General features: G+C 42.2%; 3 protein-coding genes and 3 non-coding genes across 8 annotated transcripts in view; 3 read left to right on the plus strand and 3 right to left on the minus strand.

Moving 5' to 3' along the window:
• Positions 1 to 4,212: 4,212 nt before the first annotated feature.
• Positions 4,213 to 24,816, minus strand: KCTD2 (potassium channel tetramerization domain containing 2). The gene is made up of 6 exons (XM_044001729.1): positions 24,435 to 24,816; positions 18,919 to 19,027; positions 17,189 to 17,280; positions 14,659 to 14,754; positions 9,199 to 9,324; positions 4,213 to 7,642 (listed from the first exon to the last, which is right to left on the minus strand). The coding sequence occupies exons 1-6, from the start codon at positions 24,801 to 24,803 to the stop codon at positions 7,613 to 7,615; spliced, it is 822 nt and encodes a 273-aa protein (XP_043857664.1). The 5' UTR covers positions 24,804 to 24,816; the 3' UTR covers positions 4,213 to 7,612.
• Positions 24,817 to 24,932: 116 nt separating this feature from the next.
• On the plus strand, positions 24,933 to 31,084 carry ATP5PD (ATP synthase peripheral stalk subunit d). 3 transcript variants are annotated; one of them, XM_044001731.1, is made up of 6 exons: positions 24,933 to 25,078; positions 26,402 to 26,530; positions 26,820 to 26,916; positions 29,947 to 30,018; positions 30,671 to 30,733; positions 30,879 to 31,084. In XM_044001731.1, the coding sequence occupies exons 2-6, from the start codon at positions 26,409 to 26,411 to the stop codon at positions 31,008 to 31,010; spliced, it is 486 nt and encodes a 161-aa protein (XP_043857666.1). In that variant the 5' UTR covers positions 24,933 to 25,078; positions 26,402 to 26,408; the 3' UTR covers positions 31,011 to 31,084. The 3 variants fall into 3 exon arrangements, with proteins under 3 accessions (XP_043857666.1, XP_043857665.1, XP_043857667.1); XM_044001730.1 differs by lacking the exon at positions 24,933 to 25,078 and adding an exon at positions 25,286 to 25,413; XM_044001732.1 differs by lacking the exon at positions 24,933 to 25,078 and adding an exon at positions 26,221 to 26,245.
• An 18,756-nt stretch (positions 31,085 to 49,840) lies between these two features.
• On the minus strand, positions 49,841 to 49,913 carry TRNAR-UCG. Its single transcript has one exon. It is a non-coding gene; the product is annotated as a tRNA-Arg (tRNA).
• A 351-nt stretch (positions 49,914 to 50,264) lies between these two features.
• On the plus strand, positions 50,265 to 50,337 carry TRNAR-UCG. The gene has a single exon. It is a non-coding gene; the product is annotated as a tRNA-Arg (tRNA).
• A 473-nt stretch (positions 50,338 to 50,810) lies between these two features.
• TRNAR-CCU lies at positions 50,811 to 50,883 on the plus strand. The gene has a single exon. It is a non-coding gene; the product is annotated as a tRNA-Arg (tRNA).
• A 6,514-nt stretch (positions 50,884 to 57,397) lies between these two features.
• Positions 57,398 to 60,516, minus strand: part of MRPL58 (mitochondrial ribosomal protein L58) — a 9,504-nt gene continuing 6,385 nt past the window's right edge. Inside the window, exons 3-6 of the mRNA XM_043999771.1 lie at positions 59,502 to 59,561; positions 58,483 to 58,565; positions 58,213 to 58,382; positions 57,398 to 57,763 (exon numbers count right to left, since the gene is read on the minus strand). Of these exons, the coding sequence (XP_043855706.1) occupies positions 57,679 to 57,763; positions 58,213 to 58,382; positions 58,483 to 58,565; positions 59,502 to 59,561 (398 nt within the window). The 3' untranslated portion in view covers positions 57,398 to 57,678. The remainder of the gene's footprint in view (positions 57,764 to 58,212; positions 58,383 to 58,482; positions 58,566 to 59,501; positions 59,562 to 60,516) is intronic.

A 60,516-nucleotide genomic window follows, 5' to 3' on the forward strand; every position in this document is an offset into this window, starting at 1 on the left:
ATAGGCTACAGAATGAGATCTATTCTGATTCTGCATATACATGTATGTGTACACACACACACACACACAGAGACACAGACACACACACACACACACACACACACACACACACACACACTCAACAACATGACCAGCATGGGAATTTGTTCATTATTCTTATTTGTTACACGGAGCTGTGTTTTTGTTTTTGTTTTTTTTTCTTTTCCCCAACTGGAGGGTGGGAAGAGAAAGTGATAGAAGATAAAATAGAATTTGTTCATGGTAAAAATAAAATAGAATATATGGTATATATTATACACACATATAAAGAAAGATAGTGCTCTAAGTAGTAGATGGGAGGGATGTCTTTGGATATGAATGTGATGTTTAAAAATGTGTCGGTAAAAATAAGATAAAAAAATTTAAAGGAGAGAGAATGGTCTGGAGGCCAGCAGACGACTGTAACAAAGATAAAGGTGGAAGAAGTGAAACTCAAAAAAGTTGTTGTAGGGGTTTGGTCTATGGCAGTAAGTAGCAAGGAATGGGCCCCCTTCTTTCCTGGATCAACATGTTGGGGTCCATGAGAGTACTACCCCATACTGGAAATTCTGCATCTACTAGAGAGTCAAGTTTCCATAGTCTCAAAAGATTGAAAGATTTGAAAGGTTCCCAGGGTGAATGGAAGTTTAACAAACAAGGAATTCCAGAGGATAGGGGCATATGGATGGTGCCCCCTGGAGTAGGGCTGAGAATCTGAGAGAGAAGTAGGAAGAAAGGATGTTTGCCTCAACACAGAGTAAAAGAAGTAGGAGCTGGGAGCTTGCCACACTATAAAATAGGGGGGAGAACCAGTTGATTGGGAATCCTACCCATCTCTGGTACCATTCTGAATGAGCACAATCAGGTGCTATAAGTTTTCCATTGCTGATCACTCTAAACCAGGTAAGCGGACATGTAGATAGTGGGTGAGGTAGCAGGGACTTCTATCTGGTCACTTTTGGTCACTGAACGAATGGTGTTCCACTCTCCCAGTGAGGCTGAATTCCTATTTGTGATGGCAGCTCCATAACCTCAACCCAAGATTGTGGGGAATAAGACATACACAGATGTGGAGCAGGTACCCAGAAATGCCAATGCAATAATAAATGTTTGAAATGAACTGAATTTCAATGGAAAAGGCCAGGTTACATAGAACTCTCCTTGCATTCTGAAAGAGGCAGACCCCCCTGAGACCTGTGATGGAGCCCAGCCCTTGTTCTGGGTTGGGCATGGAGAAGAAGAGCTGGGGTGGATGACACCTGAAGGCACACATAGTTTATCAGCAGATTCTCTGGGCCACCCAGTAGTAGTGTCCCCATTACCTTTACCTTCCTTAACCTGAGCACTGCCTTCTTACCTTTCCCTTTAGCTGCTGCCCTGAGGTCTCCCTACCAAGCCCTACCCCTCTGCTTTGGGAGACTGTGGGGTGGCTCAGCTTGGTGACTTCACAATTCAAACTTCACCAACCCCAGAATTCTCCCTGTGAGGTCAGCTGGTGCCCAGAGGAAGTGGGGGTGGGGTGGTAAGGGAGTAGCAAGAGAGTACGGCAATCACACTGGCACTGAAGTGGGCTGGTCAAATAGTTCTGCTGCTTCATCTCTCACCTCCCAAACCTGTTCCCAAAAAGCCTGATCTGCTGGGACTAAACAAAACACCAGAGAGATCACGTGAAGTGAATTGGGATTCGAATGAAAGGAGCCAGTGTGGTTTAGCAGAATGAGCCCCAGACCCCAAGAGACTTGGGTTCAAATCCCAGTTCTGCTACTGGCCACATATAGCCTAAGTCATATCACTTCCTCCCTACGTCTGTTTACTCATCTGTGTTCTAGATTACAGGACCACAGACCTAAAGTTTCAAGGGATTTGAGGCCATTTAGTTCCTATCTCCTTATTTTTGCAGATAAAGAATTTGAAGCCCAGGGAGGTTAAAGGATTTGCCTAGGTCACATAGATAATAAACATTTGAAGCAGGAGGTTGGACTAGATCATACCTAAGGGTCCCCTTCCAGCCCTCCTAACCTATGAATAGAGGAAAAAGATTTTTTCACTAAAAACCAACTTTTTTGTTAACAATTTTGTTGCCTGAGCCAATGGTATCAAAGGAGTATGTCATTTGCATTGGGGAAAATTCTATTTCTTGAAAAAAACTGTCCACAGGTGATTTTAAGTTCATGAGTGCCTTATCTCAAAACAATTTTCACACCAAATGTCAGGGTGTTCGCCATGAATAATACCTCCTTATGAGTACAAGTAGCAGTTATAATTTGTGGTGTGTAGACTATGCAAGTTCCTTCCCCTCAGTCAGAAGGGATTTATCAGGTACTTATATGTCAAGCCCACTGCTAAGAGCTGAGAATACAAAAGGCAAAAACATGGTCCTTGAACTCTAGAATCTCACATTTGAATGAGAGAAGCAATATGTAAACAAAATAATACACTTTAAATAAAAGGGAATCTCAAATGGAGGAAGGATTCAAGGAAAAGTCTTCTAGCAGGTGGGATTCGATTTTTTCTTTTCACTTAATATTATCCCCCCCTCCCCCCCGCCCCGGCCCCATTACATGTAAAGATAGTTTTTGAGGTCCAAATTTTTTCTCCCTTCCTTCCTGTCCTTTCTCCTCTCCTCCCCAAGACAGCAAGGAATCTGATATAGGTTATACAGTATAATCATGTTAAACATATTTCCACATTAGTCATGTTGTGAAAGAAAAATCAAAACAAAAGGGGAAAACCACAAGAAAAACCAAAAAACAAAGTGAAAATGGTATGCCTCATCTACATTCAGACTCCATCAGTTCTTTCTCTGGATGTGGAGAGCATTTTCCGTCATGATTCTTTTGGAATTGTCTTGGATCATTGTGTTGCTGTGACGTGCTAAGTCTATCACAGTTGATCATTGCACAATGTTGCTGCTACTGTGTATAACGTTCTAGTTCTGCTCACTACACTCAGCATCAGTTCATGTAAGTCTTTACATGAAAGCTGCCTAGCAGTTGGGATTTGAACTGAATCTTTTTTTTTTTTTTTTGGAAAGTTATTGTTTTTTTTTAAGATTTAATTTTTTAAAGTTTTTACTTATTTGGGGGGAGGGGCAGGGCAATGAGGGTTAAGTGACTTGCCCAGGGTCACACAGCTAGTGTCAAGTGTCTGAGGACAGATTTGAACTCAGGTCCTCCTGAATCCAGGGCTGGTGCCTTACCCACTGTGCCACCTAGCTGCTCCTGTCCCTGCTGGGGCGCTGCCCCTTTCTCTCTTGAATCTTGAAGGAAGTCATAGAAGCTAGTAGTTGGAAGAGGAGAGTATTCTGGGCATGGGGGACAGTTAGTGCAAATGCATGGAGTATCACATGTAAGTAACCAATCAATGTAGACTCTGTAGAGGTGAGTAAAGGATTCTGGAAGGGGAGAAAAGAGCCAGGTTATGAAGAGCTTTAAAAGCCAGAGGATCCTGGAGCTGATGGAGAGACCCATGGAGTCTGAGTGGGTGAGTGACATGGTTCAACTACACTTTAGGGAAATCATTCTGGCAGCGAAGCAGAGAAGTATTGGAATGAGAAAGAGAGGAGGGAGAAAAACCAGTTAGAAGGAAACAAGCTCAGGGAGGTATGCTAAGATTATGAAGAATACAAAGGGAAATGAGAATCGTTCAGGGAAGGGGCCTGGTGGACACCCATGGCTAGTGGCTGTCACCTGGCCAAAGATTCAGCAAATGAGACTGAGGAGTAGAAGAACATTGCCAAGAAAACCTAGAGAGGAGAGAGTACCCAGGGTGATCGTGTCAGACTGCCGAGGCCGAGAAGGATGAGGATGAAACATTTCTTCATTTGTGAAATGAGGGACTAGTTCTTCTCTCTCCCATGCAGTGTTAAGCACAAAGTAGGTGCTTGGGGGAGTTGCCCCATCTGCTTTCTTTGAGGGCATAACTTGCACCTGGTCAGCTCCTTAGGCCCCCCCCTTAAGCAGTTTATGTGGTTTCAGCACTTTCTTGGCACTGTTAGGGATGGCTGAGGCGGCAGATTTCAAGTTTTTGGTTATGATTTTTCAACTCAGTCCACATGACATCATCACCTATGCCTAACAGGGACCAGAGAATGGTCCAAGAAATTTATTATCCAGACTATCTGTTGGGAACCAGTGGCTTTGAGGAGATAGCAGTCACTTTGAAGGGATTAAAAAAAGCACACTTACACAGCAGTTGCAAGATTCATCAATTTGTTTTAACTGTCTTTATTGACGAAAAAAAAATCACAGCATTTCAAATGTTATTCAAACACTAACAGTAGCAAAGGGCACCCCACAAGTGACAGACAGTATCACACATCTGGACTGCAGCAACACTGGAGGGCGTGGAGGTCCTGTCCCTGCTGGGGCGCTGCCCCTTTCTCTCTTTGATATATCTGGCCCCTCCTCCCCAGCACCTCAATGTCACCCCTGAGATCAGTTAAAAATGTGCAGAAACAAAGACAAGTTAGAGGAGGTTGGGCCTTTCCACACCGCCCCCCTCCCCATTTCACTGCCATGAAAACAGATCAGGCTCTGGGTACTTAACATAAAATGACACTGCTTCCACACCCAGGCTCAGGAAACCTCTTTACAGAGATGCTAGCCCTTTCATTGCACTGCCCTGACAATCTCATTAGCACTCGGTTGCTAAGAAGGGAATCAAAGGGCAGACAGGGTGCATCTCTCGATGCTGCCGTGCTGAGTACAGCTGACAAGACTGTGAATAATTTGACAAACTGGACCAAGTTGATAGGTAATTTCCAGGGATAAAGGGCTAGTTCTCTTGTGGGGGAAAGCTTTTGTCAAGCACATTAACTTGGTTCATGAAGGGGCTCTATAAGATAATTTTTCACTGTAGCTTAAACTGTAGAAACCTAATCAATTGATTAGGTTTCATTGATTCTAGAGTCTGACATTACTTTCTAAAACTGTTGGAAACTTAGTATTTAATGGTATTGGGCTACAGTGGAGGAAACATGCCTGTAAGAACCTTGAGGGCAGGGACCTCATCCCACACTACTTGTTCATCTTTCAAGCACCTGGTAGCACTAGCCACATGGTAGATGCTTGATATTTCTGGATAATCTTAAACCAAATTTTAGTTTATTTACTTATTAGGTGCCAGCTCAGACACTCACCTCATCAGTTCTCTTTCCATCTGAAACCTGTGTTTTGTATTATTCTAGGTACTTGGCTTAGGTCCTGGGTTGGGGATTACTCCATGACCTGTCTTTATCACAGAACATTGGTTCTCAGGCAAGCTTCAAATGGTCTGACACCATAAGAGGCAAACAGGGGATTTGAAGCCCCAAACAAAAAGACATAGAATTTAGGCAGAGGACCCCAAAGACTCTTTCCCCTGGTGACAAGCCTTTTCCACACCCACCCAAATCTCTCTCAACACAGCAGCCCTTCCTATTACCTTTACGAGGTGTTCTTTTCTTGACTAAGAACTTCTTCTCTGCAAAAGGTGATGGGGCTCATGTTAACTTAACATGTTAACTCATCATAACTGTTGTGGGCCTGTTTTCAGCACTCTTACATGTCTTCTGATTTAGATGATGCTTCTTTGCTGTGAAAGGTACTGGATAAGGGTTGAAGTTTTACATTACCAATACTGATTTCATATGCATACAACTACATACATGCCCCAAGTATTACTGAGGCTCAGTCAAGATATACAAGTTACCAGATCATACAAAAGGATAAGGGCCACAAAGGAGGACCAGACTAGGTAATCTGACAAAGTCAGGCCATCCAAGCACTGGCCCATCACAAGTTCAAAAGGCAATTAATTGGCAGTGGACAGTTTCAAAAAACTGCCAGTCCAGACTTGCCCTGGTCCCACGGAAAGAACTTCTAACCTAGTGAACATGATAGCTGAGTGGCACAGAGGTCTGAAAGTGCTCCAAAAAAACCCCTCAACTCAGTGAGAACCCTAATACCAGTTTATGCTTTCCAGGGGAACTTTATGTATATCTTTAGTAAAATGCCACAACACCATATATCAGCAGGGATAAAGGAAGGAATATCTGGCCCATTATTTACTCAAAGACAGTAACTAGAAATGCCAGAAACGGTCCCAGGTGCAGTTCTTGTGTTCACTGTCTAATAGAGGACTTTAATTTAACTCCCCATCCTAGCCAAACAAGTAGTTTGGGATTAGACAACATGACACTGTAGGGAGAGGGGTGACAGGTGTCAAAGTGCAAGACCTCAGAAACTACCATCCAAGTAAGTACATACACTAGTATGGTACAGAGTCACTGAAGCATCCGTGGGTCCTATTGGCTAAAATTAGAAATCCAAGAGAGGCATATACAAACATTGCACGTTCATTCAAGGCATTCCCAAAAAGACAGTCACAGAAGTCAACAATACTTTGCAACAATACATGGCAACATCACAACAATTTTGGCAACTTCCCCTCCCTCCCCCTAAGTCCTGCCAACTAAGAACTGCCAGGGAGTTCATAGGCTGGCAAAGGGAGACAAGACCCACAGGGGGTGGAGGGAGGCTGCAGAGGCAGCTGAAATACTCAAATAGAAACTTTCATTTATCTGCTGGTTAAGTAGCCTACCTGTTGTATAGATAGAGTACAGAACAAAAGTCTGCCTCACACCTTCTGCAGCAAGTGCAGGGGACACAGCAGGGCTTTAGGAACGTCCTTGCTGTTAGAGGCAAGCAAGGCAAAGCTGAACAAGGCAGCACAAAGTGCCCCAGACTAAGTGCTAGCAAGCACTCGTAACCCCAACCAAACCAGCCGGATTGCTTGGGATCTTGAGGGACACAAGGAAAAAGGAGCCGAAAGTCTTCCTCTTACCCAAAGAAGGGTCCATTCAAAGCTCCTGTGGGAAGATGGCAGGTTTAAGTGATGTGAGACAATGTAAGCAAGTTTATCTTTTAACCCCAACGCCTGAGTTCAACAAAGACACAAGGCTCTCCTTAAATGTATTTAGAACCCAATACCAAAATTGGGAAACTGACATGTAAAGCAAAGATGAAGTGTTTCAGTGTTAAAAATCAACTTTCTTTTAAAAATAAAAGTTTTTCTGTTGTCAATCTGTGCTAGATTTCTTTGCATCTGCTGTACCCGTTTGAAGAAATGGGGGGGAAGGGAAGGAGAGAGTGATGCCAAGTAGCACAAATTTCCAACTTAGTAAACCTTGGAGTGAGAACATGGCAAGCCCAGGTAGGAATGCTGTTTTCCACCTGACCCCAGCCATCTATGGAATACGGATTGGCTATATATGTCCTTGTCCTCCCCTTCCCCCATATCCTGGTAAAGGCTCCAACTAGGAACCTGGCACACCTACTGTAAAGATCTGTTATAGCCCTGGCTAAGAAAACAAAGGCAGGTTTCTGAAAAAGAACTCTTTAGGTAGGAGTCTCATCTGGTTTTTTTAGTTTCCTACAGTGAAGGGGGGAAAATCCTTTGGTTTCAGCCAGAATGATTCTCCATTGGTGAGCCAGGTTCAGCTTTGCCTTGCTTCAGCGTGGTTACTGTACAAGAGCAAGGTTGAACTTTGGAGAGATGCTCTGCTGGACAGCCCTATTGATGTCCAGGACTTCAGTGGAGCCAGATTCTTAGTTCACATCCGAGAGCCTCGTTCCTGAAGAATCTGAAAGAGGGTAAGTTGAGAGATTTAGGTTTGAATTGTGGTTTCAGCCTATTATTAAAATGGAGGCTGCTAGGTTGACTGATATAAGGAGAGAGATGTATGGTTACTTATTAGACCTCCTCTGAAGAGCAGTTTACTTAGGACACAGAGGGAGGGCAAAGGAGAAGCCCTGGTCTCACTTGGCAGAGCATATAATCTCCTCTTTAACAATATGAGGGTCAGAATTTGTATTTACATGTAATTTGGGAAAATAAAATTCTAAAAAAACCAAAACAAAACAAACAACAACAATCTGAGGGGTCAAGCTGTTATCAAGCCTGCCAAGTACTGTGGTTGAAATTCTGTTGTTTATCAACAGTTCAGTGAGGTCTAAGGTCTGTATGTTGATGGACCAATAATAGCCTTGGGAACTGTAATTTTGAGAGTGGCTCTCATGAAGGCTCATGCCTTGGATTTAGAAAATTTTTCACAGTATGGAGATATTTTTATCAGTCTAAGACACTAAGTCTTTCAAGGTTCAGGGAAAGATACTATATGGTGTACCACAAGAAATCACTCATGTAATAGAGGTAGTAGAGAAAGGATATAAAAAGAGATATTCAAGTCACATCAGGCACAAAGCTACCCTCTGGGCCTATGGATGCTCAACTCAGCATGACACAGCAGGCTTATCTAACCAGGAAATCCAGCATTTTTAGAGTCAAAGGTTAGGATCAAGGCAGCCTGCTCTACTTTGTTGACCATCCTTTTTGAGGGTCATTAAAATGAAGAAATGTCCACAAGAACATCATTACCTAGTTCTTACTATAATGGAGACTGGTCACTATCCAAGAAGAGCCGAAACCTAGAGAGCATGGGTTCATGCCAGCTCCATGTCAGACCTATGTTCAGCATGTGCAATGACCCTTAGACCATGAGGAAGAGCAGCTTTTTCCTCTGTCCCGGGCAGCCAGGAGCCACATATATAAAACACAGTTTACACAAAATAATAAGATTCCAATAAGTCTATGTTCTGGCCTAAGTACATGCCTTAATTAATGTAATTCTCCTGAGACAGTCTCTGAACTTTAAGACATGCTATGTAGGTTATTACAAGTATAATAATTATATTAATATAGGGAAAAAAGTGGGGGATGGGGGGGAGGTGGGAGAGAAAAAGTGAAAAAGATGAAGATATTTCCTGTGGAGGAAACAGTGACACCAGGTATTTCAGAGTACAGGTATTCAAAAGGAGTATAATGCTTTCCAATGAGCATGTCAGAAGTTTTGGCTTCTAATATTTAACAGTAGTAGAGAGATTTGTTTTTAATTCACTTTTATTTTAAGAGACTACAAAAAGCCCATTCCACTTTTGTTAAGTTCACAATTCCTAATTACAAATCGCCACTCCTTGTTTAACAGTCTTGCAGCAAAATGGCAGGGCCAGTGTTTAGTCTAAAAAAATTAAGGAACCACAACAGGTTAAAATGCAAAGCCAACCTTGGCAAGAGATGGGAGGAATGATAAAGGTGGAATCAGAAACAATCCCCCTCCCTCCCAGTGACCAAGATTCTTACCTTTGCCTTCTCACTAGGCTCTATGACAATACCATTAGTAGAGTTATTTAGCTCCCTGGAGACAACACAGAGGAATTCTGTCTGGTCCTCATTTCCATAGCTATAGGAAGATCCAATATTTATTAGCTGAGAAAAGAAGGAAGGGAAGAATGAATACACAGAGTCAAGATTCATTTTCCTATCTTCTGACACACCCCTATGGGTGTACCTACTCAGCAAAATCCAATATAAACTTTCAACAAGAATATTCCTCCTTGAGGAACATATGCTATATTTTTCCTTTTAAAAGGGTAAAGAACTCTTGGAGTTCCAAGTCCATTTGCTGATAACAGAAACCCTGTAAATGATCAGAGAATAGTATTCAATGAAGCCAACAAATACAAAATGGAGGGGAAAAATCACTAGAAATACAATCCTAATATTTAAAAATCACATTATCAATCCCAAATCAAACAATGAGAAATGAAATAGAATGTTTTTATGAGAAATTGTCAATGATAATAGATATCATCTTCAGTCAGAACTTCTACATGCAGAACTGATAAGGGAGCTGCACCAGAGAAATAGTTATCATAGTGATAAGATCAGTAAAGCACCAAGTAAATCTTCTACCCGGAGACTAAAGTGCTTCCAACCTTTTGGAGTGAATTGGATTCATCATTTTATTTTATTTATTTATTTTTTTCAGGGCAATGGGGGTTAAGTGACTTGTCCAGGGTCACACAGCTAGTAAGTGTCAAGTGTCTGAGGCCGGATTTGAACTCAGGTACTCCTGAATCCAGGGCCGGTGCTTTATCCACTGCGCCACCTAGCCGCCCCAAGATTCATCATTTTATTCAGGGCGGGGAAACAATCAGTAGGGAGAAACTGAGTCTGGTAACAAGGACGACTGATTGGTATATATACTAGACTGAGAGTTGGGAGACCTTGGTTCCACAAGTGCTGGCTGGCTCCACCACTGGAACTGATATGGGAAAATCACTTTACTATCACTGCAAAAAAGGAATCACTGATATTTTGCCTTCTCCATTGCAGAGTAAAATACTCAGCCCCAAATGTGATATCTTTCTTGAGAAGAATGTTTCAGAATCCATTGATCAACAAGCATTTCTTAAGTGCTCATTCTATACCAAGCACTGGGAAAAACAAAGGAAAAACAGTTTTGGCTCCCGAGGAACTTAAGTTCTTTTTTTGTGTGTGGGGGGGGGCAATGAGGGTTAAGTGACTTGCCCAAGGTCACACAGCTAATACATATCAAGTATCTGAAGCCAGATTTGAACTCAAGTCCTCCTGAATCCAGCGCCCATGCTTTATCCACTGAGCCACCTAGCTGCCCCAGAGCTTAAGTTCTAATAGGGAGAAATGTCTAAGTACGAGAACAGAGGGAATGCAGCCTTAGAGCGGAGCTTATTGAACTTTTTCCACTCCAGACCTCTCTTCATCCAAGAAATTTTTATGTAGCCCTGGGTATATAGGCATATAAAATAGGTTATACATAAGCTTTTATTGTTGCCAAATTTTTCTCACTGGAGCTAAGTCTCAAAGGAAGACAAGGATTCTATAAGGAGGAGATTAGGAAGGAGCGCATTACAGATATGGAGGAAAGACAAAGAAAAAGTAGATGTACATCACATATGAAGAGGAAGTAGGTCAATAAAATTGGACCATAGAGTTTGTGGAAATAATGTGTTAAAAAGACTGAAAAGATAGGAAGTAGCCAGGTTGTGAAGAGTTTTAAAGGTTAAAAAGCAGTTTCTATTTGTTCCTATCAATGAAGGGAAGTCACTGAAATTTACTGACAGAGAGGGGGAGTCTAATTAAAAGGTTATTTGCAGGGGGGCAGCTAGGTGGCTCAGTGGATAAAGCACTGGCCCTCAAATCCGGCCTCAAACACTTGACACTTACTAGCTGTGTGACCCTGGGCAATTCACTTAACCCCCACTGCCCCGCGCAAAAAAAAAAAAAGTTATTTGTAATAGTCTGGGTAAGAAGGGATGAAGTCCTCAACTAGGGTAGTGACTTGTAAGAGAGAAGGGACAGATGTAAGAGATGTTTTGGAGAAAGAAAGAGTAAGATTTGGCCAATGACTGAACACTGGAGAGAAAGAGAGGGGAGAGTTCTAGGTGAAAGATCTGGACACCTTGAGCTTGAGACACCTCCAGGACATTCAACTGAAATGCCCAACACGCAGATGGTGATAGAGACTAGGCTTGGATCAACAGATCTTGGATTAAATGGCATAGATACCTGAATTCATGGGGACTGATGAAATTGACAAATGAGAAAGTAACAAAGCAAAAAGAGAACATGGCTCAGGAGAGAGTCTTGGGGAGTCTCTATGGTTAGTGGTTGTGACTTAGATGAAGAACCAGCAAAGGAGACTAAGAAGTGATCAGACAGGTAGGAGAACTAACAGAGGGCAGGGTTACAAATACCCAGAGAAGAGAGAGTCTTCACAAAGAATGGGTGGTTAATATTGTTAAACACTAAAGAATGTTCAAGAAGGATGAGGATTGATAAAAGGCCAGTACATTTGGTCACTTTGGAAAAAGCATTATTAGTTGAATTATGAGGCCAGAAACCAGATTTCAGAGGGTTTAGAAGAAGCATTTTTCTTTCTGTTTGCTTTAAAAAAAAATAATCTTTTTTACTAAAGAAAAAAAGATCCACATAGAAGCTTTTTCTTCCTAATTCCCTCTTCACTGACTGTCATGGGTTCAGTAAAACATTTTTGTGCAGAGGATTCCAAATCTATATATTCAGCCTTAAGTGTATTTCTTGAGCTCCACATGCCACATCATCAACTCCCTCCTGGACAATTCCATCTTGGTATTCAATAGTATCCCCCCCCCCTTTTTTTTGGTGGAGCAATGAGAGTCAAGTGACTTGCCCAAGGTCACACAGCTAGTAAGTATCCAAAAGTATCTCAAATTCAACATGACCATAATAGAATTTAGTATCGTCACCCCTGAACCTAACCTTCCGCCAAATGTCTCTTTTTGTTGGAGAACCACTATCTTTCTAGATACTGAGGTTCGTGACCTTGAAATCATTCTCAATTCTTCACTCTCTATCATCTCCCATAATGAGTCATTTGCTAAATCTTGACAATTTTAAACTCTACATCTCTTGCATCTATCTAGTCACCACACTGGTTCAGGCTGTTATCAATTCTTGAGTTGACTTTTGCAATAGGGTAATTGTCTTCCCTTTTCCCAATCTCTTCCTTCATCAATTAACTTAATATTCTTTAATGGGGGGGGGGGGCAGAGTAATTCGGGTTAAGTGACTTGCCCAGGGTCACACAGCTAGTGTCAAGTGTCTGAGGCTGAGTTTGAACTCAGGTCCTCCTGAATCCAGGGCTAGTGCTTTACCCACTGCGCCACCTAGCTGCCCCCTAAACAAATTTTTAATAGAAAACTGACACATTTCAAAACAGAATTCATTTTAGAGGGAAATGTTTTAATTCTGGAAGTAGAGAGAAGGATCACTGAATTAATTTAATCTATAGTAGTATAGTTAGTTCAACTAAGAAAATTTTGTTTGGGAGAAAAATGGACATTTTGGAAATTAAACACAGTCCTGCCTGATAAACTGTACTTGAAAACAAGTGTGATGTACAAAAAAAAAATTAATTCTTTCACTTGGTTTACTTCATTCTGAGTAAGAGGCTGGTAAAGTTGGACAATTCTGCCACCTTAAGGAAAAAACCCAGTAAGCTTTTGGCCTGACAAATTCCAAAATATCAGCACTGAATAACATCTACAGAGCCATAGAAATCATGCACAATGAGCCCTATAACCCTTACTTAGCAATGGCTTGATTTGTAAACATATCTGTACATACTGTCTTTCTTCACAGAATATTAATAAACTACTTGAGGGCAGGGACAGTTTCCCATTTGTTTTTCTAGCTACATGACATTAAAGCTATAGATCGATTGGTTATAAACTGAACAAGAGATGGGTCAAGGTTTATTTCTCATGAATTTAAATCCTTTCATGCTGTACCCATTTCATGTGTTTTTTTGTTTTTGAGAGGCAATTGGGGTAAGTGACTTGCCCAGGGTCACACAGCTAGTAAGTGTTAAGTGTCTGAGGCCAGATTTGAACTCAGGTACTCCTGACTCCAGGGCCGGTGCTCTATCCACTGCGCCATCTAGCTGCCCCCCATTTCATGTGTTTTACTGAGTAGGGCACTAGTTAAACATGTTTGGTGTTTGGGATCTCTAGAAAGAAAAAAAATAATTCCACTGTCTATATGAGAATAGTTTGGCAAATAAAGTTGGTTTTCTTTTCTGAGGAGGGGAGGAAACTTGGAGAGGAAAAAACAAACAAGGGTTTGAAGTTATAGATGGCCTATTAACACATTCACTCAACAAAGAGAGGAATTAAGAAGCCCAAGTTTTATTTTTAATTCCATTGTACCTAACTTCTGTCAGCACCAAGTGCTCACTCTCAGTCATCCCACATCTCCAATCATATGCTCAATATTGTCATTTCTTCCTCCATAACATCTCTGGATCCACAGCTTTCTTCCAACTCCCAGTCACCACTCTAGTTCAGGCCCTCATCACCTCCTGCCTAGACTACTGTAACAGCCTCCTATTTGCTTTCCTGACTCAAGCCTCTTGCTTCTACACAGCTGCTAAAGTGATTTCACTAAAGTGTAGGTCTGACCATGACATACTATACCTGTAGGAATAAATATTCCTCTGTCTAGCATTCAAAGCTCTTTACAACTCAGCCTCTTCCTATCTTTCCAGTCTTCTTTCCCATCACTCTCCCTCCATATCCTCTATGGTCCAGCCATATCTCACACATGAAGCTTCACTTCCTATCTCTATACCTTTGCACTGGCTATTCTTTGTGCTTTCCTTCCAAATCTGCCTCCTGGGATCCTTGGTTTTCTTCAATGCTCAGCTCAAAGGCCACCTACTGAAGGAAGCCTTTCCTGCCCCTCTACCCTAACCCTCTCCCCACCCACACACAGGTTATCTAGACACTCCTGTGTCTCCATCACTAGACCATGAGGTCCTTAAGGCAAAGACTATTTGATTTTTTACTATATCCTGAGCACAGTGATTGGCACATAAAAGGCACTTAATTAATAAGTGCTTATGGACGGAGTCAGCAAATTTTTCAAACACTCAGGGTTCTACTCCCCTCCCCGCCCTTTTTGTTTTTGCAGGGAAATGAGGGTTAAGTGACTTGCCCAGGGCCACACAGCTAGTTAAGTATCAAGTGGCTGAGGCTGGATTTGAACTCAGGTCCTCCTGAATCCAAGGCCACTGCTTTATCCCCTGCACCACCTAGCTGCCCCCCACTTTCCCCTTTTGTGCACAGGGATACCACCTAGAACTAAAAAGGTCATCAGTATGTGAAGAGGAGAACTGAGAAAGTATATGAAAAAGTCTGAGCACCTAGACAGATACAGCGTACAGAATTCAAGATTCCAAACCTGCTCAAATTTCCAACCATCAGACATAGTAGAGACCATCTGTGTAAGTTCTTCCTCTTGGCACTGTAGAACTCGGTATACATGCTTCACAGGGCCCTACAATAAATAAAAACAGATCTATGAGTTGCACATTAGGGAATCAAAAAGCTCACCATAGGGGCAGCTAGACCAAGTGACCTGGGGCAAGTCACTTAACCCCAACTGTCTCACTAAAAAAAAATTAATTAATTAATTGAAAAAAAAAAAAAAGCTCACCATAGGGGCAGCTAGACCAAGTGACCATGGGCAAGTCACTTAACCCCAACTGCCTCACTAAAAAAAAATTAATTAATTAAAAAAAAAAAGCTCACCATATTTAGCTTTCTTAGGTTATACTAGCTCTAAGTCTAGAAAACCTTTAAAATGTGGAGAAATGGGGGAAGCTAGGTGGTGCAGTGGCTAAATCACTGGACCTGGATTTAGGAGGACCTGAGTTCAAACCCGGCCTCAGGCACTTGACACTTACCAGCTATGTGACCCTGGGCAAGTCACTTAACCCCCATTGCCCCGCAAAAAAAAAAAAAATATGTGGAGAAATAATTCATTTCCCTTATCTCATCAGAAATAATATGATACTCCCCAGAATGAGCTAATAGTGAAATGTTAAGCTATTGTGGTTGGAAAACCTCCAAAAAATTTGACTGCAGTATCAGAATTCTGAATTAAGCTTTTGAGAGCTCTTATGGAATGTGAGAAAGCATTACTGGAAGGGATGAGGCACCTAAGAGACTGCAGGGGTTCTTAGTGCTTTTTTGTGTCATGGACCCTTAGGGCAGGAGTCTGATAAAGCCTTCTCATAATATTTTTACATGTATAAAATAAAATATATAGGATTACAAAGGAAATCAATTACACTAAAATATCATTATCAAACTATGTCCCAGTTTAAGAAAATCTTGATGACATTCAGCATTTATTTTTCACAAATGGTAAAGGATTGTCACTTAATAAAGGAAAACATCTAGTATATGGGCTCGCTGTCTGATTCATCTTTGACTAAGAAAGGGGGAACCTTTAGGTTGCCTAGCAGGAAAAAACAATAACAGAACTTTATCATAGAAAGCCCTCCAACACAGCAAAATGCTGAAGGGACATAAGAAAAAAAGGACCATTTTAATCATAAGTGGAGTCTATCTGGGGTCAAAGTGTTTGCATACTTGTTGTTGTTGTTGTGGCTCAGTCAATTCCAACTCTTCATGACCCCCTGGGCCATAGCAAGCCAGGCCCTTCTTGTTCTCCATAATCCTGAAGTCTGTCCATTCCCTGACACTACCCATCCATCTCATTCTCTGCTGTCCCCTTCTCTTTTTGCCTTATACCCTGGTCTCAGGTAATAAAGTGAATACAATTAAAGGTGTTAAAGGACAATGTTTAACTCTGAAGAAAGAAATTTTTTTGCTTGATTTGGAGACAAACTGAGTACCCATCAATTGGAGAACCTTTAACCAAATTGTGTTATGTGATCAGTGAAATATTATTGCACCGTAAGAGAATGTGGCAAATTAAGAGAAAACCAGAAAGATACATATATAATACACAAAACCTGGAAAACAATGTACAAGATGACCATAATACCATAAGAGGAAAAAAATTTGAAAGGCTATGGCAGCAGCTGTGAAGATACTGTTTGGAAAATACCCATCCCTCTTGCCCTCTCCCCTCCTGCCCCAACACACACACACACACATACACACAGGAGTTTCTCTTTCTCAGGTGTTTCTCCATCAGTAGGAGCAGTTTTTTAGAGTAAAGATCCTCCAGGTCTTCACTGTTACCACCTCACTAATGGTGATTATATTTCTTCCTTGGGGTGAGGGATTTTCTGATGACTTTCTTTTTCTGTGCTGGTTCTTCTCAACTTCTTCATTATGAGTAGCTAGACTCAGAACCATGTCTGTTTGGCTATGCCTGAGCTGTCTCTAATGACTATGGGGAGTATATTTTCACACTGACTACATGCCTATGTAAGTTCTCTAAGTTAGCTCATCACCCTGTTAAGGGCTAAAATTCTAGCTAAACTGTCTAAAATATCTAATGAGTGGTCGCCAATAAATTATAAGCTTTAGCAAGAGTTAGACTTTTAAGCATTTATTAAGGAGAATAAGAATTTGATAAAGAGAGAGAGAGAAAGGCCTAGATTCCTATCTATTAAAGGGAGGGCGCATTTCTAGCTCCCTTCTCTGCTGGAGTCCTCAGGAAAGAGAGCAAGAAAGAGCACCAGTCTCTTCCTTCTTCCTCCCACTAGCCAACGTCACTTCCTGACGCCAAAGAAAAGACGCATGTTCTTGCCCTCAAAGACCTTCCTTTCATGGCGGAACTTATCTACAGTAAGTCTCCAGCAGGTGGCGTCATTCCAATCTTTACAGTTCTCCGCTTGGTTTCCTCAAGAAACGGGACGTTTCCTTGATGAAACAACCCTTTTTACTCCATACTCAGAAATAGCTGAGATGGCTGTCTGGAACATTCCCCCATAAAAGTTTAAACCAATTACTTGTGAGGTGATGTTCTCATTGTCTCGTATCCTTTCCTTAACCAGTCGCACAAGAGAGGCAATGTTGTAAAATTCCGCTTCTTCCAAGACACCTAAAAGAAGAAATCAAAACAAAATGCTTTGTTCACTCAACATTGCTCATGAACTTTTGTTTGTTTTTCTAACTAAGATTCTAGTCTTTCTTTCCTACCAACTGGAGACAGAACATGTCACATTTGTGCTCAAGTAACCTTCTTAGGAATGTTTTTCTCGAGTGGAAACAGAAGTAAATAACCCAAACCTTGGGCCACTGTAGAGAGTCATATCAGTTTCCAGATCTGTAAAAAGGAGACTGGACTAGAAAGCTTCCTGAGGTGGAGAGCTTACAGTTCTGGAGCTGTGATCCATCATTAAGTCATGTCTTGATTTCAAGATGGGGCTTGTAGTTGAGTTCCTATAGTCTCTAGACGCAGCTATGTAGCAGAGTGGTGAGAGTCAGGAAGATCTGAGTTCAAATCCAGCCGCAGACACTTACTAGCTGGGTGATCCCAGGTCAAGTCAATTAACCTGTTTGCCTCGGTTTCCTCATTTATGCAATGGAGATAATAATATCACCTACACCCCAGGGTTGTTGTGAGGCCAAAATGAGAGATTTGTAAAATACTTAGCAAACTTTAAAAGTTCTATGTGTTAGCTATTATTATTTACTCTCATCCTGGACACCCTTCCTGGTGCTGCAAAAGATGGAGAGAGAGGATTTAAAAATCTGTAATGTCCAAAAGGAAAAAAAGATCTTTCATCTATTTCGACTTAATGTAACATAATGATTTGTATTTGATAAATTAAAAAACCTAACCAACCGAAAGACTCTCCATTTTTGCCAGATCAAAAGAGTTTGAGAAAAATATATTTCTATTTCTATTTAGTGTAAGCCTGAACAACTTAGAATCAATTGGCATAATACTGTATCAGGGCTATCTATTATGCTACCTTTTTCAGAATCCTGTCCTATACCAATGCCTGAAAATCTGGAGTCTGTTGGATTGAAAGGCAGTCAGTCTCTAATCTTCTACCAGATGTCCTCAGTGAAAGAGAATTTAGAAAAGTGATTGGCTACAGAATCTTGTCTTCTCTAAAAATTAAAACTATAGAGCAACCAGGTAGGAACTTTCAGAATAAAATACATCAGTCATGTAACTTTGCAGGGTTCCCCTAGGAAATAGACTCTTGAAGAAATCCAGGATTTAATTTTTAAAAATACATACTTAGTGGGAGTTATCATGCTCACTGCCATCAAATTAACTTTTTCTTGGACATGATCTTATTTAGAAAGGACTAATAAAAATGACTGTAAGGTAGGGAAACCTTTTGAACCCATATGCAACCCTTGGCTGTGGTGGCCCTCCGCTTTATCAACCAGTTTTTGAACCTATATGCAAACGTGAATTAGGTATTTTCTTTCCCACTAATGAGAAAGACTGAACACAGAAGTGTTCTCCTATATAACACCTGATAAATAGCAACTTCCTGCATGCGTTCATAAACTTAGTGAATATCTCAATCAAAATGAGTTAGTGGGAACTAGACAGGTTGAGTCAACCTATAACTCACAGGATACTTATAGGTGGTCAAGTAAGATAATATAAATAAAGCACTTTGTAAACCTTATGGTGCTACATAAATGTTAGCTATTATAATGATGCTCAAACTGAAAAACACCTGCTCTTACCTTTCTAGCAGTGGTTTCTTACCTTCTTCTGCCAATTCCTTATTAATGATGAGTTTCCCATGGCGGAGGTAGTTTAGGATAGGACCAAAGTATGTTGGATCTCTGTCGATCAGATAGGCTCCTGTCTCATCCTGTCAGTCAAGTATAAGAATGGTGTTTCAAGAGGAGCTTTTGGGGGCAGCTAGGTGGTGCAGTAGATAAAGCAGCGGCCCTGGATTCAGGAGGATCTAAGTTCAAATCTGGCCTCAGACACTTTACACTTACTAGCTGTGTGACCCTGTGCAAATCACTTAACCCTCATTGCCCAGCCCTGCCCCCCCCCCCAAAAGAGGAGCTTTTAAAGTAAGCTACGGCAGGATTTCAACTTCCTGCCAATACACAAAACCCATCCATCTCACTAGTTGGAAAAATTTTCAGTTAAGATCCCAAATCACTGAATGTTAAAGCTGGATGGGTTTATCTTACTAATGAGGAAAAACTGAGGTTCAGAGTAGTGAGGATACTAAAAAAAAAAAAAAAAAATCACATAGCATAACCCAGACTAGACAACAGCTCTTCTAACTCCTAAGTCTTTGGCAATTACAAAGGTGTGCCAAGGACAGACCATTTGCTAGGGATTATGGTATTTGAAAATAAAGGTTTGTCTTAGTGTATGGACATCCTACACTGTTATAGCTTTTCAATTAGGATAAAAGTTCAAAGTCACACATATATTATTTATATGCTTAAAAAGATGTGTTAGAAGAAAGCATAGGAAGAAAGCCTTATACCATAGGACCTGTCTTTGAATGGCCCCCTTTAAATTTTTCCAATGTTTCCGAGCTACCTTCCTGATTCTAAAAAATCCATTATGCCTGGATTTTGAAACTCTTTGAGGCTCAAGGTCAATACTAGTAGATGTCTGCATGCCAATATCAAACTTATACAATACAGGCATGTGTCCTGAGGAAGGCTGGGAGAATCAAGGCTTTGGATCAGAAAAATTCTGGGGCAGCTAGCTTAGGTGCAGTAGATAAAGCACCGGCCCTGGATTCAGGAGGACCTGAGTTCAAATCCAGCCTCAGACACTTAACACTTACTAGCTGTGTGACCCTAGGCAAGTCACTTAACCCCAATTGCTCAGCAAAAAAAAAAAAAGTCCCAAGCCTACTCCACTTTATGTAAAAAAGAACAAAAAATTGGCTTATATTGCAACCAAGGAAGTTTAGTTTAGATAAAAAGAATCGTTTGACAAAGAAATGTTTTGGAATCTTCCCCAAATATCTTAAAAATAGAAGGGGTATTATTAGTTCATTTGGGATGTATCAGTTGTTATCTTTCAGGCAGGAAAATAAAATCAAAGCAACTATCCATTGAGTGCCTAATTCCAGCAAGGTATCATGCTAGGTGTTGGAGGGTATGCCAAGGAGTTAGAATAGAGCAGTCTATTACACTTATAATTTAGCTGGAAAGACAACCCTCAAACAAGAAAATGAAACAATAAAAGAAATGAAAGTACATTTCAAAATGACAGATGGGAGAATCAGAATTTTGTGATTCTACATCCCTATCCTGTTCCCAATCATTTCCTTTCATGAAATTAATATTCCTTGGAACACTTTGGTTTACATTCATCCCTTCATCTAGTTGGTAAAGGTAAGTTGTAGTCAGGGAAGTTCATATAGGGCTTCCCTTTTATCTATGCCCAGTTTAGTGCCTGCAGTCAATCCTCCCTGTCAGAGATCCCAACCCTGTTCGCACTTTCCCTTCCTCATATATCCCCTGGTCACTAAGCCCCAAAGTGAGCATCTAGACTTCTGCTGCATAACTTAGGGAAGGATGGTACACTTCTCTATTAATACTCTTCCCTTTTCCCAGTCTTAACACACCAACCTAGCTTGTATGGAAGAGCTAAATTTAGGTGTGAAAATAATTTTATTAGTAAGCATAAGGCCTAGGTCTTAATTTTAACTTTACTACTAACTTGCTATATAACCTTGAACATATCACTTCAACTTACTAAGGCTCAATTTCCTCTTCTGTAAAATGAAGGGATTAAATTAGATTTCCTTCAGGTCCCTTCTAGCTGTACCATTCATGATTCTAATACAGACATAGATCACTATCCCTGATACCATGATTAGATCTGAGATTCCAGGAACACTGTCTGAAGTCTTGTTTGTTAAGAGCCTTTCCAATTTCAGCTCTAAGCTTACTAGGTGGGTAAAAGGGAGGGGCCAATCAATGAAGTGACAAGCACTATCAACATTAATGCATATTAAACAGCTATTATGTGCCTGGCACCACATTGAGCACCAGAGATACAAAGACAAAAATGGCACAGTTTGTCCTAAAGGAGTTTATATCCCTTCGAGGGAGAGAACAAAGTAAAATCAATGTAAACTGATGGAAGAGGGAGGAGAGCCTATCCTGCAAGACACAAGCTACCAGGAAGATGTAGAAAAGCTTTATGGTCTCTTGAAGGTGTTGCTTGAGCAGAATTTTGAAGGATACAAGAGATTTTAAAGGCAGAGCTATGGTGGGAGAGCATTCCAGGCATAGGAGACAGCCAGTGCTAAGGCTCCAAGACAAATGATCTATCATGTATAAAGAACAGTAAGTAGGCCAATATGGCTGGACCAAAAAGTTCACGGAGAGGAAGAGGAGTAATGTGTGAGAAGACTAGAAACACATGAAGAGGCTAGGAGGTAAAGAACTTCAAATGCAAAACAGAGAAATTTATATTGATCCAAGAGTTAACAGCGAAACACTAGAATGTACTGAGGAAGGGAATGACATGGTAAAACTTTAGAAAAATTACTTCAGCAGCTGTGAAGAAGATGGACTGGATGGCAGCTAGGTGGTACAATGGATCAAAAAAGATCTGAGTTCAAACTATGCCTCTGACACTTACCAGATATGTGACCTTGGGTGTCACTTAACCTTTGTGACTCAGTTTCCTCATCTGTAAAATGAAGGTACTGGACTTGATGGCCTCCAAGTTCCCTTCCAGCTCTAAATTTATGATCGTATGATTGTCTGACTATATGAGTGGAGAGAAACTTGAGGCAGGAAGACTAATGAACAGTTATTGCCAACAGTCTTGGTAAGAAGTGAAATAGGGAATTTCTTTTTTGGACATACTGAGTTTAAGATGTCTGGTAGGCAGTTGGTGATATGAGACTGAAGATATGTGAGATACAGATAAATGTATATGATATATATGTATACATATACATACATGCATATAATATAAGTTCCTATGAGTTCAATTATTTCCAGGAACTATCTGCATGGAGATAATTGAACTCATAGGAACCAATGGGATTATTATGTGAGAGAGCATAGAGAGAAAAGAAAAGATGGCCTTGGACAGACCTTAGGGGAATACCTACGTTGGTGGGTATAAAGTGGAGGAAGATGCAGCAAAGGAGACTTGAGATGTAGTTAGGTAAGCTGGAGAAGAACAAAGAGACCAGAACAAACCCCAAAGAGAAGAACATCCAGGGGAAGAAGGTGATCAATACTGTCAAACACCACAGAGTACAAGCTTGAGAACTGAAAAAGCCATTGGATTTGATAGTTAAGAAAGATAGAACTTTGGAGAGAGCAGCTGAATGATGAGGTCTGAAGTCATACTGCAAAAGGTTTAAAAGAAGGAGAGGAGAGAAAGTTTAGATGAGGAACATGTCCAGCTTTTTAAAGGAGTTTAACATAGAAAGAGGTAGTAGAAGACATGGACAAATTTGTAGGCAGCTAGGAAGGAAGGAAACAGCAAATAGGGAGATTGATCAGAGGAGAGCAAGAATGCAAAAGGAATAAATATGAGGGGTTGGAGAGATGTAAAGTCCATTTGAGAGAAGAGGATACAGGAAAGAACAAAAAAAAGAACAAGTTTCCAAGTGCTGAGGGATGGGATGGCAGCGGTACACTGAGGAGAAAAGTTTTCTGAAAGGAAGGAGAGGAAGAAACAACAATTTAGTGTGAACCTTTTTTAAGGAAGGGGGTGGAATTCTGAGTAGGCTATACTCTTTATACATCAAAGAAGTGAAGTGGATTACAAGCAGGCACTGTCCTGGAGTGTGGGGACTCAGGATCAAAGGATTAAAAATGTAAAGGGCCTTTAGAGATCATTTACTCTAGCCCCCTCATTTTACTAATAAGAACATTGTGATCCAGAGAGGTTCTGCCTTTCCTCAAACTCAGGAAGGTGCAGCAAGCCTAGATTTCTAACCCAGGTTCTGATTCTTAATCCGGAAGAGGGTGCCTGGAAACCAGTCAAATATACCTGTGTTGATGAGATGGGGAGTGTCTGAGGCAGCAAGATCCTGGGGTAGGTCATGTGTGCATTCCTGTGGCAGGGACTATCTTTGAGGGGGAGGGAAGAGGTTAGGAAAGGGAGCCAGGGGCACAGAGAAGACAAAGGACTGAGGAGGGAACTTGGAGGAAAGAGAAGGGACTGAGAAGCCCCTTCCTTGCTTCCAAACTTCCTTATTATTGTCCAGACTAACAACCTAGGTGTTATCCTTGCCTTCTCTCTACCTCTCACCTCCCCCTTCCAATCTGTTGCCAAGGCCTGTCAAATTCACCCCTGCAACATTTCTGGTATATAGGCCCCCTTCTCTCCTCTGACACTGTCACCACACAGATGCAGACCCTCATCACCTCACACTTGGACTATTGCAGTTGTCTGCTGGTGGATCTGTCTGCCCCAAGTCTCTCCACTCCAATTCATCCTCCATTCAGCTACTAAGGTGATCTTCCTAAAGCTGAGGTCTGATCATGTCATCGATAAACCCCAGCGCCTCCCTATCAGCTCTATAATACAAGATGATTCAAAACCCTTCTTAACCTAGCCCCCTCCTACCTAGTCTTCTCACACCTTGATCCCCACCACAGTGACACTGGCATCCCGGCTGTTCCGTAAACAACAACACTCACAGCTCCTGGCATTTTCTCTGGCTTGTCCCCCATGTCCAGAATATTCTTCCTACTGGTGAGTATCAAGTCCCAGCAAAAGTCCCACCCTTCCCAACAATCCTGGTGCCTTCCCTCTGTTGATTTCCACTCTATCCTCAATCTATAAACAGCTTGTTTGCACACAGTTGTTTGCAGGTTGTCTCCCCCATTACACCAGAGCTCCTAGAGGCAGGGGCTGGGTTGGGGTTTTCTGCCTTTCTTTGTACACCCAATGTTTAGCACACAGTAGTAGACACTTAATAATAAACGCTTACTGACAGGCTGACAGGAGAGGGAGTAGTTGTGCTTCGGGCATAAAAGAAGGGGCTTGGGGAGATTAGGAAAGGGGTGAGAGGGAGCGGCTCACTCCCCTGGGGTGCAGGGGAGGAGCGGCGGGGGGGGGGGGGGGACGAAAGGGGCCGAGGTTGACCGTGGGAGTGGAAGGGGGGGGTGTCTGGGCAAGGAAGGGCTGGGGGCGGAGCCGGGGGTGCAGGGGAGGAGCGGCTGGAGGGGGGACCTCGGGGTGCTGGGGAGCCGGGGAGAGAAGGGCGTGACGGGAGAACCGTGGAGGGAGGGGCCGGGGGCTCGCCCGGAGCTCACCTTGTCGGAGTCCAGCTCCGGGTCCTCCTGGCAGCAGAGGCGGCAGAGGAAAGACTTGGGCTCCCGGCCCAACGTCTGCCGGGTGGTCACGAAGTACGTGCCGCCCACATTGAGTCGGACCCAGCGCCCCGCGCCCCCCGTCCGCTCGGGTGGCCCCGGCCCGGGCTGCGGCGGTGATGACAGAGCGGAGGCCGTGGCGGCGGCGGCGGCTGGGCGGCCGTGGCCGCGAGAGGAAGCCGTGGCGGCGGCGGCGGAGGAGGAGCTGCGGGGGCTGGCGCTGGCCGGGCCGCGGCAGTCCCCGACACCGCCCCCTCCAACCGTCGAGTCCACTTGCAGTTCAGCCATCTTGGACCCCTCCTGCCCGCGCATCCCCGGGCCGGCCCATTCCCATTCCGCGGCGGGGAGAGCCGGACCGGCCCAACGGCAGGGGAAAGAGGGGGCCTCGCCGCCAGCGCCCCGAGCCGGAGCCGAGAACTACCCACTCCCTCGTGGGGCGGGGCCTCTGGGACCCTCTCGCTATTCCATTGGCTTCGGCGAACGGAAGACACGCCTCTTCCAGAGAGCGATTGGCTGGAAGGTGATTTCCGGTGACGCTTTTCCGGCTGCTCTCTGCCCAGAGCTGTACGCCGCCGGGGTCGGTGAAGGTGAGTTGGGGTCGAACTTTTACCTTCTTTCCTCCTCGCACACGCTATTTTTGGTGCTTGCAGCCTCCGCTCTCGGCCTTTCCCATAGTACTCCGGCCCCTGACTCCTACGGTGCGCACCTGGGTCTCTGCCGTATGCCTCTGTGCCTCTGGGAAGGCCAGTGCAGATTCCCCCCCCCCAACCCCCCACCCCAGCCCTGGGCCTCGAGGGTTCCACCTGTCAGCCAGGAGCCGGGGACTGGGGTCAGTGAAACGTTACACAGCAGAGCCCGGGAGATAGAGCCTACGTGGAAATCTAGGGATAGAGGCTCTGCTTAGCTTGATGTGTGACCTTGGGTGAGTCTGCTTCTCTCTGGGCCTGAGTTTCCTCATCTGTAAATTAAGGCGTGTGGATAAATTGTAAGGTTCCTTTCAAACCCTAAATTCTATCTTCTTTCCAACCTAGCATTTCTTAATTCTGTCAAATTGTGACGTGTCTATGGGCTAAGGTTATTTGAAAATTGAGGTGCCTCTTTTTTTTTTTTTAAAGCCCTTCCAATTTGGCCTCTTCCTGCCTTTCCAATCTTCTCATATTTTAATTAAGTTTTTTGGGTTGGGCAATGAAGGTTAAGTGACTTGCCCGGGGTCACACAGCTAGTAAGTGTCAAGTGTCTGAGGCCGGATTTGAACTCAGGTACTCTTTTCTCCAGGGCGGGTGCTCTATCCACTGTGCCACCTAGCTGACCCCGAGGTGCTTTTCTTAATGCAATTCCTCTCCTACCTCATGTTTTCAAGAATTTCTAAAAGGTTGTGTAGATATCCCTTACTCCCAGCCGACTTCCCTTGAATCCATCTAGGAGCATCCATTTTTTTCTTTGAAAGAAACTTCCCCTATCTTCCTGTACTTGTCACCCTGTCCCTCAGGAGGCTTTTCCTTTTATTTGACCCCAGGTCTTCCTAAAATGATTTAATCTTATCTTTCTCTTGTTCTATTGTCTCCAGAACTGGTCACTTGCCATGTTTCTTCTACTCTCTTGCTGTGGTTGAATAAGCCCTCTTCATAGAATCATAGATCTAGAACAGGGAATTAATGATAAGTATTGAATGAGATAGGTAATGTCCCTCCAGATGTTGCTTCTAAAAAGTTTGAGTGCCTGTACATTGCCCTCTTTCCACACAGAAGCATTAGGTAAAGCATTTATTAAATACTTACCATGTACTTTATGCTAAGAGTTGGGAATAAAAATGCAAAAAGAAAAACTCCATCTTAAGGAGTTTATATTCATTACATCATCATGGGCTCGGTTTCTTTTCTGACACATTTTCTTTTCTTTATTTTCTACAGTTCCAAAATGGCTGGACGAAAGCTTGCTATGAAAGCTATTGATTGGGTAGCATTTAGCGAGGTCATACCCAAAAACCAGAAAGCCATTGCTAATGCCTTGAAATCCCATAATGAATATCTTACTACCAGGTAAGTGGGAGAGAAGCAAGCTTAATGGGGTCTGACTGCAGACAGAGTAATAGAATGACATCAAAGTTCCATTTCCCTTCCTTCCTGAGAGAAAACTAGAGTTCATGAATCGTCATAATTGACGCGTTCGTAGTTCTATAGCCTCCATTATAAGATTAGGTATTATGGTATTTCTAGGTTGACTTATGGAAGAGGAGCATAACATGACTTATGGAAGTAAACATAACATGTATACCTTTTCTTTAGTTGCCATGCATTAGTCCTAACTCTTGCTTTTCCATCTGGGCAGATTGGCTACCCTGGCCGAGAAGCCACAAGTGATCAACTGGGCTTACTACAAGGAACACGTGGTCAAGCCTGGCCTTGTGGAAGAGTTTGAAAAGAAGGTGAGGCCATCATTGAAAACTTCCCTGACATTTCTTCAAATTAATTTGTGAGTGGGATAGCAGGGGAACTGATAAAACCTTGGAAAATTAGAGTTTTTTAGGGGTGACAGTGAGGAGGGGTTGCTGGTGGTTTCAGTAGCCTAGAGGGAAATTGAATGAAGATGTATGTGTATAGCCAAAGCTAGTTTATAACCAAGCTATTTAAAATGGGAGCAAATAGGCAATTGTTTGAGGTGCCTGTCTTAGCTTGTCTTTAGTCTCTTATTCCTTTAAAAAATGTTTTATGATGCCCCTTTTTATTTACATTACTGTCACTTACAAGTAGAAACAAATCAACAAGCTACACTGCTTTTTTCTCTCTGTATAGACAGTTGACTTGGTCAGGAAACTATCAAATAAGCATTGGTTGAAATAACTGAAAAGATTTAGCTCAAAGAAGAAAAAACTTAGAAGCTGATGTGACAACTGTCAAGTCAGTGAGCATAGCACCTCGATGTGCCAGGCACCGTGCAAAGTGCTAGGGATACAAAAGAAGGCAAAAACTTAAGGAGCTCACCTTCTGATTAGGGAACAGCATGATTACAGTTCTGTACGAGCAATATATATTCGGGATTGGAGAGAATCCTAGCAAGAGCCAGGAAAGGCTCCTTGTAGAAGGCACCAAGTCCTGAAGGGAGTCAAGTTAGGCAGGAAACAGAGGTGAAGAGAGAGGCTCAGGGCACAAGTGGTGAAAATACATGGACGTGGAGTATCTAGTTAAAGGAACAATGAGGAGGCCCTTGTCACTGAATTGCAGAGTGTTTGAGAGGGGAGTAAGGTTTAAGAGGATTGGAAAGGTAGGAGGGGACCAGGTTATGAAGGGATTTAAAAGTCAAACAGGATTTTATGTATGATGCTGGATTTAATAGGGAGCCACTGGAGTTTACTGAGTAGGAGGGTAACATGGTCAGACCTGCCCTTTGGGAATGTCATTTTGACGTTTGAGTAGAGGATGGACTGGAGTGGGAAGAAATTTGAGGCAGGCAGACCAACAAGCAGGCTTTTATAGTAGGGTAGGTGTGAGGTGCTGTCAATGTCAAAGGAGAGAAGGGGGCGTGTAAGAGAGAAGTCGCAAAGGTGGAATCAGCGAGCCTTAGCAGCAGATTGGATCTAAGGTGAGAAACAGTGAGGAGTTGAGAGTGATACCTGTGTTGCAAGTCTGGGTGACTGGGGAGATGGTGTTGCTCTCCACAGTAATTGAGAAGTTTAGAAGAGGGGAGGGTTTAGGGAAAAAATAACAAGTTCAGTTTTAAACATACTGGGTTTTAAATGTCTACAGGATAACCAATTCAATTGGAGATGGGAGACTGGAGGTCAGGAAAGAGTTTAGGGATGGATAAATAATCATCTCTATAGAGGTGATAATCGAAGTCGTGGGAGCTGATGAGATGACTAGTAAAGTAGTAAAGAAGGTAGAGCCTCAGCTTTGAGCAGGCAGGCCCTAGATGAAGATCCAGCATAAGAGACTGAGCAGTAGGGGCAGCTAGGTGGCACAGTGGATAAAGCACCAGCCCTGCATTCAGTAGACCTGAGTTCAAATCTAGTCTCAGACATTTAACACACCCTGGGCAAGTCACTTAACCCTCATTGCCCTGCCAAAAAAAAAGAGAGAGAGAGACTGAGCAGTAGTTTGACAGGTAGGAGGAGGACCAGGAAGCTTCATGGAATTTCACCATGTCCTGAAAATAGAGAGAAAAGAATATCATTGACCCTCTTAGTATCAAAGGCGGTAAAGCGATTAAGAAGGATGAGCATTTGGATTTGGTAATTAAGAGATCATTGGTAGCTTTGAAGAGAGCTGCTTGAGCTTAATCCTAAAATCAGACACCAGACTTCAGACAGTTGAGAGAGAGAAAAGGAGGGGCAGCTAGGTGGCACGGTGGATAAAGCACTGGCCCTGGATTCAGGAGGACCTGAGTTCAAATCCGGCCTCAGTCACTTGACACTCACTAGCTGTGTGACCCTAGGCAAGTCACTTAACCCTCATTGCCCTGCGCCGCCCCACTCCACCCTCCCCCAAATGTTGCTCAGACCCCCAGGGGGTTGTTTCAGTCCAGTGAGGAGAAGAAAGGAAACGGAAGCCCTGATTGTAGATGGCCTTCTCAAGGAGTTTAGTCATGAAAGGGACATGAGAGATGGAGAGATAGACAGGTCAAGGGACTTTTTTGAGGAGGAAAGAGACATGAGCATGTTTGTAGACAGTAAGAAAGCAGCCAGTAGACAGGAATGGATTGAAGATTAGTGCCTGTGCATGTACAGGGTTTTGCCTTGGCAAGAAGGGCCATCTCTTCATGTGAGACAAATGAAGAAGATAGGTTTGAATTGTCTTCTGGTATTTGAAGGACTGCCATGAGATAAAATGATTAGATTTGTTCTTTGTATTTGCAGGCAGCATAACTAGGAGGTGGAAATTAGAAGGACAAAAACTTTGTCTTCGTATAAAAAAGAATTTTCTAAGACTTAGAGCTGCCTAAAAATGGAATGGGTTGCTTCCATATAGACTGCTTAACCATCAGAGATGTACAGAGGTAGATTCTGCAAAGGGTGGGAGGGTGGACTAGATAACATGTGGGTCCCAATACATTCTAATATTTGACTGACTTGTTTCCTTCCATTCTATATGTGCTTTTATTTTGCTTTTGGGACACTGTCTTGTGCTTTCCTTTATATTAATTAGTCATTTTCCATTGCTTAATTAAACACACACACACACACAGATGAACTAGTAGTTTTTTGTGATCATAGGTGTAGAACTAGAAGGGGCTTTATGGCTCTTTACTCTAGCTCCCTCATTTTACAGATTAAGAAACTGAGACACAGGGTGTTTGACTTGCCCAGCATCAAACGCATGATTTGAATCCAAGTCTTTCAGCCCTAGAGATGGCACTTTTGTGTTTTTTGGAGAAACATCTCTATGGAGTGGCTGCTGTGAGCCCTTTTCTAGGCTACCAGTTGTACTGGCTATCACTTACTCTATCCTTGTGTTTTCAGTTCAATGAGCTGAAGATTCCTGTGCCAGAAGATAAATTCACTGCCCTAGTGGATGCTGAAGAACAGGAAGATGTAAGTGCTTAAAATTGCTCAATTTTGTGGAATTTCTCTAAACTTGGTAATTATGTAATAGCTGAATGTTTGAACTGAGGTGGAGTGACCCAAGTCACATCCTAGGTAGAACTGGATGGACTTCTCTGTCTTCTCCCAAGTGTAGGATGTGGCTGAAATGCTATCCAAATATCTGACTTCTGGGGTGCTTCTGTTTACATTAGTGCTGGGGACCTAAAATCCACACCTTTCTTTTTTCCAATCTTAATAGTATTTTATTTTTCCAGTTACATGTAAAGATAGTTTTCAACATTTGTTTATAAGATTTGGAGTTCCAAATTTGAAAAGTCTGCTTACATTTTTATTTGATATTCCTGGGGGAGTTTTCCTGTTTTAAGGCCAGACTACTATCCAGCCCAGCTATTGAATAGTTAAAGTCACTTGGACAAATAATTTTGTGGATAATGATTCACATTTCTATAGTACTTTGGAATTTTACAAAACAACTTTTTCTTGCAAAAAACGTAGTGAAAATATAATTCCTAATTTGTAGATAGGTTTCGTCCATTTTAGCACTGAAAGCTTGGTACAAGGAAGCTAGGAAATCCCAGGTTCAAGGTAATATTGCACACAATTTGATTTTTAAAACAATGATTTATCCAATCTCTTAAAGGCAAAGATTGGTGCTGATTTCGTGAAAGCTTCAAACGCCAGGATTGCAGATCTTCAGAAAGAGGTAAGTGTTATTCACATTCCTCTTGCTGATCCTGCTCCCATCTTCCTTATATAATTCTTCTTGCCTAATAGAATTCACTGATCTTTGATTGTTGTTCTTATTCACCGTGGTGTACAGTTTATTACTTGTATTTATCTTTTTCTAGATGGAAAAGATCAAGAATATAATTCCATTTGAACAGATGACCATTGAGGATTTGAACGAAGCCTTCCCTCAAACCACATTGGACAAGAAGAAATATCCTTATTGGCCCCACCAGCCAATTGAGAACCTCTAAAATTGGGCCTCAGAGGAAGCTGTGGCCCTCCTGTCACATGCTCCTGAAATCTGCAATAAAGCAATTGTACAGTCTTCTATCTGCTTCTTCTCTAAAGTGATGGATGGAGTAGACTTGGGGTGGTGGCATGACCAAAAGGTGTGCAGATAACATGTACAGAAAAGAAAGGGAAGGCTGTGGAGCTATGAAGTTAGGTGATTTATCAGGATAGATAGGTGGCATTTGTCTCTGAGATGATTTGTTTCTCCAGGCTGTGTTACTGTCTCTCACAGCCACATACAGCACTGATACGTAGAGCTGTTTTGCAGTACTCTGGCTACATCTGTGAAGCAAGGAGGGTGAACTCTGAACTCCTAAGGTCCCATCTTAGGTTTTGTTGTTTTTTTTTCACAATCTTAATAGTATTTTATTTTATTTTTCCAGTTACATGTAAAGATAGTTTTTGACATAAGATTTCTAGTTCCAAATTTTCCTCCCTCCCCAAGACAGAAAGCAATCTGATATAGGTTATATGTGTACAGTCACATTAAACACTTCTGCATTAGTCATGTGAAAAAAGCATCAGCGTTCAGATTCCACAGTTTTTTTCTGGCCTATCTTAGTTTTCTTTTTGTTTTGTTTTTTTGTTTTTGGGGGGCAATGGGGGTTAAGTGACTTGCCCAGGGTCACACAGCTAGTACATGTCAAGTGTCTGAGGCCGGATTTGAACTCAGGTCCTCCTGAATCCAGGGCCAGTGCTTTATCCACTGTGCCACCTAGCTGCCCTGGCCCATCTTAGTTTTAAAACTCACAATCAAAAGATTTTCGTTTCGGAAAAGGAAGTGACATGCTAAAGGCCATACAGACAGATAGGACCCTATGTTCTTGCACTTTACCTCTAGGACTCCTTCCTTTCTCCCATGCTGAGCAACCTAGAAAATATTAAAAGCTCTGAAAGAAGCTTGTTTTACATAATTGTGGTCCATAAAAAGTTGTGTGAGGAGCAGCTAGGTGGCACCATGGATAAAGCACCAGCCCTGGATTCAGGAGGACCTGAATTCAAATTTGACCTCAGACACTTGACACTAGCTGTGTGACCCTGGGCAAGTCACTTAACCTTCATTGCCCCACAAAAAAAAAAAAAAAGAAATGGAAGGGAACTTGAAGGGCACTAGTCCAACCTCTTCATTTTACAGATGGGGATACTAAGGCCCAGAGAAGGTAAATGTCATGCAAAATTGTGCAGGGAGTAAGTAGATAGAGCATTTTATGAATGCTTTACTATGTTCCAGATACTATGTTGAGTATTGGGGATGCCAATCCCGGCAATCAAGACCATCCTTACTCAAGCAGCTTACGTTCTGATGGGGAAGACATCCCGTAAAGAGGAGCTGGAAAGTGGGGAAGGGGAGGTGATGGGTGAGAACAGAAAGTTAGGTGAAGCATGGCTGGATCCCATAGTGATCTTGGAGAAGAGGTCACCAATTTAAACAAAGGCTTCGGTTTTTCCAGGGTGGAAAGACAGCTGGTGGGCAATGGGAATTCTAGAGTTGAGGAGTGGTGGGATACAAATCAAAATTCAGGTCTTTTCAGCCCCTACCCACTTTGTACCATAACATCTGCAGCTGGCTTTCTTATAGTGGGGGAAATTTACATAGTTTTAGGAGGAGGCATGGGCTCAATTATTAGATATCAGTCATTCTGGTCCAGCCTAATCTCTTGGTTCAGGCTCAAGGTTGGAATGAAATGAGATCCTTGTAAGTCACCCGGCACTTAAGAGAATGTTTACTCAACAATAATATGGAAAGAATACTCAGTAACTCACAGCATTGGTTCAAATTGAGTACTACTTGACTCGTATTTGTTGTGCTGGCATCTTGCCTTTTGGGCAATGGGAAATCTATCAAAACTGAGGAACCCTCCACCCTGGGCTTTAAGACTTAAAAAAAAAAAAGGAAACTTTAGCAATAGTTTGAATCTCTTGGGCCAGTTGAGTCTCAAGGACAGTCTTGTTGCCTCTCACTCTTTTTAGTGAGGCAATTGGGGTTAAGTGACTTGCCCAGGGTCACACAGCTAGTTAAGTGTCTGAGGCCAGATTTGAACTGAGGTACTCCTGACTCCAGGGCCGGTGCTCTATCCACTGCACCACCTAGCTGCCCCCGATCTTTTAGTTTTGATAGATGTTACTCCTAACATCTCACCTAACTATCTTCTTGAGGGAACTTACTTGACTTAAAGGACAGGGCCATTCAACACCAGTGATGGACATCAGCAGCCTGAGGCTTTCAAGAAGGTTCAGGAATCCTAGGCTTCATCTCACTGCTTCAATTCATGTGCTGAATTTTAAGATCAGTATGTGGGAGGGCTGAGGGTGGTGTGATATCAAGGGCAGTGCAAGGCAATGACAGCAAGAACAGCACCAGGCACAGGGCCACGGCATAGATGTGCATCCAGTGTAGTCAGTTGCATTCGTGTCTAAAAGGACTTGGTCCTTAACCAGCTAAGTGACTTTGGAAGCCAAGTCCAGGAAATTAGTGGATGGGAGACCATTCCTTTTCCCTGGGGTGCTGCTCATTTGTAATCGTGGCTTCTGGAAGGTGGGACACCCAGGTTTAGTAGTAAAGGATATAATGATGAAGTTGTTTAGCAGGGCAAACCTCTTAGCTGGAAATAGAAAGGGTTCCAGCATGATAAATTTGTCAATTGGGGGTAGATTGTGAATTATGGGAAGGAGCCCCACTGGGCAGAAGTAGCCGCTTCATCTTTACCTGTACCCACCACAACGTGGTGTCATAGTTCCCCTGCCAATACGATGGACCCATTCTCCAACCTTCGCCATCCTTGTAAGAGCATCAACCTGGTATTCAGTTCGGCAGAGGGTATGATACCTCTGAGAAATGTTGAAGTCCTCCACAACTTTTACAGATAGGATGGAGATTGGCAGAATTCCTCTGTTGATGTTGATTCCAAAAAGAAGAAACTTTAATTATCCAGTCCTCTTCCCTCCAGAGTCCAGACCATTTGGCCAAATTTGTGACTACTCTCCAGGAATGTGTGTAAACCAAGGTCTTAGCCATCACATTCACCTGTTCCTAGAGGCTCTCATGCCAATCATGTGCTTACTGGGAACTTTTGTCAGGAACTTGATCCATTAGCATATACTGATAGCTGGCAAGGTCCAGTTGAGCATGCCAAACGGGCCAGGTCCTCACAGGTGGGGATCCATTGGGTTAGTAGAGGAGGCAGGGTGTCAGGGCTGAGATTGGAGGCTTCAGCCTCTGACACAATTGAAACCTGCTTGTGAACACTGCCAGCAATGCTGCCTGATGCTGGTACCCATAACCCATAGGATCATAAGCTGATACTCAGTCCTGGCAATAGTCCTGCTGTTATTGCCAGTACCTGCATTGCTGTCCACTATGCTAAGACCCGCACTGAAGCTATGGCTTGCCATGGGTGTCTGATGCTGCTATTGTCTAGTGCCAGAGCCTGGTCAAATGGTGAGCCTTGGTCACCTGCTCTGGTTTCCATCTGAAATCATCTGGGTTCTCATCCTCTGATTTCTCCAAAACTTTTCTCTCTCAGCTCCACTCCTGGCTCTCTGGATCTTGTCTACCATGCCACAGCAGACTTCTCATCCTAGAAGTTCACTCAGCTCCTCCAGCCCATTCCTCTGATGGGTTGGTTCCTCCCTAAATCTGCTCTTATTCTCTTCCCTTACAGTTCTGCTGTCACTGAATTTTTGGATTTTTGGGGGGGTGAGGCTTTTGGGGTTAAGCCCAGGGTCACACAGCTAGTAAGTGTCAAGTGCAAGTGTCTGAGGCCAGATTTGAACTCAGGTCCTCCTGAATCCAGGGCTGGTGCTTTATCCACTGTGCCACCTAGCTGCCCCTTGTCAGTGAGTTTCAACAATTTTCCAGCAAGATCTCTGGCTTGGAGATCATTCTTCAGCAGCTGGTCAGTACCTGTTCTCTTCAGTTACTATATTCCTGTTGCTAGTTTACTTCCATTTTCCTGATGGTCTAGCTTTTTTAGGACCATCAATAACAACTAGGGAATACAAACCCTGGTGGTATATGTATTCTTTCTTTACACCCCCTTAGCAGCCCCTGGACTAATCTCATCAGAACATTTAGGGGGTCTGTGGAAGGGCCAGCTTCTGCAATGCTTTTCATGATGTCTGGCCTATGTGGTTCTGTACCTCTTTCTTATAAGGAGATGGTTTTACTTAGAATTTTGTAGCTTCAAGTCCTGTCTTTCATCCCTCTAAGCAATGTAAATGAATTCATACTGTGGGTTATAGACGATATACATGTATATGTGTACATATATATATATATATATGTGTGTGTGTGTGTGTGTGTATACATATACATATACACATATATACAGCTGATAGTGTATAACATGATAAACTCAGGAAGATGAGTTCAAATCTTCCCTCAGACACTAGCTGTGTGACTAGGTAAGTAAGTCATCATACTTCTGTCTGCCTCAGTTTCTTTGGCTAAACTCCTTGAGAAGGCTAGCTGCAGTCAGTACCTCCATGTCCTCTCCTCTCACTCTCATTTCCTCCTTTTCTTAATTCCTTTCAGTATGGATTCCAACCTCATCATTTAACTAGGATTACTCCCTCCAAAGTTACCAATGATTTCTTAATTATGAAGTCTAATGGTCTTTCCTCAATCCTCATCCTTCTTGACCTCTCTGCAGCCTTTGACACTGTCAATGACTTTCTGCTTCTTAATACTCTTCTAGGTTTTTGAAACCTCCTGGTTTTCCTCCTATCTGTCTGACCATTCCTTTCCAGTCTCCTTTGTTGGGTCTTTATCCAGGTCATTCCTGTTAAAAGTAGGTCTACCCAAAGGCTCTGTCCTGGGCCTTCTCTCACTATACTTGCTCACTTGATGATCTCATCAAATCCCATGGATTCAATTATCATCTCTATTAATAGATTCTCATATCTATTTATTCATCCCTAAACTCCCTCCTGACAGTCTCACATCTCCGATTGCTTATTAGACACCCCAAACTGGATGTCCTGGAAATATTTCTAACTAAACATGTCTAAAACTGAACTTATTATCTTTTCCCCCAAACCCTTTCCTCTTCCAAACTTCTCTGTTATTGTTGAGGGCACCACCATCTTCCAAATCACCCAGGCTTGTAACCAAGGTATGATCCTCAACTCTTCACTTTCTTTCCCACCATATCCAATCAATTGTGAAGTCCTATTTCACAATTGGTCCTGCCTTTGCAACATCTCTCCTATATGTCCCCTTCTCTTCTCTGACATTGCCACCATCACATAGGTCTTCCTTACTTCACACTTAGACTTTTACAAAAGCCTTCTGGTTGATCTCTCTGCCTCAAATTTCGCCCTACTCCAGTCCATTTTCCACTCAACTGTCAAACTGATGTTCTAAAGGGAAGGTCAGACCATGTCACCCTTCTACTCACTAAACTCCAGTCGTTCCCTATTACCTCCAGGATCAAATATAAAATCCTCTGCTTGGCTTTATAACCTTCATAATCCCTTCATAACCTGCCCTCTCCTAATTTTCCAGTCTTCTTACACCTTACACCTTACTCCCCTCCAAGTACTCAGTGATAATGGCTTCTTTGCTTTTCCTCTAACATGACACTACATTTCCCAACTCCTTATATTTTCATTGGATATCTTCCATGCCTGGAAGTCTTTTCCTACTCATCTCTGTCTCTTGGCTAACCTGAGTTCCTTCAGTTCCCAGCTAACATCCCACCTTCTTTAAGAAGTTTTTGCTGGTTCCTCTCATTCTAATGCCTTCACTCTTTTGATTATCTCTAATTTATTCTGTATATATCTTGTTCATACATAGTTATTTGCATGTTGTCTTCCCCATTAGACTGTAAACTCCTTGAGGTCAAGAACTACTTTTGCCTTTGGATCCCCAGCACTTAGCACAGTGCCTGGCATATTCGGTTATTTTTCAGTTGTGTCTGACTCCTCATTTGGGGTTTTCTTGGCAAAGATACTGGAGTGGTTTGCCCTTTCTTTTTTCTTTTTTTTTTTTTAATTACATTTTTTTTTTTAGTGAGGCAATTGGGGTTAAGTGACTTGCCCAAGGTCACACAGCTAGTAAGTGATAAGTGTGTGAGGCTGGATTTGAACTTAGGTACTCCTGACTCCAGGGCTGGTGCTCTATCCACTGCACCACCTAGCTGCCCCTGACAGTTCTTTCTCTAGCTCACTTTACAGATGAATAAATGGAGGCAAACAGGGCTATATAGAGGTACTTAATAAATGCTTATTGACCTGATTTGTAACATTGGTATAATAGCCCCTGTTTTACCAGGTTTATGAGGATTAAATGAGACATCACATGTAAAGCTCTTTGTACATCCTAAAATGTTATATAAATACTATTGATATTTTTATTATATATGAATATACACATCTATAGATGGTTATGTTATTAAGGCCTTTATACCCCTCTTAGGGGCAGCAAGGTGGTTCAGTGGATAGAGCACCAAGGCTGGAGCCAGAAGACCTGAGTTCAAATCCAGTCTCAGACATGTACTCACTATATGGCCCTGGGTAAGTCACTTAACCCGGTTTTCTCATCTGTAAAATAATATGGAGAAGGAAATGACAAACCACTCCAGTATCTTTGCCAGAAAACCAAAAAAACTCAAACTCAAATGGGGTCATGGAGAGTCAGACCCAATTGAAATGAACAACCACCACCACCACCCTGTTAGGATCTTTGTGTATAAGAAATTTATTCCTACTTCCCTAATCTGAGTTAGCATTTCACATATAGAAACTCAAGGTGAAAAAACAAGAAGCACTTCTACAAAGACTTTGAGAGAACAATCCAAGGTCATTTTCCTAACACTTGTCAGATAATTGGCATATATCCCACAAGGATTAATTGACCCTTAACTTTTTGCTCTCATCCTTAAAACTGGCTGAGGTCTCTCTTTCTGTAACCAATAATGCCCTCATAGAGAACATCCATCATCAGAGACTGGACATCTCTATAGCATCTGGTATCATAGGTAAAACTGTCCACATAACCCTTGTTGGCCAACCTTGAGTAATTGAGGGAACATCTCATTCTTCTATTCTCATCTCCATCAAAGATGCTAATGCATAGAAAAAGAGCTGATAATAATACCTTGTTCCCCACTAATGACTATCCTGGAACCCCTGAAAACATGAGAGTATCCCCAACATGTTTCCCATAGGACCATCTCTGGAGCTGCCATATCACCACAGTCTGGGGAGTTGATCCATCAAAGCCCCAGTCTGGGGACAGCTTTGGAAGCTCATAGCGGTGTACTCCCTCATTCAGCCAGCTGTGTACAATACTCTTTTTTTTTTTTTTTAGTGAGGCAATTGGGGTTAAGTGACTTGCCCATGGTCACACAGCTAGTAAGTGTTAAGTGTCTGAGGCCAGATTTGAACTCAGGTACTCCTGACTCCAGGGCCTGTGCTCTATCCACTGCACCACCTAGCTGCTCCTACAATACTCTTTAGTAAATATTCTTTGGACACATAAGCATTGTCTAACACGTGTATAGGTTTCCGTTTCCCTTCTGAGTGCTTATGAAGGTTTACCACATAATCCCTGATTTGGAGAGGTATTTACTGTCAAATAAAGGGATTTTAAATAGGCAGGAGAAACTGTTCAAGTCTCCCCATTAAAAAATTTCTTAACTTGAGGAGATGTCATTCCAAATGAGGATGGATTTTTACTGGAAGCAAAAAGGTCAGGATAAAGAAACATTAAATAAAAAGCCAGGAAATCATATGGAAATGCCTATTTTAAAAAAAGAGACATGGAAAGGGAAGTTGGGGAGAGTAAAAAGCTTTTAGAGCTCTCAACGTGGCCTCTGTCCAATTTCTTGAGTCCACCTAGGCGTACCAGTGCCACTATTCTCTGATCTCTCACAGGAAGCCTGTATGTGCCATCTGTTTCAGCTGCCATTGACCACATGTCCTTCTTTACAAAACTACTGGATGTGACTCAAGTCTGTCTCCCGGCTCAAAGATCAGTCTGTCTCTTGGGGGGGGGGAGGGGGAACGCTTCTATGAACTACAAATCCCAGAATTCTAGTTACACCTCAACCCCCTAGCATTTCTGAAACCATATTTATTTATTTAGAATTTTCCCCACCTTACATGTAAAAAAAAAATGTAACATTGATTTTTAAAACTGTGTTCCATATTCTCTTCCTATCCCCCCTTAAGAACTGAAGCAATTCAATATGTTTGAAACCATATTTAAAGAATAGTATCGATAATGGGCACCCTTGATTTAGCTACTAGTATGTTGAAATATAATGGATTAGCTCTTTCCCTTGAAGGTCTCCACAAATGAGACACTAGGCAAGAACCGTGTCTCTATGTTTCCTGAACCAAAGTCCCTACTAGTCTGAGGCAGGGCCAGTGATTTTCAGTAAATGTCTTCTTCCCTTGAAACATCACCTTCTCAGAGGCAGCTAGGTGGAGATAGTGCACCAGACCTGGAGTCAGGAGGATCTGAGTTCAAATCCGACATCAGACACTTACTAGCTGTGTGATCCTAGGCAAGTCACTTAACCTTGATTGCCTAAAAAAGGGAGGGAGGAAGGAAGGAAGGAAGGAAGGAACTTTGAAAGTGCTTGCTTAGCTATCTGTCCTCCTCACTTCTGTAATGCTCATTAGGGAGTCTCCCTAAATCTCCTATGGGCTTAAAGATTTTCAAGGAGGGGAGAACCCAGGAGAAAGCTGCATTTCAAAAATCTAGAACCTCCCAGGCCTGCTCAGAAATGAAGAGGCTGGCCTGAGTATCCTGATTAATTGGAGGTTCTGGGAGGAGTCCTCTAAACCTCCAAACAGAGGGAGGGATTGCAGGGGCAGAGGATATTTCCAACGCATGTGTTCCAGGGCTGAAGTAATCTTCCAGGATGAAAAGGTTTCTGGGGCATGGTGGAGAGGTCCAGAGGAGTGGTGAGAAATAAATGCCTAAATCAAATCAAATCAAAATTAGAAATATCAAGCAAGTTTAATTTGGCCTATTTAAAACTTGTTCTTGGTTCTGTCCTCTGGGGCCAAGCAAATTAAGGCCCAGTTCCTTTTATTGAATCTCTCTCTCTCTCTCTCTCTTTTTTTTTTAGTGAGACAATTGGGGTTAAGTGACTTGCCCAGGGTCACACAGCTAGTAAGTGTTAAGTGTCTGAGACCGGATTTGAACTCAGGTCCTCCTGACTCCAGGGCCAGTGCTCTATCTACTGTGCCACCTAACTGCCCCCCTTTCATTGAATCTCACAGGCCCTGGACTCAGGGGTCCTTGACTATTCTGGTTCCCCTGCTTTGGTCACTTGCCCAGGGCTTTTGTCCTTGTCCTTCTTAAAGGGTAGTGCCCAGGACTGAGCACAACATTCCAGATTATATTCTGTCTGATGAGGGAAGAGGACAAGAGGAACTAACACCTCCTTATTCCTAGGAATGTCTGCCTCTCTTTATGTGATCAAAGCAATAATAGCTGTCAGTTCTTTCAAGGCCTAAGGCTGTAATGCATCTGGGTCAGATGATTGAAATACATCAAGGGCAACTGGGTACTTTTGCTCTGTCATTTTCAGTGTCAAGGTCATTCTCCTTGGCAAAGAAAACAACAAAAATAGAAATACACAGCTCTGCTTTCTGTGGGTTATCATCATCCCATCCACCCCAAGCAAAGGACTTTGAGCTTCCTTTTTCTTCTAATATAACTTAAAAAGCCTTTTTGTGGTTGTTCTTAGCTTTTTTTGCCAGCTTCAATGTATTCTGAGCTGTAGCACTCACACTCAGACCCTATTATTATAGGACCATCCCAGGCTCTTATTCATTTCCTGTTACTTGGTTTTGTTTCCTTCTCCTATACATTTCTTTTAGAAAATATCAGTCTTTTAAAAAATCCTCTTTAAAAATACGATTCATGGGGGGGGCAGCTAGATGGCGCAGTGGATAGAGCACTGGCCTTGGAGTCAGGAGTACCTGAGTTCAAATCCGGCCTCAGACACTTAACACTTACTAGCTGTGTGACCCTGGGCAAGTCACTTAACCCCAACTGCCTCACTAAAAAAAAAAAAAATACGATTCATGGGGATGGCTAACTGGCGCAATGGATAAAGCATCAGCCTTGGATTCAGGAGTACCTGAGTTCAAATCTGGCCTCAGACACTTGACACTAGCTGTGTGACCCTGGGCAAGTCACTTAACCCCAACTGCCTTACCAAAAAACCCCCAAAACAAACAAACAAAAAAAATCCAAAACAAAATATGATTCATCCATTCAAGTTACCTGGGGGAGCTGGTTTTTTGCTAACCCTCCTGAGAAAGGTGTGGCGTGGAGGTAAGGAGACCATTACAGTGTAAGCTTTAGTCTCCTCCCTCTCCCCTCTTGGCAGGAGGAGGACCTTGAGAATTTTAAAGGTATGAGATTTCTTTTTGTTTTACCAGCATCCTAATGTCATCCTTGAAACATCTGATGGCAATATTTGCACTGGAGCCAGGGACAGACTGGACACCTTCCTATTAAGAACCCATCAAAGGGGCAGCTAGGTAGCACAGTGGATACAGCACCAGCCCTGGAGTCAGGAGGACCTGAGTTCAAATTTGGCCTCAGACACTTAACACTTACCAGCTATGTGACCCTAGGCAAGTCACTTAACCCCAATTGCCTCACCAAAAAAAAAAAAAAAAAGAACCCATCAAAGAAGCTATGCTGTGCCTAAGGAGAACTTCTTGGACACCCCAGAAAGGGAAGAAAAGGACTTTTAGGAGCTATGACTTACCTCTTTGCCACATGTGCTCTCTAAACTTGAGTCCATTTTCTCCTGGACTCTATGTATTGGTGGGAGAATGTTATGGACTTTGGGGATAAATGTTTTATACCAACTGTTCTTAATTTACCACTTTAGTAAATCTCTCTTTCTAAAAGCTAATTGAGTTTGGATGATTAAATAATTCTTAACTGATAATCATGGTGGAAGTATACTGGTGGGGGCTCATGAGCTATTTAGAAAAACTTATTCCTTTCCTCCCTCAGAGTCTCAGGGCTAATCCCATACCCCTGAAGTAGCTGAGCTCTGAGGACCTGACTGACTTATATGGAGCAGTGGGAATTGGGACAATCATCTCAGAGCATAAGCTACATTTATAACTTGACAATCTTTTAAGGAAAACTCTAGTCTAGCCAATGTTGATGTAAGGACCTGGGGAAAATTATTCTAGCCCATGAGGCCCCAGTCCTAGGACATACATATTGCTCCTTCCACACCACCCACTCTCTATCCTTGTATCTTCTTGAAAATGTCTTTCTTCAGTTTTACTAAAGACTCAATCCAATGGCATTTTTCTTTTGGAAAAAAAAAAACCCACAACAATGTATTATTGGTGTCTTTTATCTTTACATTAGTCATTCCCTATACGATCTCCAGATTGAAACTTCCCTATTGACAAAGACAGCTAAGGAAAAACATTTGATAAGAGACCTTACCCGACTATGCATACAGTGTTCTATCTATCCTAGAAGTTCCCTACTTCTACGTTGAGAATAAAGTATGTTTCACCACTTGTTTTTTGGGAACATTGATTTTTCAGTTATTCAAATGAAATGAGGCCCTTTTCCTGCTTCCCCCTCCCCTACTCAGGGCATGTGTATCTGCCACTGTGGTCATCCATCAGGGAAGATTGGGAGCTGGCTTCTGGTCACACATAGTTCATCCTTGGATAGTGTCTTAATTGGCCTCTGAGCCAGAAGAGCCGATAATATGGAGGTGCCACATTTGGTAGAAGAAGAGGTGGTAGGGGGCAGCTAGGTGGCGCAGTGGATAAAGTACCAGCTTTGGATTCAAGAGAACCTGAGTTCAAATCCAACCTCAGACACTTGACATTTACTAGCTGTGTGACCCTGCGCAAGTCACTTAACCCTTATTGCCCTGCAAAAAACCCCAAAACAAAACAAAAAAAAAGAGGTGGTTTCTGGCTGGTGATCCTTTTGGCTGCAGCTGCTCAGATGGAAAGATGTGATTCCAGTGAAGGGACAAGGATGGTCTTTCCTTGCCCTGGCATAATGGCAGCAGGGGCTGATGCTTCTTACATGTATAGTGTGGTCTCAATTAGTGGGCTTGGACTGAGTGGGCTACATTCACCTCACTTTTTATATTTCTATTAGTAAGCGAGAAAAGTCCTAAAAGGCTCAGGAATGCTAGCAGCAAGGGCAATGAGGGGAATGCCTACTAGAAGAACTGTAGTGACAGAAACAGCAACTGAATTGAGCTTGTAACAAGAGGAGCATTGGCAATGGAGAGAGGCCACAGCAACGAATGTCAAGCATGGCAGTTTGGTTAGACAATGCCTAGCTCAGAAGTGAGATATTAAGTAGCTAATTATTAGCCTTACAAAAAAAAAATAATTATGTCCCAAGGAGGCTTGTATATTAGCATTGTATTAGACTCCACTAATAGTAATAAGTTGGGGGCAGCTAGGTGGTGTAGTGGATAAAGCGCTGGCCCTGGATTTGGGAGGACCTGAGTTCAAGTGTGACTCAGACACTTGACAGTTACTAGCTGTGCGACCCTGGGCAAGTAACTTAACCCCCATTGCCCCGCAAAAAGAAAAAAAAACAAAAAAAAATAGTAATAAGTTAGGATACTAAATTCTGTTCTAATCATTTTGTATTGCATGATGTACTTCTTTTATTCATAGCATTCCCCCTTCTAGGTGGGAATACATGACTGGTTCTATGCCTGATGCATATTTGTATGTTGGGTACTTTTTCTATGTTCCTTGATAAGATAATGAATATGAAAATAGAAATTTTACTTCTCATAATTAGGGATCAAGGAAATCCAGAACTGAACTGGTACAAACCACAACCAGGAAGGGATTTTGTACAGGTAGCCAGCCCCTTGGCTACAGCCAAGCATTTGCCTCTAAGCTATACTAGAAAGAGGTTGAGTTCCTTTTAGTGATATTTTAATTTACATTGTTGTAGTTGTGTATTTTGTTTTCTTGGTTTTGTTTATTTTACCATCAGATCATGCAAATCTTTCTGTTTCTCTAAAAACAACCAACCACTTTTTGGGTGTTTTTTATTATATCCACCCCAAAACTGAACCCTGAAAACTGAAAACCAAGAAAAACAATTAAGTAAATATATGACTCAAGCAGAGTTGACCCTCTTGGCTGCAGTAAGGGTTAAGTGACTTGCACAGGGTCACACAGCTACCAAGTGTCAAATGTCTGATGTCAAATTTGAACTCAGTTCCTCCTGAATCCAGGGCCAGTGCTTTATCCACTGCACCCCCTAATTGTCCCCTATGTACAATACATGTATGCCAACATATACAATATTCTGTCTTATTAGTCCCTCACCTCTCTGCTGTGAGAGAAGAAGTATATTTTATTATCTCTTCTTAGGACTTTCAGATTTTTTCCATTATTCAGTTTAACTTCCTTTTGGTGATCTTTTTTTTTTTTTTTGGTGAGGCAATTGGGGTTAAGTGACTTGCCTAGGGTCACACAGCTAGTTAAGTGTTAAGTGTCTGAGATCGGATTTGAACTCAGGTCCTACTGACTCCAGGGCTGGTGCTCTATCCATTGCGCCACCTAGCTGCCCCCCTTTTGGTGATCTTTTAAGAGAAATGATTTTTTTTTTTTTTTTGGTGAGGCAATTGGGGTTAAGTGACTTGTCCAGGGTCACACAGCTAGTAAGTGTTAAGTGTCTGGTGCCGGATTTGAACTCAGATCCTCCTGAATCCAGGGCCGGTGCTCTATGCACTGCGCCACCTAGCTGCCCCCTTTGTGATCTTTTCATTTCCATTATTGCGATCACTCTGTATATTGTTCATTCACATCTATTCATTTAACTTTGCACCATTTCATACACATCTTCCCCCATTTCTCTGGATTCTTCATGGTTGGCATTTATTCCTGCATAATACTATCATTTTTTCATCCATTCCCTAATCAATACCTCTTTTGTTTCTAGTTCTCTGCTACGACAGGGTCCTGATGTGAATATGATATCAATTGGACCTTTGTTTCTATCTGATATCTGTTTCTTTGGATTATATGAGCAGAAATAAGATCACTGGCTCAAAGGTTAGTATCATGGCATAAACAAGAACATATTTTTGGTTAGTGGACAGATGGCCCAAGTTTGTTTTTTACAACTGCACTCCTGGGGGATTTGTTCCTTCTTCAGAGCAATGGATCTCAGAGTGTCAGTGAATATAATGGCAAATAATACAGTTAGGGACATAGGGACATAAGGCAGTAATATCAGGGATAGGAAGAAAACAAGCTTTTTTTTTTCATCAGCAAGGAGCTGAGAGGGGGTTTCAAGGACTCATCTGGTACTCATCCTGGGGTCCACAGTCCTAGGAACAGGAACTGAGTAGGAGAGGGATTTGAGACCAAATTATACAGTTCCACAGAGATAAGGACACCTGTGTGGGAGTGAACAGGTTAAATGGTTAGTCATTGCTCATATATAGTTTGTATTGAATTGCTTGAGTTCTTGTGGGGGAGAGGGAAGAAGAGAATTTGGAACACAAAGTTTAAAAAAAAAATAGTCAAAATGTGTATTTACATGTAATTTGGGAAAATAAAATTCTAAATAAACAACAAAAAAATAAATTGTTAGTCATGTTGGAAAGACAGGATACAAGTTCTTTTCTTTTTTCAGGGCAATGAGGGTTAAGTGACTTGCCCACGGTCACACAGCTAGTAAGTGTCAAGTGTTTGAGGTCTAATTTGAACTTAGGTCCTCCTGAATCGAGGACTGGTGCTTTACCCACTGGGCCACCTAGCTGCCCAGAATCCAAGTTCTTGAGAGGCAATGTTTTAAGAGAACCCAAGGGAGAAACAGACATTGGCTTTGGCATCTGAGAAGACTTTGCAAATCTACACATAAGAGATTTCTTTTTTCTTCAACCTCTCTTATTTCTAAGACAGGAAAACACAACTCTATCTTTTTTTTTTTTTTAGATTTTTTGTTTTTGCAGGCAACTGTGTATCTTAAATTAGACTGTCAGCATTTAGAACATAAAGCAATACAATAAAAGGGAAAGCAGATAAGTCAGATTTTAGGCATAAGCAAAGGATGCATGTTCCACTACAGTAGGAAGGAAGGAAGGAAGGAGTAAACAAAAAAGCACCTATAATCACTTGCTATGTGACAATCAAATGTGCCAAATTCTGGGTATACAAAGAGAAAATTGAGACAGTCCTTGCAGATGGTAAGGTCTGGTGGTCTTCCGTCTTAAAGAATATTATAGTTGGTGATTCCATGTTCACCCAAATGAAGTGAGCAATCATGACTTCACCCACTATTATTAGAAAGAGGAGTGGGGGCTGGCTTGGGAATTCTACCTAGAATTCACATTCCATTCAAGCGCTTAGGCCAATCCATTTATCATTATGAAAAGGGAGGAAGGGCCTGAGGGTCAGAGTGGCACAGCAATTCTGGATGGGGATGAAGGGGAATCTGTGTTCATCCAGGAAGAGGGGAAGGGAATGGGGCACTGGCAAGATGATTGGGGGAGAAGGAGACTTCATGACACTTGCACCCCCAGGCCCTTTCTGGTGTCCTGATGGGTTCTGAGTGGCTGGGGCAGGGGTGAGGGAAGGCCCATCCATCCCCCACTGCTGGCAGATACTATCATGGATGCCCAGATGGGCTTCTGGGCAGCTTGGTACTGAAATAGAGATTGTTCTTTCCAAATCTAGCTTGTGTATCAGGCTATACCTGGCTCTCTTCTATTTCTCCATGATGAATTATGTGATGAAAAGATTACCTGCAGAACCATAACTAGGGTAAGACAATTGGAGCCTTGCCCCAAGATGCTGAAATTTACAGAATGCTGACCAAAGACATGTATAGAGTTTAGGAAGGGCATGTCGACAGGGACAATAAATGAGAGCTTAACTATGTAGCAAAAACAATTAGTTAAAATAGTAGACTAGGGGCAGCTAGGTGGCACAGTGGATAGAGCACCGGCCCTAGAGTCAGGAGGACCTGAGTTCAAATCCGGCCTCAGACACTTAACACTTACTAGCTGTGTGACCCTGGGCAAGTCACTTAACCCCAATTGCCTCACCAAAAAAAAAAAAATAGTAGACTATCAGAAAGTCACAGTGCAGGTGACCTTCTTAGGCTGGGTGAGTCCTGCTTCAGGCCTCTCCTATCAGCCTGAGTCTGCCTCCCCACCAACAAGGAATATCCTGAGGGTCCTCCCTCCCAGGGTTTTGGCTTCTGGGGTCTGAGGTTTCTCCTTGAGAGCCTTCCCCCCCACATTCTGGGAGACACTTAGCTTAAACTGTCAATCAGGAAGTGTGTAGACTGTCTTCCCCAATTAGGATCATTAGCTTGAGAGTCTTTAGGCAAATAGAGTAGTAGGAAGAGTTGAAATACTTTTTAAAGAAGAGGATAAGCTGTTTTTCAATTAATTCAGCTCAATAAAGATTTATTAAGAGGCTACCATGTGCAAAGCACTGCCCCAGACATTGGAGATAAAAAGATGGGGAAAAAATATCCAGCAGCCCCTGTCCTCAAGGAATCTATAATTTAAAAAATAAAATTTCTGAGTTTAAAAAACATGAAATAAAGCAGACATTTCCATACCCACAGTAAAACAGTGAAAGAGAATTGATTGTTCATGAAACTATAGTGTTAGAGCACTGGACATAGACTCAAGAAGACCTGAATTCAAATCTTGACAGATCCTTTTGTGACTGGACATTCAACTTCTATTGGCCTCAGTTTTCTCATCTGTAAAATGGGAATAACGATAGCATTCACTTCCCAGGGTTGTTGTGAAGAAGCACTTTATTACCTGTTATTATTAACAAGTTGTCTTTCTTTGCCTGTTATTTTTTTTCTGGTCTTCCCTCTTCCCTTCTGTGTATTAATTTTTCTTCCTTCCTTCCTTCCTTCTTCCTTCCTTCCTTCCTTCCTTCCTTCCTTCCTTCCTTCCTTCCTTCCTTCCTTCCTTCCTTCCTTCCTTCCTTCCTTCCTTCCTTCCTTCCTTCCCTCCTTTCCTTCCTTTCCTTCCTTCCCTCCTTCCCTCCTTCCCTCCTTCCCTCCTTCCTTCCTTCCTTCCTTCCTTCCTTCCTTCCTTCCTTCCTTCCTTCCTTCCTTCCTTCCTTCCTTCCTTCCTTCCTTCCTTCCTTCCTTCCTTCCTTCCTTCCTTCCTTTCTCCCTCCCTCCTTTTTTCCCTCTCTCCCTCCCTTCCTTCTTTCCTTCCTCCCTCCCTCCCCTTCTTTCTTTTTTCTTTCTTCTTATTTCTATCCTCCTCTCATTCCTACCCACCCCCATTGAGACAAAAAGAGAAAGAAAAAACAATCATCTGTAATAAATACGCATAGTCAAGCAAAACATCATGTAGCTTGAGTTTATCACCCATCTGTCTGGAAGTGGGGAGTCACCTCTTTTCTCTGGACGCATGGCTGGTCGTTGCACTGATCAGAGGTCTCCAGATTTTTTATTTTTAATTATTTATTTTTTTGGTGAGGCAATTGGGGTTGCCCAGGGTCACATAGCTAGGAAGTGTCAAGTGTCTGAGGTCGGATTTGAGCTCAGGTCCTCCTGACTCCACGTCCGGTGCTCTATCCACTTCGCCACCTGGCTGCCCCTGCTCTCCAGATTTTCAAAGTTAGGAACAGAGATTCTAATAGAAGTGCCTAGAATGCCCTCCCATAGCTCTGGTAATTGGTCAGGGAAAGGTTCACTTCTTCCCAAACTGAGATGCTACAGCAAACCTGGTTCCCAGGGACATCTAAGAAAGGGCTTCAGGACACAACCAGCGGGGGAGAGTAGCCTCATGAACACATCCTCCGGACCACCACACGGTCCCTTTGCAAGAGCACTGTTATGCGGATCTGAATGCAGGCACAAGGCCAACCCCGAAATACGAACTGAACATTTGACTCACTAACCGAAAATCTTGTACAAAAATCTCGGTCTCTCTCACCTGCACTGCAAGAAAAGACCAGTAAGAGGCGGTGCATGCTAGGGAAAGACACAACGCTTGTTTGGGGAGGGAGAAATGCGAACCCGCTTTTGGATGGGAAATTGGACCCAACAAATCCAAGGACAACCTCGAGGATAGATAGACAGCAAGAGAATTCCATGTGGGAATTTTACTGTCGGTTGCAAAACGAGAGAAAGATTGTATCCTACTAGGGATCTCGAACCTACGAGACTTTTGCTTAGGAGACTAGCGTCTTAACCACTAGGCCACTGGGACAGAAGGGAGGAATCACGTGGTCTTTGCTAAATCAAGAGGGTGAGCTGAAAGGGTTGGGTGAAGTTGATATTAACCTCTTCCAGGACAAGTCTTGCAGACCTTCGGCTTCCCTGTTGCTGTTTCCAAGTGTCACCTTGTATCCATGGAAACGTACCATTCGTGTTTTCGAATTCCAACCACACCCTTTTGAAGGGTTCTACCAAAGCCATCAGATGCATCCTCGGATTTTGACCTTAGCCATCAGATAGCACTACGGGCTTCCGAATTTTACCCCAGAGGCTTGCCATGGAGAGGTTAAGTGGTGCTACCCATTGCACTTCCCGGCAGAAGATTCGCACGGATTTCACTTGGCCACCATCATGGGCACTTGGGTGCGGGTGAAATGGGAAGCATTGGTACCTGCAGCCAAGGTTGGAACGGGTCCAGAATGGGTTCCCCCAGGGACTGCGCTTCGGGGAACATTTCCAATCCTTCTGGAGGGAAACCAGACGGCTCATTTGGACTGCGCTTCGGGGAACATTTCCAATCCTTCTGGAGGGAAACCAGACGGCTCATTTGCTATTTTAGCTCCACGCTAAAATAACACCCGACCACGAAGGGACTCGAACCCTCAATCTTCTGATCCGAAGTCAGACGCCTTATCCATTAGGCCACGCGGTCGCCTTAGTTCCCCATCCGCAGGGGCCTGATCCAGGTATGATGGAAGGACATGGGCTGCGCGGGATTTTTCTTCATCCTTTCTGTAATCTTTGAAGGGACGGTGACGGGGGGAGGGAGAGTCTTTCAGTTCGAATCTGCCCCTAGAGGGCAGCTGAGAATCAGGGACGCCGGGGGTTAGGGAGACGGAGAGAAAAGGATCTAAAGTGCAAGCCCATCTCGCACCCGTTGCCAATGGCACCCAACATCTACACAGGTCTTGGGAGAACCCAAAGGCTTTCCTGCAGAAAGAAACACACCCCGCCCCCACGACAATCCAAATAACTAATCTCTTTCAAGACATATTTCCGTAGGGACCGCGTGGCCTAATGGATAAGGCGTCTGACTTCGGATCAGAAGATTGAGGGTTCGAGTCCCTTCGTGGTCGAATTGTTTTAATTCCAGTGTTTTAATTCTGGAGGGCGGGTCTTCGGGGAAGGAAAAAAAAAAAGCCTACGCTTGCATCTAAAAGGATGCAACGTTTTAGAACAAACACGAAGATACCACGGGAGCGACCCGCGGACTGCAAGAGGCTGTAGCAAAGAGCTCGCGGGAGCTCAAGACGCGTCCCGGGCTCCCAGCGGGCCTCCTCGGGAGCCTTCCGCGTCGGCGCTTCTCTTGGTGCTTAAGACTTGGATTCGAGCTAGAGGAGCAGCAATGCTCACCCCGCTCCCCGACAAGTCATCCGGGCGGAAGGACATTTAAATCACCAGCTCTCTGGTTGGACTTGCGGAAGCTTAGAGAACCCAGGCTCCGGTTCTTGCGTCGTCGGGACCCATCCCCCTCTCGGATCCAGGTGGAAAGGAGGCGGCGCGCGGTGCTACGATGAAGAGGCATGTGATCAGCAGCTCGCTACAGGAAGCCCCAGTGGCCTAATGGATAAGGCACTGGCCTCCTAAGCCAGGGATTGTGGGTTCGAGTCCCATCTGGGGTGGAGCGTCCGCTCATTTTTCGTTCTTTGTGGGGTTTTTTTGGCTCTGAGTTCTGATTGTCATTACCACACACACACAAAAAAAGACTCCTCCCGTCTGGTCCATTTAACATTGTTTTTTAAATCCTGAACTTTTAAACACTCCCCTTGTCCCCCCCCAAAATTAGGCACCCAGAAAAGTCTCCATCGTGTGCGTTGTGCATATACATTAAAAATGTTCGTTGTTCTGAACTTTTAAACACCCACACACCTTATATTTGTTTAGATTAATTTTTAAATCTTGGACTTTTCAACCTCAATTCCCTGCCCCCACAACTGATTAGCCACTAATTCTTCATCGGGTGGAAACGTCTGTGTTTGCGTGTGTAAACACACATATATACACATATATACATATGTGCATTTAATTTCATTAATTTATTCTGAACTTTTAAGCACCCCCAAACCTAAGAATTCTGGTTATCCATAAAGAAAGAAACTCCATGGAGTGCATACATTTATTTTTATTTTTAATTTTAAACGATATACTGCCTCTCCCAAAAATTTTCACTTCACACACACAGCTGGACACAAAAAAAAGATTCTTTATCCAACAGGGAATCTATTTCATATAGAATAAATTCTGTGTATTACTTTCGAAACTTCCCAGTTACTAACCTTATCCCCTTCTCCACCCTAATTAAAAGCCAAAAAAAAATAACGAATAAGAGTAGTCAAGCACATATCTACAGTATCTGTGTCAAAAAATGTGTCGTTTTCTGCATCTAAATACCCATCACCCCTCTGGCAGGAGGTGGGTCATATTTTAAGCTTGAAAAAAATAATATAAGGGGCAGCTAGATGGCGCAGTAGATGGAGCACCGGCCCTGGATTCAGGAGTACCTGAGTTCAAATGCGACTTCAGACACTTGACACTTAAGAGCGGTGTGATTCTGGGCAAGTCACTTAACCCCAATTGCCTCACAAAAAAAAAGAAAAGAAAAAAATTATATTAAAAAATTCCTATGGAAATTCAGTAGTCCTCTGAAACAGGGTAATTAGAATTTTGTTTTCTTTTAACATTTCATGTAATTTATGATTAAAAGTTAGCTGGATTTTATATATACACATCTGAATAGGAATTTATTTCAAGAATTTCCCTCTATACAGAAGACCTAAGCTATCTGAACCCGGTTTCCTCCCCCTCCAGGGTGGGCGGATGCTCATAATATGCAGTTAATTGAAATTTGATTAGATACTAAATCCATTCAGCTCTTCTAACAATCTTTTTTCCTTGTCAGTGATGAGTGGGCAGGGCCTCCTCTGAGAATTCAAAGGGCATAGCTTGAATAGAGTGCATTCCATAAGATCTGGGAATTTTTGAAATGTAATCAAAATAGGAAACAGATTAAGTTGCCTGTGTAGCATTCAAATGATGAACCATATGACACTTAAAAAACTTTTTTAATCATAAAAATATTTTATTATTTTCCAGTTACATGTAGAGATTGTTTTCAACATTTGTTTTCATCATATTTTTGGTTCCAAATTTTTCTCCCTCCTTCTATTCCCTCCCTCCTCCCCAAGACAGAAAGTAATCTGATATAGGTTATATATGTACAATCATATTAAACATGTTTCTGCATTGTGAAAGAAGAAGCAGAACACAAGGGAATAACCTAAAAAAAAAACCAGTATGGTTCAATCTGCATTCAGAAGCCACAGTTCTTTTTTCTGGATGTGGAGAACATTTTCTATCATGAGTTCTTTGGGATTGTCTTGGATCATTGCACTGCTGAGAAGAGCCAAGTCTATCACAGTTGATCATCACATGATGTTTCTGTTACTGTGTATAGTGTTCTGGTTCTGTTCACTTCACTCAGCATCAGTCCACTTAAGTCTTTCAAGGTTTTCTTATGACACTCTCTTGATGTAAGCCTGTTTTAAACAGTTTTCAATGTAAAATTCCACAATACCATAATTTTTATGTTCATAATTCTTAGTTTTCATTAGGAATGTTTGGTTTGGAAAATGTAAAAAAAGAGATGTGAGCCTGCCAAGCAGTTCCAAGTTCAACAAAACTAACCACGCAACTAATAAGTCCAATAGCAAGTCCAACAGTATAATGCAGTGCTCCATATCGATAGTCCCTCACCTCTTCAATGAAAGGAAGGAGAGTCAATGTCATCTTCAGGGTCATTATAATGATGCAGGGCTCTGAATAGGTATTTTGTTCCTTCTGGTTATATTGCTATCATCATGACATAGATTGTTTTCCTAGCTCTGCTCATTTCACTCTGCATCAGTTCATTTAAGTCTTCCCATACTTCTCTAAATCCTTCCTATTTACTGTTTCTTACAGGACAATAATGTCCCATGGCATTCACATCCTAGGCTTTGTTCAGTTCAGCTAATCTTTATTAAAGGAATTAAAATAGAGAGGAAAAAACTCACTGAAAAAAACCATACCTAGGGGCAGCTAGGTGGTACAGTGAATAGAGCACCGGGCCTGGATTCAGGAGGACCTGAGTTCAAATCCTGCCTCAGACACTTAACACATAACTAGCTGTGTGACCCTGGGCAAGTCATTTAACCCCAATTGTCCCTTAAACAAAACAAAACAAAAACATACCTAGATGATCACCATTTCCTGGTTTCAGCCAACTATTTTGCCAGGCTGGTTTTCCTTTTCTTTTTAAAATTTTTTTTTCCAATTAACAAAATCTCTCTTCCCATTTCTGTTTCCATTAAAAAGTGGAAACCAGGGCAGCTAGGTGGCACAGTGGATAGAGCATCAGCCCTGGAGTCAGGAGGACATGAGTTCAAATCCAGCCTCAGACACTTAACACTTACTAGCTATGTGACCCTGGGCAAGTCACTTAATCCCAATTGCCTCACCCAAACAAAACAAAACAAAAAAGTGAAAACCAAAACCCTTGTACCAAATGTGCATAGCTAAGCATAACTAGTTCCCATTGGCCATATCATATATACACACGTGCAATGGGAATTATTATATATGTATATTATACATATATACTTACAGATCTCTCTACATAGCTATCTCAAGCTGCAGTCCATGACCCTTCAGTCAGAAGATGGGCAGCATGCCTCCTTTTTAGGCCTTTGGAATCTTGGTTGGTCATGTGTTGATCATATTTCAAAGTAGTTTGTCTTCATAATTTGGACTTCGAGGTTGTGCCATAAGTTAACACACTGGACTTGGAGTCAGGAAGACCTGGGTTTGAATATTTCCTTAGACACTTAAACACTATATCCTTGACCAAGTCATTTGACCTCTCTTAGGCTCAGTTCCCTCATCTGTAAAATGGGGATAATGATAAAATTGTAGCTACATCTCAGGGTTGTTATGAGGATCAAATATGATAACATATGTAAAGAGCCTTGCAAACTCTAGCACTATATATGTTACCTATTGTTATGTTGCTGTATAAATTTTTCTCCTGTTCTGCTCACTTCATGCTGCATTAATTCATGTAAGTTTTTCCAAGTTTCTCTAAAACCATCCCCTTCATTCTTTCTTATAGAATAATAGTATTCCATTAAATTCACATACCATAATTTGTTTAGCCATTTGCCAATTAATGGGTACTCCCTTAAGTTTTCAGTTCTTTGCCATCACACACAAAAAATGTACCATAAATAATTTTGTACATGTACAAGTACATGTAGTAGTGATATTGCTGGCTTAAAGGGTGTGTACAGGTTAGTAATTTTGGGAGCATAGTTTCAAATTGCTTTCCAGAATTTCTGGACCAATTCACAGTTCTACAAACAGGGCCTGTTTTCCTGCAGCCCCTCCAAAACTTGTCTTTTTTTTCCATTTTTGTCAACTTTTGCCAATCTAATGGGTCTGAGATGGAACTTTAGAGTTGTTTTAATTTTTATTTCTCTAATTATTAGTGATTTGGAATATTTTTCATATGGTTATTAGTTGCTTGGGTTTCTTCTTCTGAAAATTGCCTGTTCATATTCTTTGACCATTTATCAATTAGGAAAAGACCAATATTCTTTTCAATTCTTTTCAATTTTATTTTTCCAATTACATGTAAAATTGGGGCGGCTAGGTAGCGCAGTGAATAAAGCAATGGCCCTGGATTCAGGAGTACCTGAGTTCAAATCTGGCCTCAGACACTTGACGCTTACTAGCTGTGTGACCCTGGGCAAGTCACTTAACCCACATTGCCCCAGAAAAAACCAAAAAAAACCAAAAAACCAATTATATGTAAAATCAAGTTTAAAAACATTTCGAGTTCCAAATTCTATCCCTCCCTGTCTCTCCTCTCCTTGAAAAGACAAGTAATTTGCATGGATTTTATATATATGCAATCATGCAAAACATATTTCCATATCAACTATGTTGTGAGAGAAAACATAGATCAAAAAAGCCCCAAACACCAAAAGCCAAACCAAACAAACCAAGAAAAAAAAAATAAAGTAAAAAAACATATACTTCAATCTGCATTTAAGACTCCATCAGGGGCAGCTAGATGGTGTAGTGGCTAGAGCACCACCCCTGGATTCAGAAGGACCTGAGTTCAAATCCAGCCTCAGACACTTAACACTTGCTAGCTGTGTGATCCTGGGCAAGTCACTTAACCCCAATTGCCTTGCAAAAAAAAATAATAATAATAATAATAACATTATAGGACTCCATCAGTCCTTTCTCTGGAGGTGGATAACATTTTTCATCAATAGTTCTCCAGAATTGTCTTGACGCCACCTGCTGGAGACTTACTGTAGAAAAGCTCCGCCATGAGGTGAAGGTCTCTGAGGGCAGTCTTTTCTTAGCATCAGGAAGTGATGTTTGCTTGTGGGAGGAAGAAGGGGGAGCCTGGCGCTCTGACTCCTTCCTGTGAACTCTGGCGGAGAGGGGGTGCTAGGAATGCTCTCTCCCTTTAATAGATAGATGAATCTAGGCCTTTCCCTTTCTCTTCACCAAATTCTTATTCTCCTTAATAAATGCTTAAAAGTCTAACTCTTGCTAAAGCTTATAATTTATTGGCGACCACTCATTAGATATTTTAGACAGACTAGCTAGAATTTTAGCCTTATATATTGCTGAGAAATAGCTAAGTCATTCACTGTTTATCATCATATAATATTGCTATTACTGTGTACAATGTTCTCCTGGTTCTGCTCACTTCACTTTGCAGATTTTTCTGAAAGCATCATGCTCATCATTTCATATAGCACAATAGTAAAGAAATGGTTAGTATCACTCTTATAAATTTGAATCAGTTCCTTATATATCTGAGAAATAAACCTCTCCTAAGATAAACTTTCTGCAAAGATTTTTTTCTCAGTTGGATTCAGGAGAACCCCTAAGTTTAAATCCAGCCTCAGATATTTGACACTTACTAAGCTGTGTGACCCTGGGCAAGTCACTTTTGGCTTTCTCCCTTTCCCCCGCCCCAAAATAAATAAAGTAGTGTGAAATGGAAATGAATGATTTTATATTGAATATTCTTTTTTATGTTATGCTACGTACACAGAATTCTTTTTTTTTTGGTCTTTTTCTATTTAAGTTCAAAATGAATTAAAAACAAACACCAGATCGTTGACCATCAGCTCCATCTTGTCCTCTCTTCCTCTCTCCAATTCTCAAAACCCCTTCTCATTATCTCCCATTCACTCCTTCACTTTAGTTTCTCTCTCTGCATCTGTATTTGATCCCATTGACACCTGTGGTTTCTACCAGATTGTGGTCATTATTATCCTCTCTCCCTCTCTAATCTTTAATCTCTATCTATTAATTCCTTCTCTGCTGCCCACAAATATGTCCAAGCTTCTCCCACTCTGAAAAAAAAAAGGCCTCACTAGATACAACCATTCCTGCCAGCTCTTCTGTATCTTTCCTCCCTTTCTCACCTAAACTCCTTTAAAAAGCTGTCCACACTTGGTGCCTCCACTTCCTCTTAATTAAATCTTTTATGGTGTTTGCCACCTGTACCATTCAACAGGAATTGCTTTCTCCAGTTTTAACAATGACCTCTTGCCACTGATATCATGCCCTTTGTGGAAACCTCAGGCTCTATCTTGGGCCTTCTTCTCTCTCAACACTCTATGACTTGAGGGGCAGCTAGGTGGCGCAGTGGATAGACTACTGGCCCTGGAGTCAGGAAGACCTGAGTTCAAATCCAGCCTCAGACACTTAACACTAGCTGTGTGACCCTGGGCAAGTGGCTTAACCCCAATTGCCTCACCAAAAAAACAAAACAAACAAAAAAAAACCACTCTATGACTTGACCTCATCAATTTCCATGGCTGTCATGATCATCTCTGTGCAGACACAAACTAAATCTGGACTTCCAGACCTGATCTCATTCCTGAGCTCTAGTCATCTATTTCCAACTGGATGTCAAATAGGCAATCTCTAATTCACTTTCTTTCCTCCCAAACCCACCCTTCTCTCTGGACTTCTCTATATCTGTATGTCAAGGATACCACCATTCTCCCCATTGCTCAGGCTCACAATCTCAGCACTATCCAAGAACAAGCAAATCACTGAGAAAACTTTATTGTTAAATACAAAGAGGTATGCTTTATTTGTTATACCAGAACAGTCTCTCAGTGTCTCCAAAGGACTGCTGATTGCAGTTGCTAGACACAAAGTTCTCAAAATTGCTCCCTGGCATGCTGTGAATTGCATGGAACTCATACTGGTGATACATAGTCTTTCCAACTTAGAAGTTCATTGTGCCATGATTCCTCGTGTCAAAGGACAATGCTACGTCATGAGTTAAGCCAGTTTGAGAACCGCTGGAGGGGTCTGCTTCAGGCAGCTGGAAGCTGAGATCAGTCCATATCTACTTTCCTGCTTGCCTTTATGGTGGAATGGATTCTCTTCTGTTTTAGCCTTTCACGATTCATATTTTCTACCCTGAAAACAAAAAGCAAGAAATATGCCTGTATGCCTGACAGCTTTTAAAGTGATAGGTAAGGGTGCAGTGGATAAAGCACTGGCCCTGGGTTCAAGAGGACCTGAGTTCAAACCCAGACTCAGACACTTGATACTTACTAGCTGTGTGACCCTGGGCAAGTCACTTAACCCCCATTGCCCCACAAAAAAAACCCAAAAACCAAAACAAAAATAAAGTGATGAGTAAAGCAACTGTAGAGCAGAAAGAGAAGCAGTGAGATCCACATGCAAGCCCCTTCCTTCCCATTCAGAGTCTTCTTCACCAAAAGCCCTGGCTTCTCATGTGCCCAGTCTGCTTATGAGTCCTGATTTCTTATAGCTCCTCCTTCAAAACCCTTGTGGATTTGAACCCTGTTGGAAAGAAGGTCCCTAGAAACCCAATTTTAGGAATTCAGAGAACTTTCTGTTACCTGATCCTTCTAAGCACAGCGTCCTCTTTGGATGGCTCCTTGGGAGTTTGGCTGGCCTGGGCAATCATGTCTCTAATTTTCTGGAGACAATTTGCCAAATTTCGAAACTGATAGCGACTGGAATCAGAGGTAATAATCAACTCTCCTGATTTGCTGATCTTATTTTTGAACTGGAGTAAGAAAAAAAGAAAATTTAAAATTTAAAAGTGGAAAATATAAAAGCCTAAACAGAATGAAAGGTTACATGGGTATCTAAAAGCAGTTAGTTACCAAGATAGCAATCTTTTGCTGGACAGGCTCTGCAATCCAGTCTGCTGTTGCTAAATGGAACCGGACTTCAGCCTTAGTATTTACTGTGAAGGAGAGGGAGAATAGAAAGTAGGTTCACTGAGAATCCTTGATCAGAAGTACAATAACAGGGGGCAGCTAGGTGGCGCAGTGGATAGAGCACCAGCCCTGGAGTCAGGAGTACCTGAGTTCAAAATCCGGCCTCAGAAGCTTAACACTTACTAGCTGTGTGACCCGCAAGTCACTTAACCCCAATTGCCTCACTAAAAAACAAAAAACAAACAAAAAAAAGAAGTACAATAACAAAGACATTTTAGACTTGCAACCCTGAGAAGTTAAATTGTAATCCTTCCTTGGTTACTCTCCAAGAGAAAAGACACCTTAAACCTTGATGCTTCAAATTCTGGAATGTGAGGTTCAGAGGGTTTGGAGCTGGAAGGAATTTTAAATTAGCCCAACCCTTTCATTTATAAATGAAAAAACCAATGTCCAAAGGGATAAAATGGCTTTGCCAAGGCAATGACTAATTGGCAGCATAGCTAAGATTCCAGTATACAAAGTGTCTCCTTCAAGTTAGTCCAAGTCATAAGGGGGCAAACAAGGTTAATCCCTTAAAGATGGGGAAGCACTTTTGGGAGAAAAATAATGCTCTCATATGTATCGATGCTCAATGCAAGGTTCTTTTTCCACATCTGAAAAGAGCAGGGAGCAAAAGTGTCTTTGTGAGCGATACTATAAATATAAATATGTTCAGGGGCAAGCAGCAGGTTTACACTGTTCCCCCTCTTGATTTATACATGTGCTTGAAGCTTAGTTGTAGCAACCCATAGCTAAGAGCTCCAGGATCAGGCTGGTAGCCAGAATGAAGAACAGGATTTATTATGAGCTGGCCACAGTTAAGCTCCTATTGAAAATCCTTTTTATTTTACTTGAATGTTACAGCATAGCTACCCAGGCCATTTTAGCATTTAGTTTTAATACAAAGGAAAGCATTGAGGTACCTTTATTAACATTCTGCCCTCCAGGGCCACTACTCTTGGAGTAAGATATTTGTAGGCGATCTGCAAGATAGAAGGAAAATAGACATTTTACTCTGGGTCAAAATGAGCCATTTACCAATATACTTTTTAATTTTGTTTTTTGTTATTTAAAAAAAATCACCTTCATTTCTGATTATATCCTTTCCCCTTTTCTTATCCAGTAGGTTATTGTTTATAAAAAAAATAAAAACAATTTATGAACAAGCATTTATCAGTTGCCATGACATGCAAGGCACTTTGCTAAGAAATAGGAATATAAAGAAAAAGCAAAACCAACTCCTGTCCTCAAGGAGCTTACATTCTAATGTACAGGAATAGGTACACAAAAGAAACATTCTGAGTAGATGGAAAGTTGCCTCAGAGGAGATGGTACAGGCAGCTGCAGTGACCTAGAAAGGGCTCCTGTAGAAGGTGGAGTTGGAACTGAATCTTGAAGGAAGCCCGGGATCCCAGTGGTTGGTGGAGAGGAAGTAATGAGCATTCCAGGCATGGGGGGACAATCAATGCACAAACACAGAGAAGGAAGATGGAGTATCAAATGTAATGGTAGGTAGGTCACATGGCCCGATGACAGAATAAGTATTGGGGGGGGGGGAGTAATATAGAAGACAACTGGAATGGAAGGAGCTAGGCCTTGAAGGGCTTCAAAAGCCAAACAGATCTGACATTTGATCCCAAAGGGTAATAAAGAGTCATTCGAATGTATTGAGTTGGGGGATAATATGGTCAAACTTGTGCTAAGAACAATAATTTTGGCAACTGGGTAGAGGATGGAATGGGTTGGAAGGAGACGTGTGACAGGGACTACAATTAGATGGCAACGGGGCAGCTAGGTGGCACAGTGGATAGAGCACCGGCCCTGGATTCAGGAGGACCTGAGTTCAAATCTGGCCTCAGACACTTGACACTTACTAGCTGTGTGACCCTGGGCAAGTCACTTAACCCCCATTGCCCCGCAAAACAAACGAACAAACAA

Source organism: Dromiciops gliroides, chromosome 4, assembly GCF_019393635.1.
Source record: "Dromiciops gliroides isolate mDroGli1 chromosome 4, mDroGli1.pri, whole genome shotgun sequence".
In the NCBI taxonomy this organism is placed as follows: Eukaryota; Metazoa; Chordata; class Mammalia; order Microbiotheria; family Microbiotheriidae; genus Dromiciops; species Dromiciops gliroides.

What these genes read in the sequence shown, in the direction of transcription:
- KCTD2 (XM_044001729.1), bottom strand. Translation starts at nt 24,803, where the DNA reads ATGCGCGGGCAGGAGGGGTCCAAGATGGCTGAACTGCAAGTGGACTCG. An exon ending in ATGAGAACATCACCTCACAA is followed by an intron (nt 14,755 to 17,188) that starts GTAATTGGTTTA and finishes TATTTATTGTAG; the next exon opens with GGCCCTGTGAAGCATGTATA. An exon ending in ATGGTTGGAAATTTGAGCAG is followed by an intron (nt 9,325 to 14,658) that starts GTTTGGAATCTT and finishes TTCTTTTCTCAG; the next exon opens with CTAATAAATATTGGATCTTC.
- ATP5PD (XM_044001730.1), top strand. An exon ending in TGGAAGAGTTTGAAAAGAAG is followed by an intron (nt 26,917 to 29,946) that starts GTGAGGCCATCA and finishes TTGTGTTTTCAG; the next exon opens with TTCAATGAGCTGAAGATTCC. An exon ending in TTGCAGATCTTCAGAAAGAG is followed by an intron (nt 30,734 to 30,878) that starts GTAAGTGTTATT and finishes ATCTTTTTCTAG; the next exon opens with ATGGAAAAGATCAAGAATAT.